The sequence below is a fragment of the Dicentrarchus labrax genome, unplaced genomic scaffold (assembly GCF_905237075.1).
Source record: "Dicentrarchus labrax unplaced genomic scaffold, dlabrax2021, whole genome shotgun sequence".
In the NCBI taxonomy this organism is placed as follows: Eukaryota; Metazoa; Chordata; class Actinopteri; family Moronidae; genus Dicentrarchus; species Dicentrarchus labrax.
Genome location: NW_026136702.1, coordinates 13,245,413 through 13,299,482, shown reverse-complemented (window position 1 = coordinate 13,299,482; position 54,070 = coordinate 13,245,413). Strand labels below are relative to the sequence as shown.

The 54,070-nt window shown below is 40.1% G+C and overlaps 2 protein-coding genes and 1 long non-coding RNA gene across 4 annotated transcripts; 2 read left to right on the top strand and 1 right to left on the bottom strand.

Annotated features, from left to right (window-relative positions):
• Positions 1-2,017: 2,017 nt before the first annotated feature.
• sh3pxd2ab (SH3 and PX domains 2Ab) lies at positions 2,018-53,184 on the bottom strand. 2 transcript variants are annotated; one of them, XM_051375534.1, is made up of 14 exons: positions 52,774-53,184; positions 45,457-45,537; positions 40,370-40,445; positions 39,439-39,515; positions 38,506-38,597; positions 31,597-31,628; positions 23,725-23,853; positions 12,999-13,112; positions 10,155-10,238; positions 6,853-6,970; positions 6,424-6,752; positions 6,251-6,300; positions 5,161-5,280; positions 2,018-4,966 (listed from the first exon to the last, which is right to left on the bottom strand). In XM_051375534.1, exons 1-14 carry the CDS (start codon positions 52,843-52,845, stop codon positions 3,038-3,040), a joined length of 3,303 nt encoding a protein of 1,100 aa, XP_051231494.1. In that variant the 5' UTR covers positions 52,846-53,184; the 3' UTR covers positions 2,018-3,037. The 2 variants fall into 2 exon arrangements, with proteins under 2 accessions (XP_051231494.1, XP_051231502.1); XM_051375542.1 differs by lacking the exon at positions 10,155-10,238 and having other exon boundaries at positions 52,774-53,182.
• LOC127349740 (uncharacterized) lies at positions 29,048-32,960 on the top strand. The gene is made up of 3 exons (XR_007880374.1): positions 29,048-29,136; positions 29,538-29,650; positions 32,578-32,960. It is a non-coding gene; the product is annotated as an uncharacterized LOC127349740 (long non-coding RNA).
• Positions 48,179-51,376, top strand: LOC127349723 (N-acetyllactosaminide beta-1,3-N-acetylglucosaminyltransferase 3). Its single transcript, XM_051375581.1, has 2 exons — positions 48,179-48,322; positions 49,777-51,376. The coding sequence occupies exons 1-2, from the start codon at positions 48,315-48,317 to the stop codon at positions 50,897-50,899; spliced, it is 1,131 nt and encodes a 376-aa protein (XP_051231541.1). The 5' UTR covers positions 48,179-48,314; the 3' UTR covers positions 50,900-51,376.
• Positions 53,185-54,070: the final 886 nt, after the last annotated feature.

Here is a 54,070-nt window from a genome sequence, read left to right as displayed (position 1 = left end):
GTCAAAAATGAACTTCCACATACAATACAATACACATTAGATTCTGAGTTTTTCACCGTACAACATAACTTCTGACACAATGACTGACAAACCGCCGTCATGTTTGAAGTTATAAGTCTCTTGGGATGTCTTTATCTTCTTTCTTTCTCCTGTGATTTATCGTTTGCATGCACAAATAAACATGTACTCTACACAGGTACAACAAGCAAGCAGATACCGACACACTTAGACACAACCAGCAGACAAACACGTTATAAAGATGATCAGCAGGCACCCATAACTTAGTTCCAAGCCAGTGAGTGTAGTATGAGTGTAGAGATCCCAATAGAGGAAACAGCCAGTGGGATGGACATATTTCACATTAAATTCCTGTGGGCAGTAAATCTTATTATATTTCAGACACCAAATCCAATATATCAGCAATATGCAGTGTGTGACACTGGAAAACTGCATCAGTCTTTTGATTTGGTGTTTCTCTGATTATAGCTGAAGGCGACAATATTATAGACTACAATTCCAAACTGCTAACTTAAACTTTTGTTTTGTCAGTTGATGCTAAATTAAGTTGCCCAGCGACCACAGAGGGAAAGCCACCCAGACCAAAGTCAAATATGCAGGTTCTCCCAAAGCAGAAGCAGCTGGAGGAAGCCAATCAAATTGAACTGCACCACTATCTGGCTGTGGGTAAGAAATGAAAGGTATGCTATGCAACCAAGTGTGATCTAATTTATTTGCATAACAGCATCCAGCTGGTCAAACACTTCAGCTGTAGTGCATATGCACAGATGTGAGTTTATACTAGATATAAACACATTCAATATTGAGATCTTTTACTTATTCCAATGCACAAAGCTTTTAATGCAACCCAACTGAGAGGCTTAACATAAGCAGTGATTATAGCCTGTGATAAGTTTTCATTATATTGTTTATTATATGCCAACACCACATTAATTTGCAATTAATTTAGCAGATAATTACACCTACTCACATGACAAAATAAACAGTGGAGATGCCACAGAGAATGCCACATGTGGAGCATGAAAGTCCATTAGAATTTAGTTTTGTCTGCTACATATCTGCTCTGTAAATCACTTGTTCTGTGTTCTCCTTTGAGAAACCAAAAAAGAAAAACTTGATGCTTTCATTGTGCCATTTGTTTTACTTTAATTTGACAGAATACTGTTCCTGTATCCGTCTACTTAGATTGAATTTCGATACAGCCAATCGAATCTTGCATAAAGCAGTGGTGTAATCTTGCATAGACAGAGCAGACTGTCACACTGAGCCAGAGAGCAGCCTGCTACACCACACAAAAGCCACATAAAGTCTCATCTAACTTACAAACATGAACATATGTCTTGTCCTGCACCATAGCGTGTTGAGACAAACATTCACCTGGGGAAAGTGCACTGCTAACGTCAGTTTGTAGGACAGCTAATTTTCTCAATTGAAACGCTGGTGTGATCCTCACACTTCAATACCACTAACAACACTCTGTCTCCCCATTACATGTAGGCACTTTGTCTCTTGTTCCCTATAGTGTAACACTGACGCTCTGGAGCCGACTCTAAAATAATAATGGGTAAACAGTGGATTTGCTAAAAGTAATGAATAAAGAGTTGAAATAGTTAGCTAAAAGCAAGTTGAAATAATTACCTAAACGTAATGGATAAACATTTGAAATAAATAGCTAAAAGTAATGGATAAACAGTTATAGTAGTTAGCTAAAAGTAATGAATAAACAGTTGAAATAATCAGCTAAAGCAGCCTAAATTAATAAACATTTGAAATGTCGAGCTTCTGCCAACTTGACAAAAGCAACCTAAACTGAACTGTATCTATATCCCCTTTTATAAAAATGAATATTGTTGAATAACATCTGGTTTATAATCCATTCATAAGGGCACATGAGGAACATGGCGGGTTGTGATGAAGAAGGGGTACTTGAGTTAATCAGGCAACTCGTTGACAGGGCCAACAGCGAATATGAGCGATGAGAATGAAATAAAATTACTAATTATTGTTCAAAAGTGCATTTATTCAATTCATTCTTTTGGCACTTCAGTTATGATCACTGTTCACACAGTTAGCATGAAACAAAAGTGAGCATCCCAGTACTGCTGTCAAATTTACTGCCCAGCAGAAATTCAAACTGTTATCATGATTAATAGAGCAGTTCTTAGAAAATGTTTAAGCAAATGTGATTTTTTTTTTTTAAATCAGTACATTTCTTACAAATATTAATAAAATAAGTAGTAATATGATTTTTAAGGAATGAATAAATATAATTTGTTAGGGAAGTTTTAATTTTGGTTCAAGGGGGGATCATTATCAGGGATTGTTTTTACATTTAATCATAAGAAAATACTGTGATAATCAAAAATGCTCACAAATTGTTTCGTTAGAACAATATTACACAATTAAATGGATAAAATATTTCACATAAAGGCGACATACAGTATAAAGTGATATAAAAAAAAACATGCAAACAGACAGCACCAAGATGAGACTAACAAAAAGCAGCTTTGGCAACAACTGAGATTTTCTTTACCGAAGGAAGGAGAAAAAGGTTCAATTTCAACAGCTCAAGGCATCGTCAGTATAATGAATCATTTCAAACATGCAGTAAGCTTTAAATGCTTAAAAAGTTTTTTTTAAAATTACATTATAAACTTACAAAGAAAGGTTCAAGGAGAGGACACAAAATGACATCTTAGTTCAAGTTAAAGGTAAACACTGATGGATATCATTAAATCATTCTTCCACTCCGGTGTTCTCTTTGGCTGTGTCATAAAGTCCCAATATATTGCTCCTAATGCAACGTCTTAAGCACTGTATCATGTAGACTCATTTTACCAGATGTTTCATTTAATTTCAAAGTCACGATTTGATCTGGCTGCTAATTTTGGCAAAGGTAGCAGGTAAGCTTTCAATCCTTACTTAACGTCTAAGGGTTAGCCTTTTCACAAAATAAATGCATCTGTTTGAGTAGTCTTTACACACATGTTCAGAGTTCTGCCAGCTCCACACATGAGCGCTAGTGCTTTCTCTCGAGGTAATTTGAGGGAACCCATCCCTTCCTTGGTCTGCCATTGTCCAGAATCTTGCAGTACCACCATCCATTGGGGTTTCTGTCCAGGACCTCCAGACTCGTCCCCTCAGGGAATCCCATGGTCTCCTCGTCACCATGGTAATCCGCTATGGAGACATACACCTCTCTGAGGTTGTTATGGATGATGTGGGGCTTGGGTTTCACCGTGGACACAGGGAGGGCATTCTTCTGAGAACTGAGGCCAAGCGATTCAGAGCTACCAGTACCAGATCTGTTCCTGCTGGGTAGTGCTATGTTGTTTGGAGCCAGGCTGCGTGGCACAGTCCCGAAGGAGGCATTGCGTCTCACTGTGGGGCTGGCACGAGGGTGGTCTGTGGAGTTAAGGGACTCGTTTCTCCTGAGAGAGCCGACAGGGCTAGGACCATCCCTGATCGGGCCTGATATGAAGACAGACTGAGGTCTGACAACCTGCTGCTGTTTGGTGCTATTCTGCTTCCGTGAACCGAATAGGCTGGTAGGTTTGCAGAGGCCACCTGGAGGCTTGGAGGGAATGGGTGGGGTGACCTTCTTTAGGTTTTGGTTGATGTTGTTCAATGCCTGCACCCTTTGTTCATTCTTCTCCAGGCTGTTGGACTTGCTGAGGCTTCCCGGTTTCGTCGGGGTGCCATCAGATTCGGACCCTGCCATGTCATCTTGTTGCCTGACGGGCTCCAGGTAATAAGTTGGAGCCCAGCCCTCTGAATTGCCCCAGCGGACATACCACCAACCACTCTCCTGCTTCTCCACCACTTCCACCTCCACTCCAGCAGGGAAGCTGAGCTCAGATTCTTGGACTTTCTCATAGGGATCTGTGGTGCGATACAGGTTGCAGCCTTCTAGGTCAGAGTCTCCACGGCTGCCTTTAGAATAGATGGAAGAGAGATCGGATGTGCTCTGAGAGGAGAAGGAGTCCTCTGAAGAGATGACTGAAGCTGTCTCAGAGTCCTCGCCTTTAGTTTTGGTGCCGTTCTTCAGCTGCCCTGTTGGCCGCAGCTGTCTTCTCAAGGTGCTGATGTCCATCTTCTCTGCACTGGATGCCTTGGCTAGTTGTGGTTTAGGCCTTACCACTGGCTTTAGTTTGGAGGAAGACTTGGAAAAACAGGATGCCTTGCTTTCCTCTTGGTCTTTCTTAGTTCTGGACAAATCTGGGGTGGAGTCGGTGGAGGCAGATTTTGGACTGGATGCCTCCTCAGCTTTGTTTGAAAATGGGCTCCCATTCAAGTCGATCTTGAACTTGTTACCTGCAGGTCTCCAACCACCTGATGTTGGGTTTGCAGTCTTGCCGGTTTCTGACAAGACACTTGTCTTGGAGGAATTCGAGTCCCTGCTGCACTGCCTCTCTGGTGTGTCCCTGAAGAGCCGGAAGCCATCATTCTCATAGATACACTCTTCCTCTCCTTCCACCTCCACCTCAGCCTCGTGGCCATCTTCAAATGACTCGCCCATCTTGAAGGAGGCACTGTGGAGTGACGAAGCTGGAGACGGCTTGGAGGACAGGTGGGATCCCTTCTCGGAGGAAGTGTCCTCATTCTTGACATCCACCAAGGAACCTTCTCCCCTCAGAAACTCAAACTCAGACTCCAGGTCCAGATCACCAATGGCAGGGACATCATATTCTGGTTCTTCATACACTGGCCTCCCAGGTGACACAGGGGACTCTGGAGCTTCAGACCCGGGGCTGCTGGGAGGTGCAGTCTCCACTGAGTCTTGTTTTTTGACAGGCGGAGCTGGGGGTGGAACTTTTGGGCGGCACAGAGTGCTTGTTCTACGATTCAGGTTGGGCTTCTTACGTTTGTCAATGTAAGAGCAGGGAGCCCAGCCCTCTTTCTCTCCTATCTGGACATACCACCAACCACCAGAGTTCTTCTCAATGACCTAAAATACATGTTCAAAGAAAGTTTAGTCTTTATATGAAGGTTTTTATACAATTTAATTTGATTTAGATTTTCCCTTTGGAGATGGTAGAGTTGTTACTGAGGTATGATGAATTAATTGATAAAGAAGGAGATATCTGGTTGGTACCAAAGTTTAAGATTGTCTTAAGTTTCACCTTGAAAAAGAATGCTTACCTCTGCTTTCTGTCCTCCATTGAAAGTGATACCATCAGATATACAGGACTGGAAATCTGCAATGGTGTAATACTCTGCTTCAACTGTAGGGGGCTCTGGTGGGGAGGGCAACTGAAATCCCTATGCATAAATGAAATTGGCATTGTTAGACCAGTGGTGGAAGGTACCTCATGGGCACTCAAGTTCAATTTCATGCTATTTTCATGATATTTCATTACATTTATCGGACAATTTCTTTTTCAGATCAAGATTTTACATTAAAACCTATGATAATGTGTCTGTTTGGGGCCCCCTCAAATTTCAGATGAGGACATTTATCAGTTCTTAGCATGTCCAGACTTTACCAAGCTTCTGGTTTCATTAAATAATTGTTCAAGGATTTATTAGGTAAGATTATTTATTATTTCACAAAAAAGCATAGATAAGGAAAACAAGTGCAAAAAAAGGAGGGGGCTGACCCCTAGATTGGGAACCAATGGACTGAAATACCTAAATTTATTTAAAAAAAAGCAAAGTAAAAGTAGTACAAACTAGCTCCACCTCGACCAACTACAGCAGTAAAATGCTGCTTTACACACTGATGCATCGGTATTAATCTAATATAGTCATGTAAAAATTTAGCAGGAGCCATGTTTTTGTTACCTTAACTTCTGTACTTCTGCTACTAATATTTCTCTCAGGATTCTGAATGTACTTGTACTGAAATATTCTTTCACTAATGTATTGGTACTTTTACTTACAGCATCTGGACACTTCTTTCACTACTGCTTATTATTTATTATTGTTTGTTGCTAATTATTTGTACAAAGGAAAAGCCATCTGTCATGTTAATGACCATTAAATAGAGAGCAATTCCATACAGCGATTATGCCTTTGACGTATCCACTTTCCATTATAGATTTGTCTTGTTTGTTTGTTCTTCAACAGAGAACAAAAGTTAAGACCACATTGCCATTTAAAATTGTTCAAAAGGGCTATAGATCCATTAGTACCTATAAACAGTTTTTCAAGCTCCATGATCTTCAACAAGTAAAAACGAGATGAATGTCTAGAGGGATAGATGGATGACTAAAATATCAAACATTCTCACCAAGGTTGCGTCTCTTCGAGGAGGAGGTTTTTGCCTGAGAACTGGGGAACCTGTGAAACATTTGCAAAGAAAAAACATTGTTAAGAAAACACATAATAAGCCTCAAGAGATTTAAGAATGATTAGTAATCTATGTGTGACGTAAATTCCAACATTCACAGTGAGATGACTAACCAATTTCCACCCGATGAGGGGCGATGCGGGCTACAGCTGGTGAGGCAGGTTCTGCTTTATTTTTTCCATCCTGTGGGGTATTGACAGGGCTGGAGTCAGCACAAGGAATTGGCAAGCTGATCTCCTTCCTGGCCACCTGGGGGCTCTCTGGGACACCTTCGGTCTGCACATCTTTCTCACTCAAGGCTTTCTTGTTAAGCAGGTTACTGATCTCCATGATGTTTCCAATGATCTCCACTGGGCCTGTCACTGTCTTCTTCCGGGGAGAGAGGTCATCCTTCATCTTCTTCAGGTAAGAAGCTGGAGCCCAGCCCTCCTTATCTTGGTACCTGTAAAGTAAGTTGGAAGAGAAAAAAGATTAAAAAAAAAAAAAATCTTTTTGTTATGAAAGAGGTAACAAATGTCTGAAGCAAGTGTGCAGAGGTTTACCTGATAAACCACCAGCCTTCCAAGTTCTTCTGAATCACCTCAACAATGGCTCCTTTTTCAAAAGCAATCTCATCCTTACCCTGGCTGGTGTAGGGCTGCACTGTTACGTACTTCTCTTCTGCCAAAGCCAAAGCAAAGAACGACAACAACGCTAAGATTTTGAGGGCTGTGAGATCTCTGAAAACAATATAATCATTTGAAAAAAAAAGAAAAAGAGGCTGTATATTCTATAAATATTTTCTATAGGCTTTATATATTTATATGATCAAACTGCATTAATAAGAATAAGATAATAATTAGAAATGCATTATGCATACAGCAAAATATTATTGCATTGGAAATGCTTTCTGGAAATTGGTTCAGCTGCTAAATGTGCTGTATGTGTTAAAATGTTGACATCTGTCAATATTTCTTTTATGAAACTGAGAGGAACTTTATAATGCAGAGAATAACTATAGGAAAAAATATTTTGCCAATATAGCAGAATGTATTTCTCAGAGGTTATTCGTATAGTGTGATGTACTGTCTAGATCATTGTTTTGCAATATATCCCATAGAGAAAAATATAATGTAGAGTTAGCATCATTATTATTATCACTGTAATGTATTATGAACTACCATCTGATTATAAGGAGTACTGGGGTTAAAGGATAGGTTCACAGTCTGTCTTAAAATAAGACTCAGATGCCCATGTGTACATTAAAAGCACTGTTGGTCACTAATTGTTCTTTCTGTCTGTACTGTCCTCAAAGAGATCCCCTCTTAAACCGAGTTCAATATAAGACAATTACGGCCAAAGCTAATACAAGGTATCACTTGTAGTAAGAGTATCTTCCAATATTAAAGTGTTTCATTCCTTCTTGTTGTTACTGTCACTCCACCACGGCTCAGTAAGGAAACACTATGAAGCATAACATGCAAATTTGGCACAGAAAAGACCCACTTGATTTGACTGCTTCACACTGCTTTAACCTCATTTTTGCATTAAATGAAGACTGTGGATTTTGTCACCCAGCAATGTCTTTGCGGCCAGTGTAGATAGGTGCAAAAACAATGACTAACAGCACTTTCAGTGTACATATCGGCAGGTGACCAACACATAATGGACACATTTTCTAGAAGGATCGTGAACCTTGCAACTGAACAACCAGTAACCACTAGAGTTCTGGTGGTAGACAACCCTGCAAATCGAGTGACAATGCAAATTGTTGCATGTTCTTGTTGCAAACATGAACTGGAGTGCAATCTTCACAGAAAATACCAATATAAAAAAACCCACAACTTCTGAAAGATCCTGGGTGGAGAGGCATGGCAACGCAGACTGTATAGCCTTCCAAGGGAATTGGAGGTGAGTGAATTAATGAAGCTAACTTCAGGTAAAGCTGTTTACTTACAGGTATGTCAACCTCAGGCGACACACAAATTACATAATTGGCCGCCACCGCCAGTCACAAATATTTAAAAAAAATCTTTATTACTGCCGCCAATGATCTGAATACTTGAGATTAGAATGGTTTCATATCACGCAATACATGATTTAATCTGCTGACTGTCAACAACTGGAACCGACCTGGTCCAACTTGGTCATGATGCCCAAATTAATTCATAATCGGCTCATCAGACATAATCTGTGTTCCTGCCTTACGGCACCAACCATCAACATCCCCCATTTGAGCCAGCCTCCTTCTCTCTCTCTCTCTCTCTCTCTCTCTCTCTCTCTCTCTCTCTCCTCATTTCCTATCAACTCTCTGCTATCAGCTCTCCATAAATACAACTAGTATTAGTGCGTATTCCTCCAAATATGATCAAATGTAGTGCCCCAAAAATATCAACCACTTTAGAATAATTAAATTCACTGCTATCCATAAAGGGTATTGACCAAGAGGAACAACAGCACATGGGGGGAGGTAGTGTCCTTGGCCCTGTGACAGTGATCATCTCCTAACTCAGCACATAATAGAGAGCAGAGGCTCCGTGCTGATTTATGCATCCCCATGAGGCCAAGGGGCAGAGCAAAGACATCATTTCCTGTCATTATAGCAATTCCTGTCTAAACACAGACAGCACAGGAAGTGTGTTCAAAAAGGAGAGGAGCACATAAAAAGCACTGTGTACAGTTGGTACACAGGAATCAACATTCTGGTGACAAATTTTTCCGTTTTCCTTTTCTCCACCCGTTTCCAAGGTTGTGTAGGAGCTTAAATGGGTGTGGGATAGTAATTCCCTTTACTTGCTGAAACTACAGCGGGCTCCACGGGTAAAGATATTTCTGTATGCTTTATTTTCCTTTCGCCTGGTTCTTCCGGCCTCTTTGTGTCGGGGCTGGTAAACCGTTTTCCTCTCACCAACCTCTTTCAAACAATATCCAGCAGTGCAATGAAGGGAAACTCTGAATCAGATGTTATGTTAACCACAACATGCATCGCCTGCATCAGTGTTATAAATTATTCTTGTGGAGTCAGCAAAATATCAATCTTTTTTTTTTTCAAAGCAGGATTTCAGTCATAGGGTGGAAACAACTCTCTCTCCACTCAAGAGAGCAGCGTCCACTGCCAAGCGCAAAGTTTGGGCTGAACTCAATAGCCTATCCTCACTCCGCTGTCAGCAATCCAAATGCATCTCCTGTGAAAAAAAAAAAAAGAAACCCCTTGGCCTTCGTAAGAAGAACATGTGCAGGTTTGTGATTGAGAATGTGATTTTTTTTGCTAAAAAAGGGAGAAATTAATAAGACTCTCATATCTGACAATATTGGTTGCTATCTCTATCTAAGCAGGCTGAATGTCTGTTCCTACCACACTTTGGTAAAACTCATTAGAAAACTACATACACGCTTCATTTGCTCATAAAAAAGCAAAATATGGCTCTAAAATGCAGCATGAGGCATTCCAAAGTCTATTACGCAACTACTTTCAGATGAGCAGGTCGTTTTTTCTGTAATTCTGGCAAGATTGGTTTTGGCACACGGTGTTTAATTATAATGAAAACGCTTACATGGAGCAATTTTGTAACATAATTTGAGCTTAGCATCAATAATTGGTGTATATAAAAGTTGCTGATTTCACCTTTGCTTTCCAGGCTCATTTCATATTAACATCAGTTAGTAGTTAGTTGTGGTGGAGGATTGTGGCTCATGATAAATGCATTTGCTGGAAGACAACACAAGATGAAAGAACAAATGTGCGTGTGGAGAGGGACGAGTTGAGCCATGAGATAAGAGACAATAAGAAAGATGGGGTGAGGAGAACAATAACAAAAGGGAGGGAGGGAGGGAGGGAGGTGATGCAGCATCTGTCTCAGTTCACCTCGGCTCTGCTGCCTGCTGATGACACCCCCCAACGTCCATCTCCGGTCCAGCCTCTTCAGATGAGCCTTATGTCGCTTAGTAACTGACAGACACACGTGGTGACCAGACGGCAAACAAACAAACATGGGAGACATGAAGAGCAAGCACAAATGTTACACAAACACACAGCACACGAATGACATGGATCGAACCAAGAGAGCCCCATTATTAGCTACATGGAGGACATAGAAACAAAACACGGTGGACAATTAGAATGGATGGAGGTTACAGAGGAAGTGTTAAACCAGGACATCTTCTCTGTGGCCTGTAATTAGGATGTTGTTAGCATGGTTTTCCCATCCTGTTGTGTTAGAGCATCTGGGACACACATTGCTGCAGCAAGGAATGCCATCCAATTAATAGAGCAGCTGACAGTGCCGCTGGTTGGAGTTGTCAAAAAGTCCTTCCTTGGTGCCTTTTGTAGGTAAAACAGTGGAGATGGAAAGGACTTGTGCCAACTGCCAGATGTGTGTTACATGTCACTATGACAGAAGAAGTAGCTCCTGTAAATGATATTATGCAGGAAAAATAAAATGCTTTTCATCACTAAATACTCCTGTTTATTTACAGTTATGGGAATATCGGACAGAAACTGACAGACAGTTTAATCAATAACTCCAGGCAGTTGTTCATGTCATCAAGCTAAATATTCATACCACATGCTACTATTTCTAAACCCAAGAAATCTGAGACCGATACCACTCTCTGTAAATACGAAGCTAATGTGAATCGTCTGTTAATTTAGCAGAAAGATTGGAAGCAGGGCGAAACGGGTAGCCTGGCTCCGTCCAAAGGCCACTAAAGATCTCAAATTAACACGTTATATCTCGTTTGTTCAATTCATACAATAACCAGCGTGTAAAAATGACAATTCACCATTTTATGCTGGTTATGTATCAGATAATTTCTTTCCTGGCAGTTACCAGGCAACTAGCAGAAATTTCAGGAAGTTACCAGTCCCAGCCAAACAATTTAGACATAACGTGTCAATTTGAGCTTTAGAGTGGCTCGTAGGTGGATTTTGTAACTGTTGGACAGAGCCAGGCTACTTGTTTGCCCTTCTTTTTTCCAGTCTTTACGCTTGGCTAAGCTAACTGGCTGCTCAGTAGTTTCAAATTAACCATACAGACATTAGTGTGGTATCAATCTCCACATCTAACTCTCTGCCAGGAAGTGATTAAACATGTTTCCCAAAATGTCTACCTATTCCTTTAAGCAATAAAAGTGTATTTTTTTCTAAAAACAAGGAAGAGGGGGGTGTGTATACTTTGATCAGTGGGTAAGCTGTCTAAGCAGTCTGATCTCTCTCTTTTGAAAGAATTCCAAATCATTTTGTTTCAGAAATACATGCTTTTTTTCTGTGACAATGCGGTGGTACAGAGTGCTGAAGACCACACGACTGACAAAGAGATGCTTTATGAGTTTCGTGCCATTCCCATGACTGACTAGACACATAAACACTAATTACACTGACAGATTGTCCTTCGCGAAAACCCCCTGGCAGCAAACTCCAGCTATCTCTGACAGAGCAGAGAGGAGTGTTGGGTGTAGAGGTTTGCGTTTAGGTTAGTGTGTGGTCATATACTTGTGGTATGCACACATGTCAAAATCTTCCGTTGATAAATGTGTGTTCTGTAAATCCCAATGGAAAAAAGGGCATTTTTACATATTAAACACATTGTGAAACAGTAACACTGTTTAGCTTCATGTATTCTCTCTCTCCCTTCATCCTTGAGTCATAAGATATACAACACCGAGGGGATCCAGGGTCCCATTGTTACAGAGTACAACAATTGTACAGCAAAAGATGTTTTGGCCAGAGTGCTGGAAAATCTTGATGTTTGTTTGGAAGTGTAATACGCAACCTAATTATTTCCGTGCCTCCAGTTTGTTGGGTTTTCTCTAACACAATGCTACATAACTCTTTACATATAAGCTGCCGTTGTTGCACTACCTGTCATCAAAGCCTGAGTATGTGACTCTAATTGAGCTCTACTGCTCTTAAAATGTTCTCTCCACCAATATTGAAAATGCTTGAAGAGTGAGACAGCTTAAGCTGCTTTTCGATGTCTTGATAACCGTATCTGACAGGGCCATCAAATGATTGGATGATTGGACGTCGTCTTCAGCTTGTGTCTGCATTACATTCTGGAAAACCGAACTCTGCATAGGTGTGTTTCTTATCAGGGTTTTGGATGCCTCTCTGACTCCAGTAAGCTCACCAAATTTCAAATTAACACTTGTCTACCGTGCTGTAACTTATCAGCAACCCACAATGATGAGCAGACATTGCATGAAATAGTATAATTCATGTCAGAGCTTGCTCTAATTAACAATAACCATGATTTAAAGAGCATGACGCATGAGATACTCTCCTGTTTTCTTGCTTACTGCTGATGGAAACACATGCCTCTTTCATGAACTCACTCCACGGAGGTCACATCATGTAATATTGCACTGCATCTCTACTGTACAGTGCATTACTGTACAGCAAATCACTTCTGTGGTTGTGGTCTCTCCTGGCACTCCTCCTTGCTGTTTACCCAGGTCTGAATCTAAACTCTGTTCAAGCGTGCTTATGATGGCAGGCAGACAGAAAGAGGTGTTCACAGTAGCCAGGCACCAGCCGTTAGCGTAGGCCAGCAGTGGTGAAGTAGGGGCGAGTGTTCTCCATTTTGTCACTGATCAAAGATTGAGGATTGAGGGCAAAGGGGGTATCTGTGTGTGGGTATATGACAGTGTGTGTGAGGTGTTTGAGAGTGTGCGTGGGTGGGCAGTGACAGAAGAGTGTGTAGTAACTTACCTTCCCCAGCTTTAGAGGCACCCAGCTCCAAGTCATCTCGTGTGCCACTGTGAGAATTGAGATAGGTAGCAGGGACCCAACCCTGCTCCTCTGCAGTGCTGATAAACCACCAACCTGTGGAAACATACAGAGGCTGAAAATCCCCAGGACTATGCAGGATGTTTAACAAACATTTCATGCAATGCATTTCATAGCAAGATACAGTACGTATAGCCAAGACTTTGAGTGCAAGGAAATACAGTAAAATGTCTTGGAGGTCTGGAAGATTTGTTGAAATTTTGCAGATGAATTGGGGCTGTGATAAGATTCCCGCCCCAAAAAGTACACATCATAAATCTCAACAAAGAAAATCAACACAGATGATGAATCATAGGGATGAGTTACAAATGAACATGGACATGAGGAACTTAATTGTGTTGCCAAAAGAATCTATAACTACATTCAGGGCCAAGAACATCAGAGGGAACACCGCCTGGCTGTATCTTGACTCGTGACGAAATCTTGTTCAACCTGTGTTTCATCAGGATCAATTATGATTTCAGTGGGCAGGACATTGCTGAAATGGTGTTACAAGCCAAAATATCCATTTGCAATGTTGTAGCTGATTAGACTTGCTCCTCTGGGTTCCTCAGACAACTGCTTTATGACAAATGCCTCAGCTGGAAAGGTGCATATACAAAATAATGTTTCACTTTAAACAAATCTGATCCCAATAAAGCCAGTGGAGTACAGGGATCCATTGTGTTAGATAAGGTGTAATGATGCAAAGTACATATGTACACTAATCATAACATTTGAACTGCTAAATGCTAAATCACTTCCACACAAAGTTCCCCGCACATTTGTTAGACGGTGTCAGCTCTCAACGGGAGACCAAAGTGACAAAGCTGGCACAAAAACTGACCTATGGTATGCCACACATATGCTATTTGTTGTGGTAACGGGAATACAATATGGCTGACAGCTGTCTGGACAACCTATAAAGAGGATAGGAGTGTTCCATCAAACTTTCACAGCTGGTCCGAACATCCAGTTTTTCCTACAGAAATGGTGTGTTATGACGTAGTTTTCGTCAGTTAATAAAAAGAAGAATGTAGTATGACAGACAGGAACACAAAGAGGATGTATTGTATTAATTATATGGTAAAGGTAAATCATAGGACACTAATATAGAAATAACAGCTAAAAGAATTGTAGACCCCAGAATTAAAGCAATCACAATTAACCTGCATGTAGTGAAGTATGAAATATGTAATTATGCCCTTCTGTAGTCATGCATCACGAGTAGACAGGCAACAATTTAAAGGTCGCTATAGATTAGAAGAGGTCATTACTGGTGTTTGAGCTAGACAGTGCTGCTCACTGTCTTTAGCTAAGACTCCCTCAAAAAAAATATTTTTAATCTACATTTCCTGGTTAAATAAAGTGTGAAGAGTGTTGAAGAGTCCATTATGTTGGATCTGCTATATGTGGAGAAATTATTTTGTAAGGTTGGAGAGAAAAACACACAATTTCACACCTGCTGGATGATTACACCTTACAGTATCTCTCAGAGTGGCTATACAAACCTTATACAAAATATATATATAATATATACAAAAGCATGTTGAAGAGTTGTTCAGTTTTGGCAAAGACATCATGGCTTTCACAGCAATTTATTTCTGCAAGGATGCCCGTAGGATTTGGTATCAGGTCCCTTTCTCAGGCAGTTCCATACAATAAATATGGTTATAAAAAAACTAATAATTCTAATTTATATTTAATAATCCCAAATTCTGATGACTAACATTGTTCCTTAGCCATACGCCTATCTGTCCATCAAATGTAGCTGGAGCACTAAAAGATATCCTGATGACAGACTAAATGCATGACTTTCTCAGAACAGGAAATAACAGAAAATCTTTCCAGGCCTTTTTTATATAACACATGCAATCTCTGTGATTCATGTGAAGGATGATTTATGTATCTGATGAACCTGCTAAGCTACACAAGAAGAAAACACCATCAGCCGTACAGTTAGGTTATTTTGCATAGAGTTAGGGTGGGTCCGGATAGGAGGATGCTGTTAGTGTCTGGCTCTGAGCAACATGCTGGCTAGGGCTCAGGTACGTAACAAGCCGTGTAATGCGCTCAGTCTTTGCACCAAAGCTGTGGCTTGAACAAAACCTCATGCCAATAAATCACACAGAGCAGCAAGTTACAACAAAACAAAATGGTGTCTACAACATTCAGAACCAAAGGACTCAAAATACAGACTTCTTCTCTCCACAGTGGAGTTGAAAGCTTGTGAGAAGATGCAAGCATTGTCAAACATTAATTACATTGACATCTTAATTTTAAAGTTCATTAAACAAACATTTTGCAATACTTCATTAAGTCATTGACAACATTTAAATATATCCTATGTGTCGTGTTTAATGACCAGCAAAGGGCAACATCAACTGCATTACTGGTACATTAAATTAAATTGACCATTATAAAGAAAGGTCAACTTGGCAGGAGTAAAAAGCCCTGCGTCAACTCAATAAAGAAAAAAATCCTTACATTTGCCATTTTCACACTGACATGCAAGCTTACAGAAATGTCATTTTCCCTTCAGCAAACCAACACTTACAGAAACATAAGCAAATATAAGAATAAGGTGTAGCAATGTACTTTAATTGAGAGCACTAGGCTATAAGACACAGCCACTTTAAACGGTCTAAGTAAATATACGCTGTTATTGATGGCTTGGGCTGCCTTGCCTGTATCTTTCACCCATCCTCCCATATGACAGGTGCTTATGCTGAGTTCACTGAACCTTAAAATAAGCAATAAAAGTACTTTTAAAAACGCACACATTACACAAGTGCTGATTTCCTGGCCACTGCAGGTTTATATCAGACAGGCTGCAAATTAGGTGAAATGTAGAGAAAAAAAACAGCTTCTACACGAGAAACCTGTTTCATGTCTTTTATCACGAGTGACTGCAATTCAGCCTAGAAAAAAACAGCTCCATACTTTATATATAAGCAAGACAAAATGACAAAAATCCAACTTTTAATGGACATGAACTTATTATTATGTATAGATTATGTTTAGGGCTTCCGATTTCAAATTAAACCTGCCTATTATTGTCGCACAATTAATCAAAATATTATCGAAATCGCAATATGGCAAGAAGCAGCAAGGTAAAATGTGGGACAAACAGCATTATCATGAAGTACTGTAGTGCTGCACAGACGCCCTGGCCAACAAACCTTGTTCTCCAGATGTAAGATGATGATTTTAATCGTTTTTTCATTGAATATTACATTTGTGATGCAAAAATATAGTTCATCATATTGCAATCGCAATGTCTGTCAAAATAATCGCAATATGACTTTTTAACCACATCCAGCCCTAACTGTTACATATTGTATCTTCTGTTGTGTTAATTCTTCTGGAATATTTCTCCACGAGGGCCGGGAGGGGGATGTGATTCTTAACTTTTGGATAATGTCCACTTCATATTTGACAGGTTTATCATCTGTACATTCTTCATGATGACATAGACCTTAAACTGAGATCATTACAAAAGAAGCTGTTTTGTGGGCCTCCTGCTGCCAAGATTTAAAGTGAAAAACGTTAAAAGTAAAGCTAAGAGAATAGTGAAGAGTGAATGAAATGGCAGATAACTGAAATAAGATCAGAAAAAGAAAGTATTCTCTCTTCCTCGTTTCCGGATGGCAGGGATTATCTGTACAGATGTGGGAGGAACAAAGGTGAAGGAAGCATACCTTACCTCTGGAATTATGTGTGGGGGTGTGTGTTTGAACACACGAGTACACATGTATCTGTGCATTTGTCTGATTTTTGATCCACCAACTGCCTTGAACCCCACAGCAGAGTGTGCAGACACAAAGCTACACCTGTTTCTTTATCTGTGCTTTTTTATGATGTGTAATTTTTTTGATCAGTCAATATCACAACCCGCTTTTCTCCATGTCTCCCTGCCTCCCTATCCACGTAAGGAAAAGTTGAAAACCTTGGAAAGCTGCTGCAGAGTTTCAACCACAAAGGGAAAAAAAGAACACAGCCAATTGCTGACTGGCAATACACTTTGCTTAACATTATTCAATATTACGATTATAGCTACTTAGTCAACATCCTGAGTAGTTTGAGCAGAGTTTAGTTTTGTAACCCCCACTGCTTTGGGGTCAGTGGTAGCATAAGACAATAGCTAAACCCACAACCCTCTGGTGGAGATCTCATATAACACCATCACACCATAGGATCATGACCACAGACATCAACCTCAAATGTCACAGTCTCGGAAAGGAAGAAACCAAATGGTTTGTCTTGACAACGCTGTTGTATTGCACCACATGGACATCGTGGATGTTTTAAGCAGAGCTGAGGGCAAGTTGTAACTAAGTTAATACCTCAGTATCCTGCTGTGAGGTGCAAAACTCTGGTCGTATCAAGTTAAATGCCTGCTTGATTCCATTTATTTCTGTAATAAAAATAAAGAAAATGATGATGTCAGACAAATTTAGACAGCATGAAACATATAGATCCAGATTTAAAGCAAAAACTTGACATTTTGGAAAATACATGTATACTTTTTCTGGTGGGAAGTACGATGATATATAATTCTTCTATTTGTCCGCTGATATAGAATAAAAAAGCTAATTTCCAAAAAGGTGTCAAAATGTTCTTTTAACTAACTATAAGCAAAGCATTTCAAAAACCAATTGATTGTATAATGTAGAAAAATCGGTATTGGTTATGTAAGTTAAATGTTTTGCAGCAATTTGACAAAACCAGATGGAAAAATGCTTCTGAGACCGATATTTCTACAAAGAGCGAGTTAAACATGTAAACAGATACTTTCTCTCAGATGTTTTATGCTGTCCTCATAGTCTCACTTACCCTGTATTCTACCCCTGTGAGTGCAGATACAATGGACAGACATATAGTGAGAAAGAGCAACGTTTCTGAGCTGTATTTGTCTTCATACAGTATCTGCCATCTGGAAACTCTATCAGCTTTAAGACCCATGCTTCATTTTTACTGTAATCAACAACAGACTCTCAGCTGCAACAAGAAACTCGATTTATGCCATTTGGGGTTTTTCCTGAGGTGACTGGATGACCTATAAAACAAAACCGCAATCTACATATACAATCAATCAAGGCTGATACCTAAGCAATGGCATAAATAATGCAGTGTGACATTGCAGTGTTCGTTAATGTCCTACTCATCCCTACAAATGTATCGTTGAGTTCGAAATCAACATTGTTTTGTGCTTTGGAGTAACTCACAAAAGATTTCTACACATCTAACATGAATATGAGAACCACAGATTCAGCAGCACAAGGAGGCTTTTTTTCACGACCTAAAATGATGAGGAATGCAGTGGCTCAGCAGTCCTGCAGATATCTGACACCACTGTTGAGTGGAGCAGGAGAAAACCCCATTCATTTCCAGCTTCTGTATTCATTAACAGTGAATCCAGTATCAAAGCACAAGGGGGAAGGCATCCAGTCCAATACACACACTTCTAGTTTTCATAAAACACTGGGTTTCAATTACCTGGGTGGCTCTGGTACAAGGGGGGAGGCAAAAACGGCACAACACAGCTTTCAAGAGCTGATGTTGACCTAAGGAACAACCTTCTCTCCCTCCCAACATCTGAATGGATCCCCTCATGGTCTGAATGAAGCTATAGCCCACAGCTTGTGTGCTCTCTACTGATTTGGAGACACAGCGGTCCTTGAGTGTCTGAAAGCCCACCCTTCAAAATGCTAGGTTGAAATCAATGGTCAATTCTTCAGTGAGAGAGAAAGGCACCTTTTTGGCTCCACAGACTGATTTCTTAACACCATGATTACCACTATGTATGCTCTTAAATACTGTTATTGCTCCTGTTCTTCATCTCCTCTGCCTGTATCGCTCAGTGACAAGATGCAAGAAAATAAAGCAGTGGACGCCTCTGCTGAATTGCAAGTTAAACATCTCCTATTTAAGTTTCCATATCTTAAAATACAGGACAAATTAATTTCTTGAGATGGTCATTTGTATTTTCTATGGTAAGCTGAAGGAATGTGGAGGATGGGGATTACTATGAGTGGATAATGTGTCTTCCATCTGCTGCTGCAACTTCAGCTTAAAAAAGACATTTAACACTTGGCAAGTTCTCTGCATCATGTCTTTGGTGGTTCATTGACAAGAATTATAGGGTTTTTCCTCTTTTATACAAGGAAACATGTTCTTGCTGAAACTGCACATACCAAATTGGGAAACTGAAGGTTTGAGCTATAGCAGCAGTAGAAGTTTAATGTTGACCTTGCCTTTAATCGTCCTGCATATCAGAGACAGAAAATGTGGAACGACCAGAATACACAATGCTATCACACTGCAAATTCTGCATTTTAATTGCCGTTCTCTCATTAACTAAGTGATTATTATTGAAAGACACCTTTTGGTGCTATTATCGAGGCACAGAGGAAAGTCAGCTGTCATTTCCATAAATTGTAATCTGTGCAGGATGAATATGAGGACCTACGAGCATGTCTCAGGTGAAACAATAAATACTGCAGACTGTAGACTGAGGGCTTCAAGGAGAAGCACACTTTATTACCTTTACCAAGGTTATGTCCCCCATGTTTGTTTTTGTCTGGGCCCGATAGCTCAAAGAAGACTAAGAGTCTACAGCCATGCTAGCAGCTCTGTGAGGCTGTACTTAGACACAGCAGTGCCTCGAATCTAACGTTAAACGCTAACATGGTCACAATGACAATACTAACAAGCTGATGTTTAGCAGGTATAATTTTTAAAAGTAAAGTCAGGGCATAATTAAAGTAATCAGGATACATCATCTGGTCACCATGGATTTCAGAACCCAATTTCATCCAGTAGTTGTTGAGATACTTCAGTCTGGACCAAAATGGCTACACCAAATTGCACTGGCTTATATAATTTTATAGAAAACTTTTACAAGACTCATCCTTTAAAGAGTAAGAGTAAGTCTGTGCTCTCTGAGTAAACTCAGAATCTGCCTCTCAAACATCAAGCTCCTGCTGAGCTGAGCCCTGAGATAATCCCACTTCCAGCCTGAAGACCGAGAGCGGAGACATTATTGTGTTGGTACATTTTTTCCATGTGAAGGTAAAGAACATCCTGCACATCCATCATGCCATGCTGTGGGCCAGACCTGCTTAATCTGCCAGGATTTGACTCCAGCAGTCTCTACGGGCTCTCAGCCAGGGAGCTGAACATCACCTGCAGGATACCTCTGTTTCCTTCCAGCTTTATGGCTCAGGTTTTAAAATGTGTGTGTGTGAGGACAAAAAGGGCACATTTTATACAGCTAAGATGACTGTCATAGTAAGTGACCCTTAAGACTCTTCCGGAAATTTCACTTACTCCACCCTGCTTAAGTAAGCTGGGTGGAGCAGTAGAGATACAATACATACTGTACATGGGTGGTGCCAGGGGGTCCTGGGGGAGTCGGAGGGACTGACGAATGTGAGCTGGTCTCTCCATAACAGACAGGCATTCCTGGAGTTCATTTGGCAAACTGTAATTCATAAAGCCTGATCTGGACTTGGAATCGAGACAAGTTAAACCCTGAATGGTCCACAGAGAGATTTTCTACACAGGAATGGGCACAACACACCAGACGCTGCCCTTGAGGTGTAGGCAAACCAGCTGCAATAAGTACAATATTTCCAGAAGTCACTGCAAATTATTTTTCCCTTCCTACATACTACTCCATTAAAGGGCAAAGTTTAAACCACTGAATACAGAGCAATTGAACTGACCAACAAGGTTGCTACCTTAGCTTTGGTTAACATCTCTCCGATAAAGTGTAAACTGAGGAGGCATCCTGGAGGATCCATTAAGCCATTATAATGAACCAACCTCTCTGAACCACTAACTTTGGCAGGAAATGTCTTTTTCCATTTTCTCCCCGAGTTTCCCCCTGCACTACTCTCTCCTCCTGAGCCAGCATTTCCCCCTGGCAAACTCTCATAAAATAGACAATTAAAATAGCTGCAGATGGGAGTGAGGACAAAATCAATAATTATAAAACCAATTTAGTTATTTTCACTAACTAAAAAGCAACTTCTATAACATTTTCAAATTGCTCCTTTAGATTGGATTTATGTTCATGGGAGTTAGTGAATAGTAACTCATGTGTTTTCATTCCAGAAAAACTACAACAAACCAGAAATCAATATAAACTACTGTACCAACTGAAACAAAGGCCACGACACAAACTGTACAGTCAAGCCAGTGCGATGGAAAATACTGCCTTGGCTCGGGACAGCAAGCTGGAAAAGTGGAGAAAGCTGAGCTCGCTTATAGGTCTGACCTAGATTCACTAGCCCTGTCAAAGGCATATATTATCTAATCCAAGGTAAGGAAAAGTCGATAACTGCACTGGGCAGCAGTCACAGCCACAGTCTATGGTACAGTAGCTTTAACAGCAGGACTTCTGCTGAAGGACTAGGGTGAATGGCAAAGAGCTAAAGTTTTCCATTTCTAGATTTGTTTGATCTACACTTTCACACCTTTGTGTTAAAAAAAACTCATATAAAATTGGTCAGACACACTGATACAAAATTAGATGGCGATATGACAGCATGCAGATATTTTCCACTCAGTGCATTCAGTGACTCTGCAGGGGAACCCATGCTGGTTTAAATCTGCATGGCTTTAAAGGAAAATGTGTGACTATAGCTGGAGGCCCAATAAAAAAAACATACAGCCCTTTGATCATTATAAATGTAATAGACACCTTTTAGTACCTCTAACTCAGCATACTTAGCTCTGTAATACACAGATCAATCTGTCAGTAACCATTAAAGGGTTTGTACTTATCCTGCAAGGGAATGGATGCGAAATCAAATGAGCTCTGAAATCTTCTTAGCACACACCTGGTCTTGTTAGTATTGGCAAAGGGATAGGGGGTGATGTCACCCAGCCAAATGGAGCAGATTTAGTCGACTTCCAATGCAAGAGGTGTTGAGATTTCAGTTAAATGCTAGCTGTGCTGCTGGAAACAGTCTCCATAGCAAGATGTGGGGGAGGGGGGGGTGTATTTATTTCAGATCTCTGTGAAAGTGTCCGTCAGTGTATAATAAAACTGTCAAATAGCCTTAGCATGTGTTTTAAGAAGCCTGGAGTCTACTGTTTTGCTTTCTAGAAACTCACAAATCCAACCAAACCAGAGATTAACGAACAAACTGAACTGAGAACAGCAGCCAAATGTAGCCTGTATCAGAAAAAAGGATGAAACAAAGTGATAATAACGTGGAACTAAGCTTCAGTAGTAACGCCGAAGCCTGGAAATCATAAATGTGCAATGAGACCATTGAAGGTCATGAGTTTCACATTCTGCATGGATCATCAACACACAGATCAACCACTATAACTTTGCACAGTGGTTAGCTGAAATACAAAAGTGGAGAAGGGGCCTCTACTTAAAAGCATAGGACCATGCAGCTCAAGTTCATGCAGGAAAGCTCTCATATAAGGCCCCCGATAAAAGGACTTCAAGGTGTTGGAATATCCGCCTCACTGTGGCTCCCCATTGAGTTGAAATCCTACTGGAGCAGGGAGTGAAAACAAATACATGAACCCGAAGGCAAGACACGTGACACTTCAAAGCAATCCTACTCTACGGACCCTCTTCCTTGAGGCCAGTGTGGCATGGCGTTTCACTCACACCCATCATGAAACCCAAGTCCAATTGCCTTCCTGGTCACTGCTTCCTCCTCCATCTCTCTTTTCCCCGTCCTCCCGCTGAAGAACACATGAGTCCCATTACTGTTTTACTGTCTCAGCACACCATTAAAGCTGAATGTCAGCCCCTTGTACTGGGCCCTTTACCTCTGCGGCCACTCTTATGCTTCATATGGCAAATTCCTTTCAAAATAATAGTGATTTGGGCAGGTGCTTAGACCTGGGTGTCAAACACAGTTGACAGTATTCGTATCAAAGACACATGATTTTATACTCATGATATTAGCTTAGTTGATAATAGCTTTTCTGGGATTCTTGTGTTATAAAATCTACAAAACTATCTAACCAGTTTTCATTTTACTGCATCTGAAACCTAGATATCATATATTTCAGTTAATTCATATACTATTTGAAAAAAATAATAATAATCAAGGTGTTTGTATCTTCTTCCACCCACAATAGATGCAAGTTCCTGGAAGCATTATAGCATACTTTAAGAATATCATGAAGTTGTGCTTTACGTCAGCATGCTACTGACTCATTAACCATTAAATATCGTCAAACTGAATCACATATACCCTAAAACATGATCTTGACTTTGTTTGCAAGCTATTTCCAGAGGTTAAACAGCTGACTAAGGACTCTCTGCAGCTGGCATTTGTAAATCCAGCACGTCTTGCTGGCTTTCCATTAAAGTGAGGTGGAATAATTAATACAAGTCTGGAAGACATTCCTCTTGCTAGAGGCAACATTCTGGCCCACAGCCTAAACCAACAGTGGGAAAAAACAGGGCTGACTGCAGGCCAAAGCGAGCCTCCAGATGGGGCTAAGTAACAGTTAGCAAGCTATGGACAAAGGAGGTGAGAGGGTTGAGTTGGGGAAAAGGGCAGCATGTTTGGGGAACTATGGACTGAATGATGGAAGTCTGTTTTGTGTCTAACATATACAGAAAATGCATGCCGACTATTCTTGCACAACATGTCTTTGTTGTGCATTTGTTTTGATTACTCACCACTCTCGCTCTTTTCAATGACGTCAACCACCTCGCCCGCTTGAAGGCTGATTTCTGCAGGCTCTTGTTTCTCATAATTGGCCACCACCACATACTGTTCCAGGAGCATGGGATCCGAAGCATCCAGACCTGGAGTTGATGGGAAAAAACACGCTGTCAGCCAGCTGCCAGCCATAGGTCCACGAGAACGACTGCTGGGCACTTGTTGTGCCATAGGCCACTTTGTCTGTAGAGCTCAGCCAATCACAATATTCATAGGGCTCAGTGCATCTTCCTGAGAGTCTAGCCATAGAGCTGCATCCCCCTCCAGCCCAACAACGAGGGCAATGGAGATGCTGAAAGTCTAGGAAAAGAATCTCCCTCTAAAAAGTTAAGGATCAAACAGTCAAGTGCAGAAAATCCATTCTGTGTTACTGAAGGGGCCTCATCCTTATTGTCCAACAAAGATGGCCCGGGTCAGTAGATGCAGGTAGGTACATTAACACAGTGGAAAGAGGAGCAGCAACGAGAAAGCAGAGGGAGCTGTAGCAGTGATAGAAAAGTGAGCTAAAGCCAGCTGAGGACAGGACAGTAGAGTGGGAGAAAGAAATGGTTTCCCTTGGAAAATAAACCATCAGCTAAAAAGCCTCCTTCTCCTCAGTTGGGGCTGGAGCTGGAGGAAGAGTAGGGGGTTGTGTACACCAATCATAAGAGTCGGCACTAGAGGCCTTAAATAGAACCAGATGAAGGGGCTGGAGCTGTGCTCAGAGGGATGGCCCTCTGTCTCCATGAAACACTAGAACTCTGACTACGGCGTGCAGCCCAGCCAATGGAAATCTTCCTTTCTGTACTTCACTGAGTTAACCATATAAACACCAGCAGTGACTTAGTTTTTTCGATTTGTGCTTGGTTTCATAACTTGGTCACATCAACTACTTAACAAGAGTTTGGTTCATTCTAACTGACTACAGGAATGTATTTTTAAGACAGAAACATATGATTTTATTTGTAAAAACAAATACAGTTATATAGTTCCCAATATATTACAAACACACACAACCCCACACATTAGCAAAGCTACATTAACTGACTCTGTCTGAAGCCTTAATCATGAAAAATCCTTAAAGCAAGCATAGCTGAAGGAACTAAAGCAGATCTAACAAGCGTCAGCTGGAATCCAGACACAACTCCAGCTGACACTCAGTTCACACATTAACAAGAGATTCTGCTGACCACTGAGTTCAAAGCTTCTAAGAGAAGGGAGCTACTGTCTGCACACTTAAGATTATATCTGTTTACCATAATAGGGTTGCTATAACAGATACACAATGTACTTTTATGGTGTGTTTGAATAACAGCAAAATGTCTACAAACAGTAGAGATCACAATCTCTATTTATGGTCACATTGCTGCTTTTTATTGCCATCAGTTACTGTAGTTAGCGAGAAGAAAAACAGCTCTTGACTCACATAATCAACAAATATCTTCAGGGAAATAATGTCAACAAGATAAAATAACCTCTTTTTTTTATGTGGTAAACACAGTTTCTTGAAAAGGGAACTTTTACTGTCCTGAGCATGGTAATAAGAACAATTCAGTCCAACAGATGGAAGGTTTGAGGATTAGGTAAGGAATGATCAAGACAACTTGGATTAAGTTGCCATTTCCAAGAACTGATCTGGCGAAAGTCCTTCAGACTGAAGATTAACATTTATCTATCTGGATAATATTTTGAATTCAATTCGGGAACTAAATTTGAAATGTCAAGGAGCTCATAACTTACGAAGATGAACTCAGCACCATTAGCATCTGAAGTGCTAAAACTGCCAAAGAGCCTGACACTGAATTACTGTGGTTGGGCTGTGGTTTATGAAGCTTCACGTTATTTGTGCAAGATGTTTTGTCAAACCACAAAGTTGGGTGCAGAAAGACTGGAAAGAACGTATTTAAAGTCTGGGTATTGCCTTCTTGTCCTTCAAAGTATAATATGACAGTAATTACTTTAGTTACAGCAAACAGTAATATTTCTTTTGACACTATTGTTGGACATGTGTGGTTGAGTGGTTTGTTTTAACTCACAGATCAATTAACACCGATCACTAATAATGTAGGCTGAACAAGGATATAAGATGAATGACACAAACATGGTTTGCTGCCACTATTAAACACTTTTTGCCAGTTTTAACTACATTTTCCAACAAATTCTGTATGCAGTACAGAACATGAGTAAATCAAGTTCCCTGTCATCACCTATGGTCTTGGCTTGTCTACATTTACAGAATCATTAGTACTGCAATACCTTTACTGCGTGCAATTTAAATGAGATACTTATTTTTTCATGATCAGCAATCTTCGCAAACTATAACAAGCAGCAAACCTGTGGATTTATTCGGTGCCTTTGCCTATTTAATAATAAATATGGCCTTGAAATTAAATAATGTCCTGTCTGGAAACTACTTTTGAATAAATATGCCATCCTGGACAATGTCTTACTAAAAAAAGAAAGAGGTACACTTAACAATACCATTTCAAGACAGATGGACATAAAACTCATGATCTCATAAAACCATAATCTATGTAAAAATGATGTAAATGGAGGTTTCTAAAACATACAATTAATCACTGCTGTGAGTGAACAGAAAATCTGAGACCTGAGGTGAGTGAATAAAGACTTTGTCAGCAAAGTCAACAGGCCTGAAAAACAAAAGCTAATATTTCAGCCTCATTCAGGAAATGAAATGTTTTGCAACAGCAGGAAGATAGAGCCAGAACAAGGAGAACATGTGTGAGAAAAATGAGGGGAAACAGCCTTGGACAGGATAGTTCTAATTTCAAATGAGTTCTGCGGAACGAGAACAGAGTATAAAAGGAGCTTTATGAATTACTGTGTCCAAATCAAGATTATAATGAAATGCATTAGCCAAGTAAAGCTATGGTACTTCAATCAGTCACTCCCTGAAAAAGGTGATTTCCAACAACTTTTCTGCAGTTGCCAGGGCCACGTGGAAAAGATTGTGTACCTCAGCTAATTTGAAAAAAATTAAGATAACGATTTTATCAAAAGCAAATACAAAATATCCACAAAAAGTGGTCAGATAAAGGTGCATGGAAACTATTAGCAAGCAAGTACAGAAGCTAAAACAGTTAGCTTTATATTGTGGCTAAATGGTTGAAACAGCTAAATTTAGATTAATGGCTAATAATAATGAGTTAATTATACTCAAATGAATATACTTGAAACAAAATCGGTATTATCAATGAAGGGGTACTGGAGTTCATCAGATGTTGTGGGGATTTGTGTTACAAAAGAGGTTGGGAACCATTACAGAGTGTTTGTGTGTGTGTGAGTTTGCATGTGTGTTTAAATGTGTATTATACGTTATGTGTATGCACAACGTAGATCTAAAGTATTTATGAGCTTTGAAAAGTAAAGTATTTTCCTCTTGGCTTCCATCAGATAGCCCTGTTAGCCACTCTCTGTGTTTATATCTCTCCTCACTCAGATTTATACATGTGCTTCCTGCTCCCACCCTTGCACTCCCAGACGTCCTAACTCCATCCAACCTCCACCTCCACCCCCACTCACCCATCATCAGCTCCATCCAAAGATGATGACAGTTTGGAACTGTGCAATAATTCATCACCAAGAGGAGGAAACCAGTTAGTCTAGTCTACCCATTTATACCAAGACATTTTTCTTGAGAGATTTTTCAGGATCAAGCCTTTTGGTTGATAGCATAGTTGGCACAGGCCTTTATGTCTCAGTGCCATATTCTGGACCCTGGGGTGACTTTATGAGAGCAGATCTTGGTTGAGAGGAGTAAAGTTTGGCAAAGTGCGATGCCTTTGTTTGGCTCATCAGCAGCAGATGTGCAGTTGGATTAGGAAAGGACACAGGACTGCTGTTCAATGTAGTACAGATGTACTCATGTCATTGAATCAGTATGTGGCCCTGAGGGAAAAGGGGCAGACCACAAACAAATAGTACAGAAATGTTCCTTAAAATCATCTTACAGTAAGACAGCCTTAACAAGGCTGTTAAAAACTGTTGAATATCGTAATTATCGTCACTGGATCTGCTGTTTTTAGTTCTAGAGAAAAGTGAAAATGTCATATTAGCTAAAAGAAAAACTACCAGACAGGTTTGGAGAAATATGAAACCTACATTGTTTACATCCATGGTTGCTTGTGAGCAAACTTCTTTTTTCTTGCCTTTGTTGCTACATTAATTGAAAGATTACCACTAACTGTTGATCAGTGAAATATATGAAACTAGAGGGTAAGAAACTACACAGGGTACCTTTAACTTAAGTAGTAGCATCATTGCACTGGATGTTGAAGTTTCCAGAAAGTCTGGAATCAGATCAGAGACAAACCTCCCCTTGACATCTTTAACACTTGACAACTAGCATGTGAAGGAAAAGCAAGTGCATGAAAGAACAACATACCGGATCCCTACGACTAACACCTTATGCAAGATTAACAAATAAAGAAACAAAAATACATTACTGATCTCATTCATTACAGAACATTTTCTGGCTTGTTTTGAGCAAACAACTCAAGTGTTGCCTCCAGTGTGGGAGTCCACTGTGACAAATGGTCACTTATCAGAAACAGAGCGGCCTGTATTGGATCTGCTCCATGCTGGAGGGGGTGGAGCTTCAACCCTGCCAGAGTTAAGTGGTAACTTTGGGGAAAAAAACACTTATACACTAATAAACAAACTGTGTCCATGAAATGAACAGCACAACAACAACATATCTGACTTTTAACAGCATCTAGTAAAGAAAAATGCAACATTTGATTTAAACCTGGTTTAACCCATAAAACTAATCTACTGGCTACTGTGAGACGCATTGTGCGTGTGAGTGAGTCGGGGGGGTGTTCATTGAGAAAGAAGAAGCTGAAACAGTGTATGGTTGTTAAAGAGATTTGGAATTGCTCATTTGCCTTAATGATTTCCTATGCCAGTTTAAAATCTTATCCATCTGCAAATATAAACAAACACACAGACCTCTTGACCCACCCACCATCTAATCCGCGAACACATTAACCCCTTTCCTCCTGACAAAGCATGCGTACACACATGCCCACATACGGCATGCAAACCCTCACACAGACACAATCTCATGCACACGTACACACCCTATAGGCCCCCGGAGACCCGCTGCTCAAATAAAGACAGCAAGTCTGCACACATAAACACACTCCCTCAGTCTGTGCGCAACACTGAAATGGTTTCCACTTGCCACGTAAACCTCCTCTCCTCTCCAGCTGCTTTTCACATGCACTACACCCCTGAGCGCTTCATTTCTTTTCTTCTCCTACTCAGCTTCGAACTGTCCTCTGCTCATCTCACTTTCCTTTTGAATACAGATTACCACTAATGCTTTAAAGATGATCTGAATCTCCTGAACCTCAACATCCTGAAAAGTAAGCAGCAGTTGATCCTAAAATTTGAGTTAATTTGAATACTCAGATTTTCTTTGACCTATGAAACAATTCTGCATTGCATTTCTTGTATTGATACAGTATTATGTATTTAATCAACATTGTATCTAAGATGTTTCCTTTTATGAGACCGCTTATCTGACAGTGATTTATGGTGACAAGCCCAGTATTGAGAACTAATCCTGATAGTTGCCTGGCTATGATGCTGAGTCAATAACGTAGACTGTTTCAATCTCATACTGAAGTGGAAGTCACAGTTGGAGGCAGTAAATGAGATATGAGCCAGAATCTTACTGCAAACATATGAGGGACTGAAGTCCCTAAGAATATAACACAATTGAAATTCAAATCACTTTTTTCCCCCCCTGGTCTCCATTACCCAGTATGAGCCCTCCAACTGTAAGGATGAAAGTTAAGAGAAGAAAAACAATTGTGAAAATGATGAAGACAAAGATGATAACGAGACCATGAACAGTGAGCGATCGTGTGTGTGTAGGTAAGTTCCTAGTCGAACCTCTCACAGCTAGCAGTTTTGTGGTAAAAGGCTACATTCTCCTGTTCAGGGCAGGGGCTCGGTAAACTCTTATGAGAGACCTGCACCATGTAATTATGGAAACCATAAGCTGCAGCTACAGCACAAATTCACCACAGACTCACTGCACTTTATCTGCTGTCCGGCTTTAAAAGAGAAAGATCAATCTTTCAGCTGCATTAACCACTAATGTCCAGCATGGGGGACTATGGGGAAGGTTTACAGATCAAGTATGGAGGCCTTGTACAGTATGTGCTCCATGTTGACTGTGAATACTAAATCATCACGAGCACCAGACATAAAGTGTGTTATTATTGTTTTCATTGGTAGACTTGATCTCATCGACTGATTTATTGTAAGCATAGATATATGTACATCTTAGAAGCTACACAGGTGATAACATATTTAATATCAAATCAAACCATCCAGATTAAAACAGCTGAAATGACAGGCGCTATATGACTAACTTTCCAGGCAGCCGATATGAATATAGCTGGAAACCAATCTAATATCTTGCACAGACTGAATGTAGGCTACTCAACACACACACACACACACACACACACACATACACACACAGCTGAAATAAGACAATTTTTCCATTTCGCTATGTAGCTGGAATCCCCTGTTACGTAAAGCCTCAATACCATGGAACACATAATGAAATTAGGTTGGGGTCTTATTTCTTTTGGTGGCAACTCCGACACAGCTTTTCCTCAGATTGCATTGCCCACAGAAAATTAACTTACAGGTCATTTACTGAGACTTTCATTGCCCAGCTATGTCATACATAACTGTGGCAGATTGCAGGATGGATGGCCACAGTAAGTTTGCATCTGATTGCAGGACTAACATGTAATTTAGTAATGCATGTTGGTATTCTGAGACTGCATGGACACAAAAATACACAACACTTGCACAGCTGTTCACTAAACCCCTCTCATACTTTTCCTGCTGCCTCCTACGCCTGTATCCCTATGCTCAGCTGAGTCACTCAGTCTTTATGTCTTCCTTGTCTCTCTCTCTCTCTCTCTCTCTCTCTCTCTCTCTTTCTCTCACACACACACACACACACACACACACACACACACACACACACACACAAAACCAACACACAACCCTGGCAGACCAAATACAGAGCAGAGAGTCGCAAACATGTGGTCTCTCCCACCTAACACTGTTATTATCACAAGATAATACAGAATACAGAAGTGTTAGATCAGGATGTGTGCCAGAGGAACATGTTCTTTTAAAGGAGTACTCCACCAAGTTAGCATTGCACACCTATGGCATGGATACAAATCAACCCAGCAGAAGCAGAGATACCTTTTCTATTCCAAACTAGGGCTGCAACCCACAGTTATATCAATTATCAATGATTCCCCTAATTATTTTTATGAAAAAACGTCATTAACAATTTCTCAGAACACATGATGTCCTCAAATTGTTTGTTTTGTCCAAACAACTGTCCAAAATCAAATCATCCAAAATTTACTGTCATATGTGACAAAGAAAAACAGCAAATGTTTTCATTTTAGATTGCTAAAACCAGAAAATGTTTGGCATTTTTGTGATTGTGTGAAATTACTGAAACCCTTAATCAATTATCAAAACAGCTGCCATGACATAATTTGAGGCAATTTATCAGATTTCAGGCACTTCCCTGTGGAGCAACAAAATACTTCTTTCACATATATGCAGTAGTACTCCCCAAGACTGGTAAACAGACTTCAATGTGTAAAATAAGTGGAGTTCCCCTGTAACCGCAAGAAGTTTGTGCAAATATACTGATTGAAACTTGTACATAAAAAAGACCTCAAACTCATAATATCATGTATCAAGTGAGCAGCAAATATTATAAAGATTCAACAGATTCTACTGACCGAGTTAAAAAGATTTCAGATCCTTACCTGATTTACGTTTGCCGGAGCCCCCACAGTCTCTGGAAAAGAAGCAACACCAGAGCATGTTCAGTATGAGTGTGTGTGCGAGAGAGGTCAAAGCATTAATATGACTTGATCAATCCAATAACTGGCTACAGCTGAATCTCTGCCTGGGACTATCCAAGTGCAGTTGGCACACAAGTACCAGCCAAACCCTCATTAAGAATGCATGCAGAACTTGACCCACTACAGGAGGGAGGGAGACAGGGTGGGATACTGTACGGGTGTGTATGCGTGTCAAGGACAGTAACCAAACATATCATGAGATCTTTTAGGCAATATACCCCCATGCGTATATTTATCTGTTCAAATGGTTGACATATGAGTGGCGATGCAGCTGCCTCTGTTTAACAGAACAGCATTTATTTACTTGACAACAGTATCATATCCCCTTGATTAGTCCCATTCATGTTTAGATGTGAAAGCGTCTTTCTGTTCCAAAGCCTGGACTGTAACACAACAGTGAAAGGATGAGCATTAGTGTGAATGAACCCACTTTGTGCTTTCACGCTCATCAGGGTCACAGACTGTGTGCACTGTTACTGTACACATCTTTGTGCTGCTTTTATGGTTGGGATTCTTATTAGTCAGACTGGAACTGATCATTTGCATAAGTGTAAACCTGTTGCTGTTGTTGGATCTGTTCAGCCACAGAATATATTAAGTTCTTATTTCAGTTTGAAAGAAATTAGTCATTTGCAGGCAAAAAAAGAAAAGCAATCAATGGTACGATGAACACAGGATAAATATATTTAATTTAATTCATTAAAGTGTTGTCAGTTCAATTTGAGTGCTCATGCTTCATTTACTGTAACGCAGGTACATAAATGATGATCATCATTACTTAATCCACTTTGATGGGAATTTGTTGAACAATGGAACTGCATAAACATTTCAAAACAGTGTCTATATGTATATGTATGGCCTATAGCTTGTTGTATGTTTTAGGAGGTGCTGGCTGACTGCATGTCCTCGTTTAAGTTAACCGAGCTGCAGAGAGAGCACACTCAGGAAAAGCTGAGGTTTGATGCAGATGGGAACAGACACCTGGCTCTCTGGAGAGGCCAGCAGCAGGACTGGAGCCATGGCCAGTTATGGATATGAGTGCATGTTTGGATAAACTTTGTCCAACATTACAGCCTGTTCATCAACTATCTGTGTTTCATTGATTACGGAAGTACATTATTTTATACTTGTAATAAAAAGAAGCTGTTTCACATTTAGGTTTTGCTTTTAAGGGACAATAACAAAAAAGCAAAATGACACTGAGACTGTAAAATCAGGATGGGTCAGCGTCAGGCAATTACCATAAAAGGATTACCCAAGTTCAAGCTAAGCAACACTTCTTGCTTAATCCAAACATTTTTTTTTTTACCAATAACTGTATTCCTCTGTTACTTGAGATAAAGTCATTTTTGGCACAAGGCATTTCTGTTTCCAGATGCATGAACAAATACAAGTTATGAGACATTTCCAATCACACATGTAATTGCTTACAGCTCAGTTCAGCTTCATTAAAAACATAAATGATATACTTACTTAATTTTGAAACAAAACAACAAATTCAACCGTGAATACACCATTAAATTGGATTGTGACACAGTAAAAACAATGTTTATATTGGATCTTCAAGCAATGTTCATATGTGGAAAAGAATTTCATAACTTTCTATATGATGTGAGGTGCAGAAAACACAATAGTGTTGAACATATATGCCAAACCAACATAAACTGGGTTGTAGTTTATAAAAAAATCATAGTCTAAACAGAGTATCACTGAAACTCACAACTTTAGGAGAGGAAACCAAATATGTACATATATACAAAACAACTCACACATCTTATGAGGTGTGAATAGTAATGTACCATACACTTGGGCATAAATTACAGTATATTCATGGTGACGGCTTCAGAAACTGCTCACATCAAGACAATGCGAGAGACAAATTAATTGTAATAGATGTAAAACATTTCCCTGTTTATTTTGTCAAAATCTGGTAGGGTGGAGATTAAACTGAGGGAAGCATTATACTGTAGAGGGTTGAGGAGAAATGATGTGGATAAAGTAGATGCTTGACCTGCCCTGCTAGCTCGTGACCCTTAGCGCAGAGCTGGAATAATATTCTTCCCAGGAGGAGACTGAGCACACAACTTTGGCTCTGTGTGCTTTCCTCCTATCACCAGTAAAATCTAATAGATGAGGGGAAGGTAAGGGGAGCAAAAAATATGTCCAAACACTATTAAAATGCTTTTGTGCATGTGTAAATTGTAACCTTTAGTTAACAATAGACAGTCACGGAAGTTGGGAGATAGTCTTTACATTTCATTATAGGCACACACATGCCAGGAGATGCACATTCAGTATATGGACATACACATGAACTGCATGGGCTGAACATATCATTAAAAATCCAACCCTGTGAGAGTCCATCCTCAGCTTGAGTTGAGAATAACCATCTGTTTGCAGCTCACTCTTTGTAGGTGGGCCTATTAGAAAAGGAATGTGTGAGACATTAGTCCTTTGCTCACATTTCTCAGCCAAGCCAGAGGACTGAAGTGTCTGCCCTGCTGCATGTATACATTACACAGACACTCCTGTCTGACCTAAGATTAACCTCTGCAGGGGTAACCTCCAGCTTAGGGGGTCAAAGGGTCGATATCATTGAACAGGAAATCGTTATGATAGGGCAGAGGGCTGGTTTGCTTTGCACACTGAAAAGGTGCAGAAGGAGTTTTGGTGTGTATATCCTTAAGAGAGGTAATGATGCTGTTTATTCAAATCCTCACAAAAGCACAGTAAACTCATGAATACGAGCCAAAATCTCCTGCAAAGCTTGATCATGATTACAGAGTGATGTCAGGGACAAAGAATGTTAGTTTGACCAAGAATCAACCACTAATAACCTCCCTTGTGGTGAAACAATGATGTAAAATTAAGCTTTAGGCTGTAAAGAAAAGACTTTAAAACAACTTTATTGTCTCTCCTATAAGTTAAAATGCATAATTGTGTAGTTGTATTGAACATGTTGTGTTTGCAGATCCACAATGTGCGGACGGAAAGCTGGTCACAACAAGATAAATCATTAAACTTTAGGGTTAAGACTTGGTTTTTGGTTAAGTTTAGGGGGTTAGAGATGTAGCAGTTATAATTAAGGCTACCGTAAATCTCCAGTAAATTAAGGCAAGTCAGTACAACAACAAAAAAAGTGTGTTTTCACGGGTCCACAGTAACTGTGCCATCATGTATGCACATCTGGAGGAATTTGTTTTGATAACAAGTTTGGTACCAACACTACAGCATCTTGCATGATCAAATATTAGGCCTCTTCTGTCTTGTGAATATGATAAACAAAAACTGACCCATTGAATTGACTGATTGCCGTGTATCAAGTCCTACAGTGTGTGGAGCAGTTACAGTTATGTGATATAAAGACATATGAAACTATTGTTGACAAACTACCTCATAGCACTGATGCCCTTGTAACCAAAGCTATGGTTTGCAAGAAGATGCTGCCTGGCACAGTGCAGACATTCATCAGAAAGCAAAGTGGACTCAATGGGCCTGAACTCCACTCGTATAAACCACTTATATGAACAGTGTTGTTATTATGTGGCATCTTAGTGATTTAAGAGAACCAACTTTCTCATACTGCAGTAAGAACAAATTCACGAGTCATCCAGACAAAGCACACTTATTTGGCCTGAAATCATAACGCCTCAATCTTTACTAATTAAGAGTTTAAATGTGATACAGAAACAAACTAAAATAAAATATATAACAAAGAAAAACATAATGCAGAATTAATATTCTGTTGGGCAAATCACCATCATCATCCTCCTGGCTTGCCAGTTTACTGAGAGGAATTTTAGATTTGATCATTTTTATTGGCATATTTCCGCACAATTTACACATATATTCTCTCACTCCGACAGCTGCCTCAGGCTCTCTGTGGTTTCTGCCTAGTATCATCCTCTGTCGCACCCGACATGCAGAACATCACCTACTGTAGACTACAATATTATCCTGTCATACATCCCCTCTCATATTAGTCATGGATCAGGTCCTCTAGCACCACTACTGACACTGCTACATGTGTTTGCTGATTTCTGACAGTAAGACTTGCTCTGCCAAACTGGTAGTCTTATATGGAAATCTTAGGTGGCATTGATTATGCCAGTGATTAAATCTGACAAATGTGCACCTCTTCAGTTTGCGGGGTTAAAGAGATTTAGGTGAATCCTACTTGGAACATCTGTATGATCAAACCCAGCGGCCTTGAATTGACTGGGTGTATGCACAGGAAGTACACTCCAGGCAGTGCTCATATTACAGGAGGAGGTAAATCTTCCTCAGTGGGTCGAGGTCATAATCTTTTATTTTTCTGTATGCTAAGTCAGTAAACTACCTGCTGGGTCACATATGCTCAGACTCCCAAGTGTAGATGTAGAGTAAAACTGAGCAAACCAGAGAGGTTTAAGTACAAATGCAACTGAGATTTGAAATACTTGTCATCATCAAGAACAAAATATAAACAGATGACCAAATAAATCTGAGCTGAGTTTAACCTGCGTTTAGGGTTAGGGTTGGGGACGATGCTATAGAGATGATGGATATATGCATATGTTTATTGAATTATTTATAATTGCGCCATTGCCCTTGACCAGATTGCTGGCCTCAGAACTGCAGATGGCCTCCAGGCACTGTGCTGTGGCTGCACGCTGTTCCTAATAGTTATGATGGATCAAATGCAGAGGACAAATTTCCCCAGGGGGATCAATAAAGTGTAACTTACTTATCACCATTCTAAAAATATAATACTAAGCAAAGTCACATTGCAGGTACTGTAGGGCAGCAAAAGATATTTTTCGGTGAACAAGCAAAAACACGGGCTGGCATTGAAGGTACATATTTTCTCAGCAAAAACACCTTAAAGCTGACTGATTTATAAGCACAATAACCTTACAGTACCTTGTTGCAAACAACACAAATGCCCATCTACATAATCTGCAGTAACACTGCAATGTTGTAAGAATGATTGATGACTAAAACTTAGTATTTCAATCCTATATCTGGCCAGCTGCCTTCATTATCATAAAGGAAATCTCTATAATTAAATATTCCCTGAATGTACTCCTTTATCAACAGTCTTTTGTGGTGCTGATCAAGACTCCAGGATGTAAGACTATGAAAAACATGATTCTATTATCCAAATGCTTTATAATGTCTATTTGTCTTAATTTGTCTCCAAAGTCTTTCCAAAAATTCACTTTTCTTGTTAAATATTCAATAGCTTTCAGCCTTTAGGCCTCTGAAACTACTTTACAAGTGGACATCATTATTTGAATTTTAACTTTGGTTAAAGGATCTTAAGCCAAAAAGATTCAACACTATTAAACACACACACACCCAAACACAAAAAAAAACCTGCCACATATCAGTGTAATGTGATACCTTCAGCCTATTGCATAGCTCCCTCTTGTGATGGGGCCAGTTACAACGTCACATCTTTTTATTTATTTATTTATTTATTTTTTCTCCATGCAGTGACATCTGTTGACCATTAGATGGCAGTAGCAGATGAGGGCTTGACAAACAGCACTGCCTCACTGCTGATGCTTATGGTGACTGATTATTGGCAAAAATACCAGTAAATTTGGATCTGAATCATGTTTCAGGGTGGAGAAAATGTCATGAGTATGATTGGCCTCATAAATAATCCCTTTGATAGACATGTTGGATTGATTGGTTCAACTGATTTTTACAGTCTGTACTTATCATGTTTCAGTGACTAGGACAGCGAAGACCTTTGTTGAACTCAGTCATTGTTACCTGAGCAGAAAAACTTTTATTCCTCAGTTATTTCCACTAATATCATTCCTTATTTTGCCCAAAATGTGATTTAAATACCTCTCCAGTTCAATGGAAATACAACTTTATGGTTTCATTCTTCCAATCTATTTTAACAGTTAACAGTTTAACAATGGCAATAAATGTTTTTTCACCATACCTCACACATTGTAATTAAATGGCATTACTTTTCTGTGATCTTCTGAAAAAAGAATAACATCCTAGAAGTAATTTTAAAATGATTCCCCAGTAGTGAACCGAGCACTTGGGTGGCATGGCTTTTAGACCTCAACATCTCAATTTAAGCTGCACTCAACTGTGTCCGAGACCGGAGGAGGATCTCACTTTGAAGTGGGATTAACGTGTATGGGTAGTGAGGGCGCGATGGGGGGGGTGGTTAGAGGTGGTGGGCTTGGCAATAGTGGAGAGACCACTCAAGAGTTCACTCAATCACATTCTTCTCCTTGAGTGTGTTGGGAAGTGTACAGTGACATTTAATGGGTTTAAATTCATACCCTAGTGAGGAAAAATACTATCATAGAGAATACTTCGACTGCACATGAATCAAAGGGAAAGAATCGCATTTAAACAAAAAAGCAATCCAGCAGCAGGTCTGTAATTACTCCCACTCTGACTTCGAACTGAGTATGACAAATGACTAGTCTGAGAGCTTTATCTGCTCCAAGACTTGAACTCAGCTGCACTCCCATGACACCACTGATCCTTAGCATTCGTTTTGGGATCAGGTGTCACCTCCCAGAAATCGTTATTAATAAAACACAGTGCCTCTCAACCAAAAAACATCAATCATCTCTGAGACACAGCAAAGCCTCTGGATCAAGATGGGTCAGTGTGGGTGAAAGGCATCTGTTCCAGCTGCTGAACCACACACACACAAACACACACACACAGTCTGCTGCTGTAGCCTCCAGAGTGTTTGTTTGGTATCTAACAGTTCATATAACATAGATGATGCTAATGATCAATGGTAGCTTACGATTTCTAAAGTATGCTGGGATAGTTACTCACTCTGTGGGAGGGTTGAGGTCCTCTAACTTGGTCTCAAAGAACTTAAGGACCTCCTCACTTTGGGAAAGGTGGGAGGGAAGTTTCATCAGAGCCTGTGGGGGAGAAGGAAAGCTACTGGTTGCAACAATAACACATATTTAAAAGCATGTATATTTTAACAGCCTGGTTTGAATGGCAGTGAGTAACCAGTTTACAGCACTTAGTCACTGTACAGTCAGTCAGATGAGAAGGCCAGGAGGAGATGTGGAGGGTGTGGAGGGGAAGGAAGAAGGCCCTGAGCCCAGAGTGAGGGTTAAAACAAAGGAAAACACACAGAGGTGATATAGTGTAACGACTGCTTGTCTCAGCTGCGTATATACTTTCAAAATGAGATACTTCAGCCCAGTCCACTTGAATCAGCAGAGACATTCTTATAGAAACAATATTAAAAACAAATCTAGTTTTGTTGTCTTTAAGCTTCTTGCCTTCACCACAAATCTCATTTAGTTCCTCTAAATGAAAACTGCTGCCACACTTGGCACCGCACCTGCCCTACATTCCCTTCTCTGACCTACTGAATATAAGAGGGTCAGGTCTAAACTTACTACTACACTTAAAAGTCTGCTGATTCATTCTTATTCTTTAGATTCTGTTTCTGCCCTTGTTTCCCTCGTTTCCCTCGTTTCCTTTATAGGCTGCCTATTTACATCGGTGACAGGAAATGACCAGCGCAGATAGAGCACTTGCTTTCCTGTTGAGGCTGGTGGGGGAGATAAATGTTGAGGTCTGCCTTGGAAATACTGTGCCAAATGTTATGGGAGTACAGCACTGACATAGATAACCAACCCACACATAAACCAAAAAAGGAGTAGTCATCATTTACTGTCAAGAAGGTCACTAAGGCCTCAAAAAACAGTTCTGAGGACATCATGAGACATACAGCCTTTGTCTTACTTTGCAGTAATTATCCAGGTGTTTCAGCCTTCTGACGGCTACATCTCTGATGTGACTCCGGCGAAACAAGACTTTACCTGAGGAAAAACACAGCACTGTCAGTTGTACTCACATCTCGAAAAACATTAAAAAATACCACAATTAAAACTTCAGATAATCAAATGTATTAAAATTAAAAGGGAGATCAGTATTGATGATGGGACGTAAACTTATTACCCATATATGGAAAACTTCTCTTGCCCCTACTGTGGAAAATAGTTCAAATGTTTTCACTGTGAAGTCCAGCTGTAGAAATTAAGTGTTTTTTCCCTTCATTTGACATGACATACTAAAGAAGAGGTGTTTTAAATCTTTATTAATACTGTCTTGATTCTAAAAACAGAAGAACTCAAAATGCTCTTCTAATCCATAAATGAACGGGAGCAGGTGTAAAAAGTTACTTTTCCCCTCTTACCGGCAATTCTCACTTTATAAGTCGCAGTAGACTGACTGCTAATATTAGTGTCTAAATGCATGAAGCCTCCTAAACTGTGCACACTATTTGCCGTGTGTAATCGAATACAGTTCACCCCATGTCTGGCTTACAGAGAGATCAAAACAGTGCTGGCCAGACTTCTTGTCCAACAAAGAATCTCTTCAAGCTCTCCTCTGCTCTGGCCCACAATGAGTTTATCAGATTAGAAAAATCCCTCTCTGCTAGCCTCCCACTGCCATGGCAGACCACAATTTGATTTGGCCAGGGTGGAGTATAGCATTTAATAATACAATGAGATGTGGTAGGCAACGCTATGGAGTCTGTAGGAGGACGAACAAACATCGATTGTGTGTGAAAATGTCTGAAGGCCCTTCTTGAGCTTGTACTTGCAGTTTATTTGATGAATATAAAATTGATCCAAGTGTTGTGCATGTTATGGTGCATTCTGTTCATCACCTGGCAAAAAAGGAATAATCCTCTTTTTGGGGTCCTTCTGTCCTCCTTCAATCGGGAATTTGTCAAGGATTCGCATCTGCACAAGTGAGGGAGAAAGTAAAGAGTGAGCTGTGCAGCAAAACTCGAAAACACGCTTCTTTGTTTGCCATGAAAAAGACACATGCCAACATAAATGACAAGCAATTATTATCATATGACTGCTTATTGGCCAAACCACATGAACTGTCTTTTATCTACCCCAATTTTATCAGTCAAAGTTGAAAGTGGAGCAATCTGAGATGAGAATAGAAACAAAAAAAGGCGGTTGCAAACTCTCCAGGAACAGTCAACCTCCTTGTTATGGTACATGAGTTTAACACAGGGTGTAATTACATATTGTATGAAGGGCTAGTGTCATGCAACTACAAACAGTTTTACTTTGATCTCTGGAGCAGCAGACAAGGTCACCCACACTTATCTGGAAATAAAAATCAAAACCAAGTTCCACTTAAGAAGATTAAAAAGACATCCATGGAGATAATTAACACTTTGATGTTAACAATTGACACTGCAGACCATTTACTGGTTCGATGTATTGAGAGATATAAAGTGAAACAGACAGAAAAAATAGATACTGTGTCAAGTCTTTTACGATGACAGCATACAACTGTTTCCTTCTAAGTGTAACAGTTTCAGCATGTGTCAGCACAGACATGTACTGTATGCGTGCATCTGTCCCATGTGTACAAGGAACATTTGCTATATTGTGTAGGATGTTTTGTTGAGTGCTGAAAAAAAAACGTGCATTGCCAATGCATTAAGTATGTGTCTGTATCGCGGACAAGAGTTTCTAGTTTCCTCTTGGAATAAATCACAGCAATAACATGAACGCACATGAGAGCATCCTGAAGTAACAGCTTGCTCGAAATCCAGATGTAGCCCCGCCTTTGTTCGTTCTGCCTTGCCTCGTTCCAGATGTGCTTAGTTAAACAGCGAAGACTGAGAGCGTCAAGCTAAAGCACACTACACTGGGAGGAGGAGACCAGGAGACTAGTCTTGGTCTAAGCTAAGCCAAAAACAACCAGGTGGACAAACAGAATCAGGCTTGGAGGGTAAAGTTGGATCCACTCTGTCTGGGCCTGCAGAAGTTGTTTGTGGGACTTCTCCAGTAAGAGGTGGTTTAGTTTTCTCCTCTTGTGGTTCTTTCTTTTCTTCACTCATCTGCTGCCTTTGCTGAATCTCAAAATGTCTCTCAGGGCATGGCATGGTATTTCCCCCCTCCTCTGAAATATAGACAGCTAACAAGAAATGGTTTCTTTTGAAGAGGATAGCCATCATTATTGTGGTTTAAAGGCCAAGTAAAAGGGCTGAGAATAAAGAACAGCCATGGTTAACCACACCTGCACTTAAACATGCACAGCAGAGTTTTATGCTCCTAAAACTGAAAAGGCAAGACATTAAATATATATACAAACCAGGCTGTTTTTCTTTGGAATACTACGGCAATAGGCTGTAATTTCCAAAAATCCCAGTTTTTCTAACAGTGCTTTGGCAACTGTATTGTTTGTCTGACACACTAAGCTGCACACTCATCATGTTATCAGCCTTCCAGCTGGTTGTAGCGGTATACTCCCTCAAAGATGGGAGAGTTCACTCAACACCTTCAGAAACCACCTCGGCTGACGGAGAGGCCACTCATCCAGAAGCGATGGTGACATCACCTCCCCGGGGACCCGCCTTGATACACTCACAGCTCGACGGGTCAGGTGTGAAAGTCGTTTCTATGGCAACAACCAAAACTACTTCGGACAAAAGTCTAAGGGAAAACACTTCAAAACACCTCACATTTCATATACCTTTAATTCAGAGGCTTCAGGGACCCCAGATGCTGTATTTACTTTACATTGCTTTCCTAAACTCTGCACAGGATACTTCAGTGTACTGAGCTGCAGAGTCAGCCAAGTGTTCCCACTGGGAAATGATCATATCCATGTAGCAACAGGTGCTATGATGTAATCATAATCTCTTTTTACACACTCGATAATCAGCATGGTGAATAAACGCCTGAGGAAGACACAACAAACACTCAATCATCGAACATATCTCTATTTTAGCATCATGGCCTAGAGGACATGAATTATGGTGACAGGAAAAACCCAAACAGCTTCTGTGCACTGTAATGATAATCATTTGAAGCATTTAAACTTAATTGCACTCGCAGGAGTAGGGAGGGAGGAACAGACAAAGAGACACTGCACTGAACAGCAGACAAAGAAGCTACTCTGAGAGGAATCTCAGACAGGGGGAGTTGGGGGGAATGTTTGAGTGGGAAAACAATCTGATCCCATCTCTGGGTTGTGTTTTGACATCTGCTTGACAGTTGTTTACTGCAGGGAGATTATGATGCAACAACCCTCTTGGTCATGAAGTGTCTCAGATTGACTTGGAATCACATTTTATTGTACAAAAGCTGCACTGTCATCATTATCAGAAACAAGTTACATAAACTTACATTTTACATATCCTCTGGTACTGGATTGCTGCAACACTGAAATATCTTTGGGATGTTCATCTCTGCAACCCACAGGCTCAATTGACTTTAATGAGTTTATTCATTCTGAAAATTAACCCGGTCAAAGTCTGCTAACAGATATGAAAAGAAATTGCACAAAACCGAGCGTTGCTCCAGTGAAATTGCCTTAACTGATGTCACTTGAGTCAGCATCAATTGGGGTTAAAGACTTCCAGTTTGAAAATGACAAAAATCTGAGGTTGACCAAATTATTGGCAGCTGAGTTGTATTGTGGTTAATTTAGGGATCAGGTTTTAAGAAGGAAGAAGAATGTGTGGAATGAAAAAAACAATATCTGGTTCTGCTGCATAGATTTGGATACTTTTTTTAAATTGTCCATCATGAGTCCGACAATGTTAAATGCTAAATCAGTGGAATACAGACTATTTTCAGCTATTAGTTTGTCTTGCCACATTTGCCTGCAAAGCAGTCTAGGTTTGACAAAAAAAAAAGAAAAAAAAAAAAAACTTATTTAGGTCCCATCTTATGTCGAGAATGTAGGCCAGACACATTATATTGCAGACAGAGTAGAGCTGACCCTGGTCCAATTTCGCAATACAAAAATAATGACGACTAAGGGATTTTTGGAGAGGTTTCTGTCCAAAAGGAAACCAGGCCAGCTTGCACACTCCACAATCCCCCTGAGGAATGCTGTGACCCATGTGCTCTGTGGTTGAAGGGTGTGGAGGGGGCTCACGCACTTCTCTCTGATGGTAAACTCTGTTTGACACACTGACCAATTCTGCTCATGTCAAACATTTGCCAAAAACATTTCCCTCTAACACCAGAAACAGCATTCGGTGGAATCCAGGCTCAGCAGTATTCAGCATGAAAACAAATGTCTTTAAGGAATCAATGTGCTTAACTTAAAAACACCACATTTAACTTTAGGTTAGCAGAAAAGACGATAAGAAGGAGTCAGATAAAAAGAAGATGGTATCCTGATCATTTATGATAATTGCTTCCCAGAGGAGTAGTTATGAGCCCTGGAGAGGTTTGAAACATTAGCAGTGAGTGCACTTTTGGACATCCATTTGGCAATGAAAATGGATACTTCATCCTTTAAAGACAAACAGCAAAGCTGCCTGTTGTTGACGAGGGGTTTTATATGACCAGCTGTAAAGCACTGACTGATGTTGGACACAATAAGAATGATCGGCCAGTGCTTAAAAGGCGTTACTTGTTCTGCGACCTTACTAGGCTTTTCTGAATTCAAAATTAATGGTTGTCAGATGAGATCATGGTCACATTTGTCAAGGGCCATGGGTGTCAAATGCATTTTTTTCTCGGTCAGCTTCGACGCAACATGAAGCGCACAATTGTGCTACGAAGACAGAGCACTGTGTAGAGATTGTAGGTGTCAGTTGGCAGACCCAAACGAAAGCTCAGTTTCTGCCTGGGGAATACAGACCGTCATTGCTCAACATCATTAAAATCATTAAGGAGATGCACAGCAGTTAAATAGTTGTCTTAACTAGACTTCCACAGGAAAGCTTCCTTTCAGTCTTTAAATCCAAGGCTCCAAAACTGATCGACACCCCAACCACCAACTCTTTCCTGATCACAACTTCCTCCTTATTATATCCAGTGCTTTCTGGGATTGGTCCTTGCATTATCTAAACAACATGTTGGTTTTTTTTTACACCTGTTCAATCCAGTAGTAATCATAGATTGTCGACAACTATTTCACTCATCTTTCACCTATATTACTATGTTCATATAGGGTAGATAAAACATAATATCCCCACCCGTTTTGTATGGACAGCTGCAGACTGTTGTTCTTCACGGATTACCGTGGCCAGACAAACACACCCCGGCAGCAGGGATCTATGGACAAGACTAATGTTTACATAGACAGGAGAGAAGCTCTGTTTCCATCAAACAGACTAGGGCAAAATTTTCCTGGCTATTAGCAAGAGACCACAGAACAAAGGGTTTCCTCTGCTGCCTTCAACACAGCCAGCCCACCAGAGCCGCAGCGCTGTAGAGTGCAGTCTGGTAGAGAGGGTTATCAGAGACGAGCCAGAGACAGTTTTTTTACAAGAAGAACGCTTGATAAGGTATTATTTAGGTTGAAACCCGTCACACTGTTGCTTAGGTTACGACAACAACTCTGGTTCAGACAAAGCCCTGTGTGCTTAAAATGTAAACTTTAGTCACTGATAGGAAATACAAAGATTTCACAGGAGGCTACTAGTTCCCTCAGAAATCCTGAGGTATAACTTTCTGCCATGCTGTATTTTGCATACTGACTGAGTTCATGTTTTCTTCCTGCATCTGCTGACTGGATTTCCCCTATTTCCCTTTTTCCAAGCAGGCTCCAGTCGTCTTAAATGAGACCTTTCAGTGAGCATACCGCCTGCCAGCAGCTGAACAGAAAGCCGTGACCAAAAGGTCAAACTGACCTCACTGACTTTAATATGAAGAAGACTTATTCAGGCCATTCTCAACACACAATATACATTTTTAAAACTTAAACCGCTCATGTATGTAAGTGACTTTAGGACTATGTAGTTCATTTTCCAGTATAACATACCTGTAGGTCAAAGAATTTGCTGTATCTCCTGTAGATGACATGGGAGGTGGAGTCTGAGTAAGTCACGTTGATGAGGTACACCTAATGAGAGAAAGACAAGCACAAACAAAAAAGGTCCATTAGGAAGTCACTTTGTCAAAGACACAACAGCAGCACTTCAGCTTGACTTGCTCTAATGACACAAAGTGCATTCCCTCCTGATTTAACTTGAAGAGGTCATCAAAGGTCAGATAAACTCATTAAGTTAATTTGTTTCCATCACACATTGCAAAGTCAACTAGGGTCAATGGCAGGGCCAATAGATTTCAAGTATTATGCCATAAAAAACATTTATAATGAATTACATCTGTGTTTTTAAATGCTGCTGATCGAATGTGACTTCAGAACAAGTTAACTATTCCATGGTGCTGATAACAAAAAGCTTCAAGGTTGCATTCCAGTGACTTCAGTGAGTCCACTGTCTCAGGAAAAAAAATGATGCTCCCAACTTCCAGCACTTTTATCACCGTCATCACCAGTAATAATGACAATAATGTGTTTGTACGAGTGAACACTCGTCGTTGTCCTGAAATGGGAATATTATTTTCTTGGCTGACATCATTTACTTAGAACAAAACACTGTTGCCGGAGGTTTTCCCAAAATAAATTCTCTACTTGCCTCAACAATAAAGGGCCAACAAACAACTGTGCACGCCCCGAGGTTCGGAAACAGATGGCTGCACCTAATGCATTTCCATCTAAGCACATGGCACAAGTGTTTACAAAAGCAGCATTTAAACATATGGTGGCAATCTGCAAGGACATCAGTTACTAGTCTGAAATGTAGTCGTCATTCTGCACACAGTTCATTACAGGAAGACTGCCTAGCAGGGCGAAACAAGTTCTCCAGCAGCTCGCTAATTAGATACAGACAGCATGACCAAACACTCTGAATTTAGGCAATAGCATGGCTCAAAGTGAGGCTGTGTGAGGTCAAGATACATCCTAAAAGAACAGTGAACCATGTTGATGTCTGAACAATCTGAGATAGCACATTACGAGTTAATTAATGTGTTATTTTCATGCAACACTATAGGTAACATTACTGATACCTCATGAGCCTTTTGAAATTTCATGCAAAAGGATTACATAATATATAATGTGTGGGCTCATCGGCATAAAATTACAATGGCTGGGGGTCATATACTTCATAGCTGAGCACATGTTCTACTCTAAATATTAAAGTCTGTATAACCAGGTTGATCATGCAGTAAACTGCACAGACTGAAGACTTTCCATTGGATCTCATCTCTCCTGAAATGATCTCTCCCCCTCTGGAAATGTATGTAAACAAGGATTAGTTGCCATGCAGCATCTGGCTCCAGTGCCACGAGTCCCTGGAAGGAAGTCACACTTGAACAGCGGGGACAAAAGACAAAGGGTTGCTTCTTTCCTCTCTCAAACCGGATAAGCATTTTTAGTTGCTTAGCTCATAGCTAATGCGATTTTATTTTTTTCCCCCTCTTCTTCCCTCAAGGGGACTTCCCAGTCCACCCTCACCTCGGGCATCCATCCCAAGGGAAAGTCTGTGCCCTAGGTTTAGAGGCCTCAGGGAGCCTCCCTCAGCAGGAGATGGATGATGCAATTGATCCAAACTCTCAGGTTAATTAATCCAATTGTACCTGATGGACTAATTGATTTTTGCAGTCCCGCTGAGACATGTCTCGTGGCTCATTGGATCTGACTGCCCAAGTCATCAAGACAGCACCAAGACCAGTGGCTCTGTGAGGCTGCATTTAGGCACAGCAGCTTTGTGCTAAATGCTAATGTTAATGCTCACAACGACAATGCTAACATGCTGATGTTTAACAGGAATAGTGTTTACTGTGTTCCCCATCCCTTTAGTGTGTTGGCACTATTTCTTTTTTTTTTTAAGTATTTTTTAAATAAATTAATAGTTGTTGAAATATTTCAGTGTGGACCAAAGTGGTGGCCCAGTGTTGATCCACCAGCAGGTCAGAGTTTTAATTTATCCAGTGAAATATCTCAACAGCTACCAGATGGATTGGCACAAAATTTTCACTCATGACCAGATTGCTACCATCTTCCCATCAACAAATGGGCAGCAAAGGTTTAGAAGTGAGGGCTCCATACTGGGTTTTTAATGGGTTAATGTACTGTAGTAGTAAGTTATGTTTCTCTCTTGGGATATTGGACTTTTCTGAACGATCACTTTTACTATTCATGCAGTTTCGCACTAAGTATCTCCTTTAATGTCTTTGTCTTTATGCTAAGCTGAATTAAGAACCTAGCTTTGACAGGAAGGAAGTGAGTGAGCCCAAAATGTCAAACTATTCTGCCCATTGTCTGCCCATTTGTAGCACAGAAACCTCACAAATTCTTGGCAGTACAGATGGTATGTAATTTGTTTGACTTGCAGCTGGGAGATCCCCTGTTAAACAAACAATAGGCGTAAATCTACAGGCCTGTGATATACAATGATTATATTAATCATTATATTAATATATCTAGCAGAGTAACAATTGCAAAAAATATGCAATTGTCACAACTGGCAGTTGAGAGCGAAGCAGCCCTGACACGGGGGTGGGGGGTCTGGCCTGTATCCAGCAGGGTGCATAGCAGAGCAGTGACAGTAATTGTTACCTGCCTAGCAACTTTAACGCGTCACTATGTTTTTTTTTCTGTAAGCTCCACCTGTTTTATTCTCTGCGAATCCTGACAACCTACTATAATGATGCCTGACTGGCTAAACGTAGGGGGAAAATGTGACAGGTAGCCTGTACATCATATTTGCCGTCAATCTGCAAAGGCTGTCTTTCAAAGGGATACTCACCACACACTCACACTGATCAACAAATATGTTCAGGTAATAACTGTTGTCTACTAAGTGAAAATTGTGTTAACATTGTGTAAACAAGCTAAGATGCTTTATTTAAAAAGTTTAAAGAGAACCAGTAAGTATTTAACAGTGTCGCTTTCTTTCAAGGCATACAAGTAAGAGGTAACGCTAGTTAGTCCTTTATTTCTTGCTGTCACAATAACATTGTGGCACAGCATTGGTGATACCAAATATTATGATGATTAGTCACTTTATGAAGAACCTGTTCAAATGTTTCACAAACTATTAATGTTTGAATGACTAATGAGAAAAATGACTACCAACTGTCCAACTTTCCCGAGAAGACACGTTTTACTGGTTTCCAAGGTCTGGCACAGAATGATACATTCCTTTCTGCCATTTTGATTTCCCCATTTCGCTCACTTGTGAAAGTATTCAAGTATCATACTTTTCCACCTTAAAGCTAAGGTAGGCAATTTCTTCACACAATTTCTTCATGTCATAAATCAAATGAAGAGAAAAGAAGAAGAAATTCAGTATCTGTGGCTGTCGCAGGCCTATAATAAGCCCAGGCGATAACATCATCTATGGCTGGCCTACCTGCTTGTTAACCTGTCAATAAGGCTAAGCAGACATATTGCTAAAAGAATGGCAGAGAAAGTGGAGCCAAACAAAGCAAGAAAAGAAATACAGAAGTAAACAAGGCTATGACAAAAAAGAGGTTGGATAAAGCAAGAGATCCAACTATAGTGTATAATCAGTTTGGCTTTTTAAATCATGCCGAGAACTAGAATAGAGAGAATTCTTTGGCTGGATACTTTCAAAATGTTGCTGTCTCTTGCTAGTTTCTCCAACATTAACATAGAAATGTATTATTGTTCAGGTGTTTCACTGTTTGCAGATATCTCTTGTGGCCAAAGATATAATGAGAAGTAGTGTCAGGAGTAAGTAAGGGAAAGGTAGCACAACAATGTTACAACACTGAAAACCCAGCATGGAAGATCGCTGTCTGCATCCGGTCTCCTAACACTGGTCAACATTTTCGCCTTTTAACCATGGCAGCAAGCTTTTCCTAATCTTAACAAAGCAGTATGTTTTTTTTACTAGTGTAACTTCAACCATAACAGTGGAAGATGAAATAATTGTCTCTTGAATAATTTCAGTTACACATTTGTGATCGTTTTGGATCAGAAAAGGTTAATGGATCAGTTAGGATTTAAAATAAAATCACAAATAAAGTGCATTTATATCTTGCACTCGTCAACAGCTTGAAATCAGCTCAGTAACAGTATTTTTTTTCCATAGGGGTGCAATCATGTTTCAGCTTGTTACCCTTACTGCAAAATGAATTGTAATGTATGCACATCTTAACAATGACTATACGTTAATTTATCTAAATCCCTTAGTGCTTTAGTAACTGATTATTCTTCAATATATTAATTTATGTCAGTTGATGAGAACTGTTTTGTTTTTCACTGCAGACTTCGAAGGACAACATTCAGAGCAAGAACTCTGTTGCTGCTGGGAGCTCTTCTTGCGGTTGTTTATATCTGTAGTGATCACAAAACCATTCATCTCAAAGAAGAGGTGAAAAAGATTGGCTGTCGAACAAAGGCAGTCACAAGACACAACTCCACTGTACAATCCTGGCGAAAATGTGAAAAGAATGAGTCTGCTGCGGACAGCAAAGGCTTCCGCTTTCTTTCTGGTGTGATTAAAAATTTTCTCTACTATCATCACTGTCGCCATTTCCCCATGCTACTAGACGTTCCTGACAAATGTGGAGGAGCTGATGACTCTGCAGAGGTCTTCCTTCTGTTGGTCATTAAAAGCTCCCCAGTGAACTACGAACGCCGAGAGTTGCTGCGCAAAACCTGGGCTAAAGAGAGGCTACACAATGGCGTGTGGATTCGAAGGATCTTCATCTCAGGAACAATGGAAAATGGTTTGGAGAAAGAGAGACTGAACAAACTCCTCGAACTGGAGCAACGCGAGTACAGTGACATTCTCCAATGGGACTTTGATGAATCATTTTTCAACCTCACCTTGAAGCAGGTACTCTTCCTTGAATGGATGGAAAGAAACTGTGCACAAGTTCACTTCATGCTAAATGGCGATGACGACGTCTTTGCCAACACAGACAACATAGTTGAGTATCTCCAAAGCCTCAAAGACAATAATGGAAGCAAGCACCTCTTCATTGGCAATCTGATCACAAATGCAAAACCCAATAGATCTTTAGGGAGCAAGTATTTTATTCCATTTCAGTTGTACCCTTCACAAAAATATCCTTCCTACTGTGGCGGTGGGGGCTTCCTCCTGTCTGTCCATACAGCTTTAGTCATATACAACATGTCCCAGTCAATTGATCTTTTTCCCATTGATGATGTTTACATGGGGATGTGTCTGGCCAAAGCAGGACTTGCACCTGATTTGCATATTGGTGTGAGGACGCTAACATTTCACATTCCCTCCAGCAAAATAGATCAATATGACCCTTGCTATTATAAAGATATGCTGCTGGTACACAGATTCCTTCCACGTGACACGTATATTATGTGGCAACGAGTACATGAGCCTGGTCTAAAATGTGTTAAGTCATAGAAATAGCTTAACCGCAATTTATGGGTGATAAAGGAGCTTTTTGCCACTTGATGCAAATTAAATATTATTATTATTAAATTATTGTTCTGCTGAAGCTGCTTAATGGGCATCCAACACACTGTCCAATATTTATTTTTAAAATTGAGAGCATGTTTTTACATATTTGCATAACTGCTGTCAACATGTTGTGTTAGTGTTGTCTGCAATACCTTTTGACTATGAACTGTGTTATGTCCATAGCACATAATCTGGACAATACTTTAAATATAACTTAAATTAAATTGCATGTTACTTTGTCTGTTCTTTTGGTAAACCATACATATTAGCTCTGTAAATCACATCTCATGTGTTAAAAGGGAGAAGAGAGAAATTCATACTCCATATTTCTTAGTCTATCTTGTCAGAATATTGTCAGTTTGCTGTCTATGGATGTACTTGTTTCCATACAATCAATAAAAAACTTAATTTTAAACCACATACTTGGAGCAACCTAGATCAGCTTTCCTAGTAACTGTCCTTGTTATCTAAACATATCTTGTCCTGCACATTAGTTTGTTGAACAAGCAACCAAACAGTCACAGGGGAAAAGTGCACTGCTAATGTAGGTTTGCAGTCCATATTAGCCAATTAGCCGGTCAGCTGCAGCACATTAAACAGTAAACTTATCTGCAAATATCACTTCGGTCTGTCTGGCACTTACTCTTCAATGCCACTGCTGGCTTGCAACCTCCTACGCAAGTTTGTTAATCTAGTTCCCCTGCCAGGGCTCAGCCTGCCAGCTGCTGTCAGTCAAACACTGACACACCCCTCCAGCTGCCAAAGGGAGCAATTATCATATTTCCCCAAAGACCTTTTTCCTCCTTTTAATAATAAAAAACTATTGACAATAAAGTTTAAAAACACTGACAATATTTTTGACTGCAACAACGGATGACTATGTGTGATTTCAGTTGGTCTCAGTCTACAGCTATGTGTAATGTTCTAAAGCTGTAGCTTTGTGCTAAATGCTAATGTCAGAATTATGCATGGGACAATATGAAAACTTCATGTCACAATTATCTTGGCCATAATAATTTATAATACAACATTTCCACCATATCTGCTCTAACTGCTTTTGTGGGGGATACAATGGGCAGGCCGAGCCTTCAGCCATGGTGACAGACTTTAGGATTTTGGAATGACTGAAAAGACGCCGGCTCCCCCTTGTCCCCTTGTTCAAAACACATGAGAAAATCAACACAAGACTTCATGCTGGTGAGTTACACAGCTTTTTCAACTCAAGCCATGTGAGGATAATCATGAGTATCCCAATTTACAGTTATCATGATAATGGAACACAATAAATGTATCTGTGTTTTTATCGCGATACGCAATAATATTGTATATCGTCCCATCATAGTCAGAATGCAAACATACAAATAATATGCTGATGTTTAGCAGCTTTTAAGTTTACTACTTTAGTTTAGAGCTAATCTAATTAGCACAAATCAAGATGAAAAGCTAATCATTAGGTCATAGAGCAGGAATTTTGTGCAAGTTTGACCTGTTGGTGGCGCTATTTAGTTGAACAGTCAGGTACTTCCATCCATCCACATTTCACTGAAAGCCCCAAACCTCATGGTGGCACAACGAAATTAAGATGATCACCAAAATCATTAGGATTCATCACAACAACAAAAAAAGACACACTGTATAAAATCTAACGCCAAGTTAAATCCTATTGTGGAGATATTCCAGTGGTGGAGCGACAGACCGACATTGCCATCCGTAGAGCTGCTTGCATGGCAACACTGTAGAGCCTAAATTGAGAAGTTAACTATAAAAGCAACTTTAACAGCATTATAGCAGAAAGATAGAACAAGGAGAGAACTTACATAATGTTTGGAGGGGTTCCTTCTCTTCTGCACGTCCACAACGTTAACGTCAAGAACCGTGCGGAGCTGCATCCTGACAATCCACAAGAGGATCTGCACCAAGAAATACTCTGAATCCTACAAAAGGAGATGCTCACCCATGAAAACAGTATAGAGTATCAAAAACCATGAGTGGGCTGCCTGGTGAGGGAGACCAGTGAGTGAGATGAGCAAAAGTTGGTAGTAAGGGTGGGAGAGGGGGGGGGAGTCTCTCTGCACTCAGGCTTTGGGTGCATCCATGAAATGATGGTGTCAGGCGGTGTCGGAGCTTCTGAACTCCTTCTGAAACATGACAACGCAGTAAAACTGGCGATTGACCAGTGATCTCCTCCCTCAAGAGGGGCTGGACTGCACAGTACGCTCAGGAGGGGCCGTGGAAATCAATGTACGGGGCGGTCCGGTTTCAGCTGGCTGGACACAATGCATCTCTGAAGAAGTGAAGTCAGACTGTTTGGGACCTGTTTCTTGTTTGTGTAACATTGTACCAAACTCCTGTTCTGATAAACCATTGAGAGTTTGGAGAAAAGTTTTTAACATGCACGATGAAAAGCGTGTTTTTATTTGCAAAATAAAATAAAACTGGATGGAAAAGAGAATAGTATTGCTGGTTTATACTTTCCACAAAGCTCACATTTGTTCTAGTCGACAATTGCAATCCCATATGACTGTTACCGTTCACTTTGTCGTTCATTTCAAAGTTAGGTTAGGATTTCCGACAGCACTTAAACTCAGCATATGGCAAATGACTTTGCTCCCTCCTAGTGGAGGAGGCGAAGAGGAGAGGAACACTTAGTTCATCTTCCCACACGGGGGCGCTGCACAACTTGATCTCATTGATGTGAACGAGTGGTGAGTTTGTTTTATAGTAGTTATTTGACCTCTGCGTTGATGGGGTACAACGTCCATTTATTTAATGCCAATTTAGACTCCTATTCCACTACAATACAAAAATAAATATTTTACTTCTTCACTTCATTAAATTTAACTGACATCCATAGTTTCTAAATTTTCAGATTCTGTGATCAGCCTATAAAATGAGATTATTTTGTACAAAAACGGTTTATAAAGTATGTATAGATCATTGACAAATATAAGCTGTATATATATATATATATATATATATATATATATATATGACGTATACATTTATAGACCGTCATATCCACAGACTTCATGTTTATAAAGTGGCCTATTACATTAATCATTCAATAATTATTTCAATTATGATTTACAAAAACAGTCTGACTTGTAATAGACA

Excerpts from the sequence above, each read along its gene's own strand:
- sh3pxd2ab (XM_051375534.1), bottom strand. The coding sequence starts at position 52,845 with ATGCAGCTCCGCACGGTTCTTGACGTTAACGTTGTGGACGTGCAGAAG. Across the intron at positions 13,113-23,724 it reads CATTGAAAAGAGCGAGAGTG|GTTGGTGGTTTATCAGCACT; the intron begins GTGAGTAATCAA and ends ATGTTTCCACAG. Across the intron at positions 6,753-6,852 it reads GAAGGCTGGTGGTTTATCAG|GTACCAAGATAAGGAGGGCT; the intron begins GTAAACCTCTGC and ends CTTACTTTACAG.